Genomic DNA, 72,089 nt, shown 5'->3' with positions numbered 1-72,089 from the left:
GAGCCTTTAAGTGATCTCCAAAGGAAAAAATTCATTCAAGTATTGGAACTCCTCACCATCGTAGTCATCATATTATGGCTTCTCTAATAAGCATGCTACTATGATGATTCCCTACAAGAGACTGTAGCAACCATGGGACTCTCCCATAAGCTTGAAATACCATGCACATCAATGTTATCCCTAGTTTCCACATAGCTAGGCTGGTGGACATCAATGCCAACATATGTTTCCACCAACCTCAATGCTAATCCGGTTGACATCAATACAACCACACTTGCTGCCACTAACCATCCAGAAAATGATAATTGTCCAACATTGACCCAATCTACATCTATTTATGTTATAAATATGAAGCAGTTTCCTTTTCGGTACCATAGTCTATAGTCTATACTCCCTTTCAAATATCTAAATATCATTTTTGTCTCTAGTAGATATCATTGTTTATGTGCTGACTAATATCTTGCCACCAATATTACTGCCAACACTATATCTAGTGTAGAGGTTGTTAGATATAATAAACTATCTATCATAGATCTATAAATTTTATGACCAACACCAAGTGATTCATCATTTGCACACAACTTGCATCCAATTATCATGGGGGTTGAGATAGGCTTTTAGGCTTCCATTTTGAATTATTTCAACATATCCTTTATATAATTCTCTTAAGAAGTGAATATACATTATGAATTTTGTAAAATTTGCAGCCCCAGTCAAAATTTAAGCTCCCTAATCATTGACATCTTGAAATCAGACTTAATCTCATTAGCAAAGCATTGCACTAGGTGATCTTTATTGATTCCAAACATGATATCATCCACATACATTACTACAATTAGGAGTTCATCTCATTGGCCTTTATGCACAAGTTACTATCAGTTCCACCTCCCTTGAAACATTGCATTTGAATATACTTGTCCAATCTACAGTACCAGGCCCATGGTGCTTGTTTAAGTCCATACATTGCCTTCTTTAACTTGCATACATCATTAGGATTATATGATAATAAAATCCCTCAAGTTGTTCTATATAGACATCCTCCTCATCTTTTCCATTGAAAAATGCATACTTCGTGTTCATCTATTATACTTTGAAATCTTTATAACATGCAAAAGTAAGAAACATTTTGAATTCCTCAATCTCGCCACCGTGTTATAGACATATTTGGGAACTGAAACCCCAATCACATATGTCAGTAAACCAAGGGCTCTCAAAACCCTAAAAGTGTTGTTTCATACCCTAAAGTATCAAGGTCAACTAATTACATCATTTCCCAGAAGTTCTCCCTGAAAAACTGCTTAGAGCTGGTCAAAACTGGACCATATAGACTGCTCCATGTTGAGGGTGTGATGCATCTCACTTGCTACACACAAAGGGTGCGATGCATACTGAAAGCCCTTCTGTAGGGTGTGATGAGCGAGAGTAGACAAATGGCAGAGGCATTTTGCTAGGTGGAAAATCAGAGAATCTTCTAGAAACTGCTCATATGACACTTGCCTCTCTGAATTCACCCAGGGATGAGTAAGAGATCATGAAATCTCCAAGTGGAACCAAGAACTATCAGTGAAATGACACTAATAAAAATCCCAGAAGCTGACTCACTCCCCTGCAAACATCTATATATGGATCCCTTATACTAGAGATCCAAAGGCTGGAATTTTGTAATTTGTAAGGAAGTGTTGTTGGTTTCTCTTTGAGACATTGTATTGTTGGGTGATCTTGCTTTTCATGAGGTGGAGAAGGCTTTCATGTTGGGAGGATGATGTTGGATCAGACAGTTGGGTTGTAATCCTCTCTTCTACTACTTCTATCAATAAATCTATTTGAGCTTTCCTCCATATACTTGTATATTTCTGAATCTTGTATTTGTGTATGCATTTGTATGGTTAATGTACATCTAATTCTACATTATTTATCGTTATATATCTCTATACTTTGATGGTATTTTGTTGCTTTGACTCTACAGGTGTTATTTGAAGTGGAACAAGTGAGAAAGGAGTGGCGAAGCTCTATCAAAGGAGAGAGGAAACAAGCAAGGAGCCAAGCGAAAGACTGAGGTTGGTACTCTCTGCTTCTCTCTCATCTATCTCTCATAAAGGAAAACACAAGTTAATTTATTGATAGAAGTAGTAGGAGAGAGGATTACAACCCAGCTATCTGATCTAGCATCATCCTCCCAGCATGAAAACCCTCTTCACCTCATGAAAAGCAAGATCACCCAACAATACAATGTCTCAAAGAGAAACCAATAGCACTTCCTTACAAATTACAAAATTTGAGCCTCTGGATCTCTAGGATAATGGATCCATATATAAATGTTTGCAGGGGAGTCAGTCAGCTTCTAGGATTTTGATTAGTGTCATTTCACTGATATTTCTTGGTTCCACTTGAATATTTCATGATCTCTTACTCATCCCTAGGTGAATTCAGAGAGGCAAGTGTCATATGAGTAGTTTCTAGAAGATTCTCTGAGTTTCCACCTAGCAAACTGCCTCTGCCATTTTTCCACTCTCATTCATTGCACCCTATGAAAAGTCTTTTCAGTATGCATCGCACCCTTGGTGTGTAGCAAGTGAGATGCATCACACCCTCAGCATGGAGCAATATGTATGGTCCAGTTTTGACCAGTTCTGAGCAGTTTTTCAGGGAGAACTTTTGGGAAATTATGTAATCAGTTGACCTTGATCCTTTAGTGTATGAAACAACACTTTTAGGGGTTTGAAAGCCCTTATTTTATGGACATATGTTTCTAAGATAGATACCCATCTTAGTGGGACTAGCAACTCTAAATGGACACTAGTTTTCTTGGAAACACACCGAAGAAAAATTTTCTTCATAGTCCATACCTTCTCCTTATGAGTAACCCTTGCATATCATTCTTGTTTTTATTTCTAACAATCTATCCTTGTTCATTCATCTTATTTCTGAATACCCATTTTTAACCTTTGAAATTATTTCATGTTGTTCTTGGTGTTAGTTCCTGGGTCTTATTCTTTTCAATCTAGTCTAGTTCCTCATTCATAACATATATCTAGTGTTTGTCTCTACTTTCATCAACAAAAGTTCTTGGTTCAATATTTGACAACATGTAAATTTGAGCCTAATTTGTTGTCTCCGCAAGTTGTCTCCTCATATTAACTCCTTAACTTTTATCACCAATAATTTTTTAGGTCCCTATAATACTAGTGATGCCACCATTAATATTGTAGTTGTATCCCTTATTAATATTTTTGTGCCCCTATTGTCCCCATATTGTTATTATTGTGCCCCATAGAATCCCTCTATTGTTATTTTTGTGCCTTTATATTATTATTGTTAGGTCGGCTTGGTTATATTGTGACCCCTTAGACTCCTATATATATAAAGGAGGTTTTGTCATTTGAATCATCCAAGAATTATACTTTTGTGTAATGTAAAAGAGGTTGCCCCCTACAAAAGTCCTGGTCCTGATGGATGGACTATAGAACTTTTCACCCATTTCTTTGAATCCATTGGGGCAGAACTCACTGAGGTGGTGGAGGAGTCCAGATTAAAAGGGGAAATTTATGGGCCATTCAATGCAACTTTCATTGCTCTCATTCCGAAAAAAGAGGATCCTGGTTCTTTCGAAGATTTTAGGCCTATATCCCTATGTAACACCATTTACAAGATTATTGCAAAGATTATTGCGGTTAGATTGAAACCTATCCTTTCCTGCCATATTTCCAAGGAACAATTTGGTTTCCTGGATGGGAGGCAGATTCATGAGGCTATAGGGGTAGCTCAAGAAACAATACATAGCCTCAGGCAGGCAAAGAAAAAAGGAGCAGTACTAAAAATTGACCTAGCAAAAGCTTATGACAGGGTCAACTGGACTTATCTCAAGCTGCTCTTGATGCACCTTGGTTTTCAAGCTGGTTTCATTAGATGGATCATGGGATGCATTACAAATGTAACTTTTGCTGTTCTGATAAATGGTGCTGCTTCCCGTTTCTTCAAAAGCCAAAGAGGACTTCGTCAAGGGTGTCCACTTTCCCCTCTGCTTTTTCTTCTTGCGGCTGAAGGTCTTAGTCGACTTATCTCAAAGGCAAAAAGTACAGGTTTGATCAAAGGTTTGGAGGTTGCTGTCAACCTTTTCATTACCCATTTGCTTTTCGTTGATGATATCTTATTGTTTACAAATGGGAATATTACCGAAATCTTAGAGCTAAAGTCTATTCTAGATCTATTTCTGAAAGCAACAGGGCTCAAAGTTAATGATAGAAAGTCTCAGTTGATTTTTGAAGGCTTCAGTAGACAAGAGGAGATGGCAATTGAGACCCAGCTGCCCTTTGGCACCTGTAATATGGAGCATCCCTTTAAATATCTTGGCTTTTGGCTCAAGCCATCTTCCTACAGGAAGCAAGACTGGAATTGGTTGGTTGCGAAAATTGAGCAGAAAATCGCTCACTGGAGCTATAAATGGCTGTCGAGGGCTGGAAGATTAACTTTGGTGAACTCCGTGTTACAGGCTATACCAGTTTTCTGGGCAGCTTTAACATGGATACCCAAAGGAATACTCCACAAAATAAAACAACTCTGCAGCAGATTTCTCTGGTCTGGGTCCAAGGAGGAAACTGTACTCCCTTGGGTGGCTTGGGACAAAATTGCAAGGCCAAAAGAATGGGGTGGTTGGGGGCTAAAAAACCTTGTGGATTTTAGTCAGGCCTTAGCTGCAAAAGCAGGATGGCGTATCATTACTACAGAGAACCTTTGGACGAAGGTGGTTACTAGGAAATATATTGATCCCACTCCGATTGAAGATTGGATAAGGAAGCCCAATAAGAAAGGGAGGAATTGTTCGGTCATCTGGAAAGCCACCACGGAGGCTTTCAAGATAATTGAGCGAGGACTGGCATGGAGGGTTGGGAATGGAGAGTGCTTGAGGATTGGCAGAGACCCATGGGTGGGTTGCAATGAAGATTTTGCCCTACATCCGGAATTGGTTGCTCATTTGGAAGGCTTAGGCATAACTAGATTAAACCAGATAGCTAATTTGGAGCAGACTTCTATTTGGGGCCAAGCCTGGAAGGCTGGAGAGGATATTGGCCTAAACGCTTTTTGGGGTGATGATTGGCAGCGTTATATTCAGGAGCTGAAAAGATCAAATGTCAGAATATTGGATAGGCCAGATAGTCTGGTGTGGGCACATGCCGATTCTGGGCTTTACTCCCCAAAGGCAGGCTATTCTTTTCTGGTGAAAAAAAAGGGTGGACCCTTCCTGCTTGGTGGTCAAAATCCCTGTTAAAGCTAAAGTGCCCAAAAAAAGCTCGTATCTTCTTCTGGTGTGCATTAAATCACAAAATTCCATCCTGGGATGTTCTTCAGGGCCGGTTTAAACAGGGACCTGGCAGATGCCCTCTGTGTTGTGCGGATGAAGAAACCATCAACCACCTCTTTCTGTTTTGCCCTTTCACCAAACAGACTTGGCTAGAGGCGGAAAAGCTTCTGAATACAAAGCTAAAATGGGAAGGGGTCGATCTAATGGCATGTTGGGAATACTGGTGGAACAACTTTCAGGGGAGGAATCTGAGGAATTTACCCCCCATCATATGCTGGGGTATTTGGATTGCAAGAAATCGCAGCATATTCAGAGAGAAGCTATCACCCGAGACTGCGGTGGCCATTCAGAGCATTGCCATTTTTGACAGCATCCCACTGGATGAGGAGGAAAAAAATCAAAAACAGAGGTCAGCCCCATGTATACGGGAAGGGGTCCCTTGGGCTTTTTTCGATGGGGCTGCTCAAAACAACATCGTGGGTGCCGGGATCTGCATTCATCTCAATAACTCTCACTCTCTTAAGGCCTCGGTTGGCATTGGAACGGGCACAAATAATTTTGCCGAGCTCTCGGCTCTAAAGCTTCTGCTGTGCTGGCTTATACAAAAGAACATCCTCACCATTCAGATTTATGGAGACTCATTGAATGTTATAAACTGGGTTACTGGGAAGTACAGATGTCAAAATTATATGCTGCTGCCTCTTTTAGAAGAAATACAAATCTTAAAACAGAGGTTTAATGTTTTTTTCATTGAACACATATACAGGGAATTCAATGAAGTCGCAGATGGGCTTTCTAAGGCAGGTTTACAACAAGATATGGGCTCGTGGAGAATAGCTGAACAGATACAGGATCAGATCCGTGTGTCGGACCTCCCTCCATACCCATAATTCCATCCTTTTGTTTTCAGACGATAGTTTGTTTTTTCTATTACTGTTTCTTGAACTGTTAGTCATAGAAAAACTCGGGTTTATATACTGTTTTCAGATACATTTCTGCTCCTTTTTGTTGAGCTGGGTGGCTACGATGCTGGTTTTTGCATGTGTGGGTCGTTTTCCTCTTGAAAGGAGGCCCAGCAGAACCCAGATCAAACTTGTTAATATCTCTCTGCTTTTGGTTCGGCTGTCTAGGCCGAGTGTTTTAGTCTGTTCTAACTTGCTGCACGCTGTAGGTGCGCTGTTGTCTCTCTTTAGAGGGGTTGGCCTAGTTATTAGGCGGTCATTACAGAATGTTAACTCATCTGCATGTAACTTTTTTTATTTCTTATAAAAAAAAGTTCGTTTTTTTCTGTGGAAAAAAAAAAAGAGGTTGCCCCCTCGAAGAGGCTGAATTCTAAGGCATTCAACTATCTTTTCTATCTTTTTGTGAGTTGGTTTCATAACATTTGGTATCAGAGCTTTGGATTCTACGGTTTCACTACTCCAAATAGATCATCGTGTAATTTTCGCTATAACTTTTTTCTGCGATGTTTCAGAAGCAAAGAAAAAAGCCCATTTGATAGGAAATCACACTGAACCTCGGGTCAAAATTTCAGAGCTTTTCACTCTATATTTGTGGAGATATGATCTAAGGAAGTTGGTTTTTTTTTGCAAATTCATGAATTACATTCCAAACGGGTGACCTGGGGAAAATCGTCATAACTGTCTCTCTGAGTATCAGATTGAAATTTTGTAAGAAGGTATAGAAAGAGGACAGATTGTAGTTTCTTTTATATATTTTTCAAAGCCAAAGATCGAAACAGTTAGACGTGGCACTTCATACAAGTTTGCTCTTCTAGAAAGGTATATAATTAGGTCATCTTGGGAGATTGTGCATAACTCTACCTTGGAGAATCTAAATTTGATCAGACTGGTGGCATTGGAAGAGGACACATAGGGATACTGCAAGTCACAATTTCAGAACTAGATGAACCAAAATTATAGAGATACATCAAATTCAATATCAAGCTCCTACAAAGTGAAAAAAGGTGTGTAGTTTTTTTTTTTTTTTTTTTTTTTTTGCATAAGCTTGGTTTGAAAAATTAGTTTGAAGGAATTCAAAGGGCATAGTAAAGCATTATTATCAGTAATTGATGCCCCGAGGAAACAAAATGAAAACACCTAGTAAGCAACCTGAAAGCTCTAGCATGACTCATGAAGAAGAGGAAGAAATGCAACATGATATATCAAAATTACGAGACTAAGTGCAACAAGTGTCACTTGCACAAAAAGTAACAGAATCTAAGATGGATGGTTTAAAGAAAGATGTAGAAGCTGAGATGTATGGTTTAAAGAAAGGTGTAGAAGCTAAGATGGATTGTTTAAATAAAGGCGTAGAAGCTAAGATGGATGGCATGAAAGTTAAGATGAATGGCATGGACGCTAAGATGAATGGCATGGATGCTAAAATGGATGGCATGGATGATAAGATGGAAGAATTGAAGATAAATTTGAATAAGTTGCTACAAGAAATGGTCACTAATGGTGAAAGGGTAGTAAAGGAAACTCATGATGAGAACAAAAGAAATGTTAATCATGATTTCATAGACTCTAATGTTGGATCGAAGACCCACCATACTCCAAAAATCGATATGAGGAAATTTAATGGCAAGGATCCCGCAACACGGATATTACAAATGGAGAAATTTTTTGATCTCAATAATATTCAAAACACACAAAAGGTATGGTACTTGGAACCAAATCAGTTTGTATGGTATCAATGGCTTTGCTCTCATAAACAAACTATCGCTTAGGAAATTTTTACGGAAGAATTGACAACACATTATGAGGATACAAAAAGCAACACCTTTTTTAGCCAATTGATAAGTCTCAAACAAAAGGGTTCAATAATGGATCACATTGAGGAGTTCCAAAAATTGAACATAAGGGTAAAAAATATTCCAGAGGATCATAGGATTGATGCGTTCATAGGGACTTTAAAGGATAATATCCAACATGATGTTCGCCTTTGGGAACCTGATTCATTAGAGAAGGCATTCAGGTTAGCAAGAAAAATGGAAAGCAAAATTATGGCAACCAGGAAGCATACCACTCACAACTATAAATATGGAAGTGTTGTTGCCCCTAGCCTTCCACAACCTATAAGGTTGACACCACAACGATTGGAAGAAAAAAGAGCAAAAAGGCTTTGTTACATTTGTGATAGCAAATACACTAAAGGTCATAAGTGTGCTGAGAAGAAATTATTCTACATAGATGGTGAAGAGGAAGAAGAAAAGGAGCAAGAAAGATCAAAAGAAGAGGATATACTCCAGAACAAAGCCTAGATAAAGAAGAAATGAATCTGACCATATCTTGTAATGCATTGGCTGGAATTACCACTCCTCAAACCATCAAGATAGAAGGACAAATCAAGAAGAAAAAGGCAATAGTGTTGATTGATTCAGGAAGTACCCACAATTTTATTCATTGTAAGATAGCAAAAGAATTGAATTGCTTCCTATATCCAGCACCAGAGTGTCAAGTGATGGTTGCAAATGGAGGAACGATAAATTTCTCTAGAAAGTGCCATAATATCAAGCTATCCATGGGAGAATATGTATTGAAAAGCCCAGTGCTTTCCATTCCAATGGGAGGTGTTGATGTTATACTAGGAGTCCAATGGCTACAATCCTTGGGTACAATAGCTTTTAACTTTCAAGAAATTTTCATGAAATTTTATGCGGAAGGAAAGGAAGTTGAATTAAGGGGTATTGCAGGGAAACCGGGAAAGATAATAAGCTCTAACGATATGACAAAGCTTCTAAAAAAGGAACAATGAGGTGTAATTGCACAATTATGTTCACTAGATGTTTCCACATCGAAATCATATATTTCTCCAGATCTCCAAAAAGCCTTGGACAATCATTCCAAGGTATTTGAGACTCCCAAAGGTCTCCCACCTATTCGTGATCATGATCATGCTATTCATTTGATTCCAGGAAGTGTTCCTCCAAACATCAGGCCATACAGATATCCCTATGCCCAAAAGAGTGAAATTGAACGTATGGTTGCAGAAATGCTTGAGGCTAGTATAATTCAGCCTAGCCAAAGTTATTTCTCTGCTCCAGTAGTATTGGTGCACAACAAGGATGGATCATGGCGCATGTTTCCAGATTATAGGGAGCTCAACAAGCTCACTATTAAAGATAATTTTCCCATTCCTATCATTGATGAATTATTGGATGAATTGCATGGATCAATTTACTTCGCCAAGTTAGATCTTCATTCAGGATATCATCAAATTAGAATGAAGACTCAAGACATTTCGAAAACAGCATTTAGAACTCATGAGGGTCACTATGAGTTTTCGGTCATGCCTTTTGGCCTTACCAATGCACCTTCTACATTTCAAGGTTTGATGAATTCCATTTTCAAACCCTTCCTTAGAAAATTTTTGTTAGCATTTTTTGATGATATACTAATCTACAGCAAGTCTTGGAAGGATCATGTTGAACACGTTGACAGGGTGCTACAACTATTGGAGGAGAAACAATTATATGCAAAAAGATCCAAATGTTTCTTTGGAGTACAAGAGGTGGAATATCTGGGTCATATTGTATCTCATGAAGGAGTTAAGTTAGACCCTAGCAAAATTAAAGCCATTAAGGAATGGGAAAACCCCACATCCATAAAGCATTTGCGAGGATTTCTTGGGTTGACAGGGTATTATCGCAAGTTTGTTAAGAATTATGGGAAAATAGCAGAACCTCTAACAACATTGTTGAAGAAAGATGCATTTTCATGGACTTCAGAAGCAACAAAGACCTTCGAATATCTTAAAGAGGCAATGTGCCAAGCACCGGTCTTAGCTACACCAGACTTCACAAAAACCTTTATTGTGGAATGTGATGCTTCTAGAAATGGAATTGGTGCTATTTTAATGCAAGATGAAAGACCCATTACTTTCGAAAGTCGTCCAATCAAGGGAAAGTATTTACACAAAGCTATTTATGAGAAGGAAATGTTGGCAATACTACATGCACTTAAGAAATGGTGACCCTACCTAATGGGAAGACACTTCAAGGTAAAAACGGATCATGATAGCCTTAAATACCTTTTAGAACAAATATTATCCTCTGAAGAACAACAAAAATGGGTCACAAAGATGTTGGGTTATGACTTTGAAATCATATACAAAAAGGGGAATAAAAATGTTGTGGAAGATGCACTCTCAAGAAAGGATGAGGATGTGGAATCATTGTTGTGCGCCATTTCTATTATCCAACTAGATTAGATAGACAAAGAAAGGGAGGAAGGGAAGAATGATGAAGAAGTGTGGGAACTTATTCAAAATTTACAACAAGATTCCAGTACATCTGATACATTTAGCTGGAAAAATGATTCGTTATGGTACAAAGATCGCTTATACCTCTATAAGAATCCCCAACTCAAACAAAAGATTCTTTTGGAATTGCATGCTTCTCCCTTAGGAGGGCACTCAGGATTTTTAAAAACTTACCATAGAGTTAAGAAGGAATTTTTTTGGGATGGCCTTAAATTGGATATTCAAAAGTTTTTGGCGGAATGTTTGGTATGCCAACAAAATAAAGCTGAAACAATTAAGACACCAGGTCTATTACAACCTTTATCCATTCCAAGCCAACGTTGGGAGGAGGTTTCAATGGATTTTATCACAGGTTTTCCCAAGTCTGAGGGAAAGAGTGTCATCATGGTGGTAGTTGAAAAACTTACCAAGTATGCACACTTTTGTGCATTATCACCTCCATTTAAAGCCATTACAGTTTCTACGGCATTTATGGAAATAATTCAAAAGCTACATGGAAACCCAAAGATTATTGTAAGTGACAGAGATCCCATTTTTACAGGAAATTTTTGGACAGAATTATTTTCTTGTCTTGGTACTTAGTTAGCTCATAGCTCATCTTATCATCCTCAATCTGATGGGAAAACGAATATAGTAAACAAATGTTTGGAAGGATATATTTGTTGCTTTGTATCTGATAAATAGACACAGTTGGTCAAATGGTTGCCTCTAGCTGAAAGGTGGTATAACACTTCCTTCCATACTACAACAAAAATGACCCCATTTATGGCACTTTATGGATATCAGACACCATCCATCACATCATATTTAACAGAAAATTATAAGGTTCAAGTAGTGAAACATCACATCGAGCATCAACAACAAGTTCTCCAACTCTTAAAGGATAACCTCGTGTTGGCGCAGAATAGAATGAAACAACAGGCAGATCAACATTGCAGTGAAAGGAGTTTTGATGTAGGTGATTATGTATTCCTACAGCTACAACCATATAAACAAATGTCCCTCAAGAAAGCTAAGAAGGATAAAAAATTGTCACCAAAGTGTTATGGTCCATACAAGGTGTTACAAAAGATTGGTACTATGGTATACAAATTGGAGCTTCCTGCAACTTCTCGAGTGCACCCAGTTTTCCATGTTTCATGTTTAAAGAAGGTTATAGGTGACAAGCTCCCAGTTAAAACAATATTGCCAAAACTTGACGAGGAAGGAAAAATTATATTGGAATCAGAAGCAGTCATAGAAACAAGAACTAGACAACTACAAAATTGATCCATTTCAGAGTATCTCATCAAGTGGAAAAACTTATCCACTGAAGATTCCACATGGGAGGATGAGAATTTTATACAAAAGCATCCAAAACTACTTAAGCATTGAGGACAATACTTTTTTGAAGGAGAGGGGCATGTTAGGTCCCTATAATACTAGTGACACCCTCATTAATATTGTAGTTGTATCCCTTATTAATATTGTTGTGCCCCTATTGTCCCCATATTGTTATTACTATGCCCCATAGAATCCCTCTATTGTTATTTTTGTGGATTTATATTATTATTGTTGAGTTGGCTTGGTTACATTGTGAACCCTTAGACTCCTATATATAGAAAGGAGGTTTTGTCATTTGAATCATCCAAGAATTGTTCTTTTGTGTAATGTAAAGGAGGTTGCCCCCTCGAAGAGGTTGACTTCTAAGGCATTCAACTATCTTTTCTATCTTTTTGTAAGCTGGTTTCATAACATAATTTCACTATGAGGGTTATTCTTTTGTACATACCTTGAGCAACCGTTTGAATGAGTGTCTATCTTTTTTTATTCTTCATCATGTAATTTTTCTTCTTCACTAACATGGTGATGATCTAGTGGATTGATAAAACTTGTGTTATTGTTCTTATCAAGTAGTTCTTCATCAAACTTTACATCTATACAATCCACAATCTTATGCAATCATTTATTATAACACCTTGTTAACGGTGTTGGATACCACCAACATATAGGGAGTCTCCCTTATGAAGTCCCAATTAGACCTCACACCATTTGGTATAGGATCCCCATCTGGAAATGTGGCCTAGCTTCCATGTTCTTAAATACTTTCCTTGGCTACAGTAATTAGCAAAAGGAGAGTAATGCACATGTACTTTTGAATCAGAAATTAAGTATGCCTTGTGAAATATTCAATTGCAATACGTATCAAGTTTCTTTCAGTGGAAGGGAAGAGAAAATGAGTCTTTAGAATAAAAGTAGTATTACTATTCTAATAAAGACACACACATACATATGAAAGAATCATTGATTGACTAGAAAAATAGTTCACATGTACATAACGATCATTAAAACAATAAAAACACACATTCAACAAGATGAGTACCAAATCCAATGAAATATTAGTTCAATTTATTTAGTACATGGAAACAAAACACATACCACAAACATATAAATAATAGTCTTACTGCATTCATAATATATGCATGAAAGTGTGTTGGCTCAATAAGCTTTAAATATTAAGCGAAAGTTCCAAGATACATTGATACAATGAGACACCACTAGCTCGAATAGTATAGCATTAAGCCACAACTTTCTTTCTAAAAGGACAATCTCTCTCTCTGATTTATTATCGGAGAAGACAAGGTGAAAAGTCTTTTTCTTGAGTAATGAGCCTTCTTTTATAACAAGAGGAATGACCTTTCACATCCCTTTGACACTCGAACTTACCTCATGACTTTTAGACCTCTAATGTGACCTTTTAACTTCTATATGACTTTTGGAATTTTCAATGTGAATCTTTTGTCCATATGTGACTTTTGGACTTCCACATATTTGCATTTAAAAATTTTCCTAAAATTACATCATTATTTTCCACATCATCATGTGATGACAACATGGCAAGTCATTAAAATTGATGACTTTGACCCATGGTGACTTGTAATTATATTTATTTGTGAAGTAATGACATTACCACTATGTATTCAATACTTGTAACGTGTCTTGCATTGTGATTTCTTCTACCCTCCAAAGGGTTTTGAGAGATTATGGACACTTCACAAGTCACTTTGATCATCAGAGTCCATTGTTCTTTCAACTGGTGTAGCATGGAACCTTTTTGCCTTCTATATCCAAACAAATTCCTTTGGAAAACTTTGTCGATAGATAAACTCACACATCTTTGCAATGCTCTACTGATGACACCTGAAAGTATATATCACCCGTGGAAAGAAAACATTAGCCCAGAAATCTCTTATTCTACATGTTGGATGCAAACTTTTTTACTGTGGTTAAACAGTGCACATGGGAAGAATATATGGACCTTCTAGGTGTAGAGTGCACTTGCAAGAGATAGGGGAGGATTATATTCTCACTGATGCTTCGCCATGCACAGGTCGGGAGGAGGAGGATATTTAGTGGGCACATGGGGCACTTGCAAGAGGCAAGGTAGCAAGGACTACTCACTAAAAATGTTCCATGTGCTAGGGAGGAAATCCAAGGCCACAAGAAGGGTGCAAGGAACACTTGCAAGGCACAAAGGAAAGCATAACTTCCCACTAGAAGTGTGTAGTGCACTTGACTATGAGACAAAGGCTTGCCTGGCACAGGGCACAGAGATAAGCAATAGGAAGGAGGGTTTGCTGACTACAAATGTGTTGTGTGCTTGAGGGAGAGAGAGGTATTGGTTTGGTGCAAGGCACAAATTTAGATAACAAGGAAATTCTCCACTAGGTCTTAGCAGTGAACAATTAGGCCTTCCTAGCCTAGAGGGCAAGTTTGAAAAGATAGAAAAATATCCAAGTCTGGAAATGTAAATCATGAAAAAAAACACATTGAGTTAGTAGTATAATCAAGCATAGCACATTTCAACTCAATAGTAAAACTTAGACAGGACCCAATACTAAGAAATATACATCAAAATGCCAATTCACAAACATTCTCCAAGTGTAATAGACAAAGTATGTGCAGTTTCCACCAAAAGTTTCATTTTGTGGCTAGAAAGTGTACTATCACTCTAAAGTGCACTATTACTAGTCTTGTTGATCCGATGACACTTAGGAAGGAACATGGACACTTGAAACACGTGTAGAAACATAAAACGACACCTGACAACCAAAAGTGTCACTTCACATGCTAGAAGGTAGGTTCCAAAATTGAATATAGAAAAAATTTCGAGGGTGCTGTAGCAGCAACAACACACCTATATACTTCACTTTTTGTTGAATGTCCCAAAAATATTCCTTCGTATAACCTCAAATAAAAATTACCTAACTTTTCATCATTTTTTTTATATAGAACTTACTTCTTAATACTTTAAAATGTTTGAGATATGTTGGCATACCATTCCACAATTCATATGGTTTCTTATCACAATGTGGTATGAGATGTGCCTTATTCAGAATAACATTTGTTGTGTGTGATACTTCCGCCTAATTGGTTTGAGGAATGTTTTGTTGGAAATAATACTGAGAGGGAGGGTGAATCAGTATTATCAAGTCAATTATTTCCTTTTTCAAATCCAGATCATATACGCTACTTCAGTTAGTGAAAACCGCGTATATACGCAACTACGTATAAGGAAACCCACGTATACCATGCAAACTTATAATTTACTTTATCTTACAGATGTTGATCATTAATCTATGTATCATAATCAAATAAACAGTAACCAGAAACAGTGAAACAGAGTAGAAGACAATCACACACAAGAACACAAGATATAAGGTGGAAACCCAATGTGGGTGAAAACCACCTGCTGCAATTCATCCCTATCTTCTTTTTAATTAGAAACTTCTTTTTACAATGATTATGTACTGGTGCAGTCCCTTACCAGTACGCAGGCTGCAACCTGCAGAGAGCTACAACCCTCTCTCATTCTCCAGCTTCTCCTGGAAGGGAGCTACAACCCCCTTAGCTCTTGCACTAGCCAAGATACTAGTACATAGGTGCTGGCCTTCAGAAGGCTACAACCTTCTCTTTCGTCCAAGGACCATGTTTCATAAATTTTCAGACTCGATACATGAACATCAATCAATCATCAAGAATTTCTGCATCAAACAGTCTCCTTTTCACCAATTAGAACTGAATCAAGTAGATACTTCTCTGACAGTTGTACCCAAAACACATTAACAGTAACCACACACCAAATTCTGAACCCAGAACACTGCAGCAATAAACAGAGGCTGCCAGAACACAACTCAAGAGATATATGCTACTTTAATAACTAGAAACCTGCGTGCATACGCTTCTGTGTCTGGACCAACCTATGTATACGTTATTTTTACTCACAAAACCAACACGTATACACACCTTCGCTTCACTGAACCTGTGCACATATCTATAAAGGATAATTCACTCTTTCAAATATTCAAACATTAGTTAACCCAGATTTATAGATCAAGCATGTGCCATATATAACGGATCAAAATCATACAAAGATACTATTGTTCAAGCCTTAAGATTATGACCGATCAATAGAACTTATCCTTCTCTTTGCGCTCAGGTTCCTCCTTCATTCAGATCCATATCTACACCATAACCCGATCACCAATATTCCAGATCTAGCACTTTATCAGATATTCAATAATTCAGATAATTGTTTGCCAAATGATCTCCTTCCTCTTTTATAGTCTTAGGCCTTTCACAATACCACGGTCCAAAACCATAATAAAACAATACCATGGACCCAATACTTGGGATCAACACTTCTGATGAGGTACCATGGCCCAAAACCATAGGTTCAATTACCAAGGACTAAATACCATGAACCAAAAGTAATTTCTCCAACATGTACGCGCTTTTCCTTGCGTGAAAGTGTGTGTATACACATACGCGCTTTTGTAACGTATAACACATGTGTATACACGTCTTCATCTAGGTGAACCTGCGTATATATCTTTTCCTCCATTCTGAAGGTTTGAACAGAGATCTGTCACCAGAGTGAGTTGTCATCAAGGAAAACACATGTGCCATATTTCCAAACCTAAGCCATAATGCCAACATGTTTCTCTCTTGCATCATGGCTCTGGCCATTTTTTGTATAGAATTGTTTTGTCTCTAGACAACTCCATTTTTCTATGGAGTGTCTACAATATTATACTGCGTTTTTATATCAAATTCATCACAAAAGTATACAAACTCATGTAAAGTAAATTCACCTACTATGTCTAATATTATACACTTTATATTGCACCTTGCTTGATTTTAAGCTATCTCCTTGAAGACTTTAAACATTTCAAATGCTTCTGACTTGTTTCTTAAGAATTTTACCCATGTCAATTTGGAATAGTTATCAATTATCAGCATGTAATATCCTTCTCCTCCTGGTGCTTCTATTTTGGAATGACCACACAAATCCATATGTACTAATTGTAGAGGCTTACTACTTGACCACTTATCCTTGAACTTGAATGAATTTCGAGTTTTTCTTCCCATTTGACATGCTTTGAAAATATGATTTTGAGGTTTCTTTACCTTTGGTAGATCTCTAACTACTCTCCTTTACTAAGCCTAACGATGTGATAAAACTTGATATGCCCCAATCTCTTGTGCCATAGTCAAGAATCATCTTTTTTTTTGTAGCACTTTCATTACCTTCCTTCAAGATATATACATTATTTTATGTTCAAAATCCCTTAGCCAACACCTTCCCTATTGTTGTTGACCTAATCTCACAATCCTAAGATTTGAAGAGAACATCACAACCTTTGTCACACATCTCACTAACACTTAACAAATTATGTTTCAGTCCTTCAACAAGCAGTACATCTTAATCCCTTCCTCTGCCATTATTCATATTGATTGTACCCTTTCCTCTCATTCTTCCTATTGCATCATTTCCTAATGTGAAATTTCCTATTTTATTTTCATCTAAGGACACAAAATTTCCTTTATCCCCTAGAAACCACTATCCACATACCATTGACTATTCTGATTTTGAGCATAAAGAACTAGGTCACACTTATCACCTTTCTTTTCTTCTTTCTTCCTTATCCTCTACATATGTTCTTTTGTTCTACAATTTCTCAGGGATTATGAACTACTATTTTTGAGTTGATATTCATATGACGTATGCCCAAAATTGTGATGGTATAAACATTCAATAATATCAAATAGTGGAGCAAATAGATTCCTATCTAGATTCATGTTTGTTTTGATGTTTTCAAATCTATTGTTTACTTCACTTATTTTATATTTCTCATTTCATTTCTTCTTACATATGCTCTACAATTTATAGCTTTGTGTCCAGAATTTTTACAACAATAACAATATCCATAGAAAGGGTTTCCATAACTAGGAATGGATAATGCTTTCCAAATATATCCTCCTTGGAATTCGATAACTTTTTCTCTTGACGAAGTATGGTCTCTGGCGGCCTATTGTCTATTTTTCCACTCATTTTTTATGCTACATTTGATTGGAAGTGGTTCTTTTCTACTAATCCTTAGGTGCAATGTTTCCCTATTCATTAAATGTATTGTTGACATTCATTAAATGTATTTTTTACCTCCTTATTCTTAGATTGATTTTGACAGTCATTGTCTCCTTTGACTACTTTTACAGAACTAATGGTTCTTTTATATTTTCTTTTCATTTCACTAGATTCTCATTCATAATCTAACCTAGCCTTCATAAGTGGGTATATTTGAGCATTTAATATCACATCTAATTTTTTAGATCCTTTTAGATGTTGAAGATTCATATTCAAATCAATGTGTGCTTTCTCTAACTTTTTCTTCAGAATCACCTCTTTCTCTTCCAGTTTTCACACTCCTTTCTTTTCTCTTTTATGTGTTGTGGCATAATTTCCTCCATCCTTTTTTCTTCTTCTAGTTCAACTTTCAGCTTTACAAGCTCTTCTAAATTAAATTCTTCCTTCAAATATTTTAACGAAATATCTTTTTATTCATTATTCTTTTGTTTGAGTCTCTTTATTTCCTATAGGGAACTTATCAACCCCCCTCAAGGTCCACCTCACGTTATTCTTCTTATTCATATTCATTAATTTATTCTTCCAAATTTTCTAAAGCCATCAGAATAAACTCTCTAGCCCCATCTTCATTAGAGAATTCACTTGAACTTTCAGATGTACTATTACCTTCTTGTACATAGAAGCTCTTATTTTTAAAGTTTTCCTGCTTTTGTATTTTGTTAAAATTGCTCTTTCCTTTCTCCTCAAACTCTTTTCTTCTTTATTGTATGAAAATTTTGAGGCCTAATGCCCCACACTTCCAAAATTAAAACATTTAAATGGGAGTTTTCTTTTATACTTACTTGTACCCATTCTTCAATCTTCTAACAAATTTTGCTTCTTCTTCATTACAGTTTGAGCATGAGCAATCTGTGTATTCTATAGACTTGTCTACTTTGAAAGTTTCATCTTTGGTAGTTGAAACTCCTTTTCCTATTCTCATTTCATATGTTGTCAAAGAACCAAGTAGTTTATTCTTGTTTAGTGTTTCAAAGTTTGTTGTTTCTTTTACAACTGAAACATTAGGATTAAACTTTGAAGGTAATGACCTCAGTATTTTTGGGAATATTACACTCTCTTTGAGTATTCCTCCTAGAGCCATCATGACATTAACAAATTCATCTACTCTTATAAAGAGATTATATATATATATATATATATATATATATATATATATATATATATATATATATATATAGATAGATAGATATCTTCATATTCATTAATTTTTAATGTCTTAAACTGCATCTTAATACTTATAATTTGGTTGTTTTTACTTTGGTATCTCCTTCATGAATATTTTGTAGTTTATCTCATATTTATTTAGTTTTTTTACAATTCATTACCTTAGCAAATTATGATTCACTTAATCCACGAAGAAGATCATTCATAGTTTTTTCATTGGATGTGGATTCCAGTTTGCCATATTTTTCACTACTCATTTTCCTTGGTTCTTCATACCCCCTTATCATAGAAACCCATACTTCTACTCTAAGAGACATTAAATATGTCTTTATTATCACTTTCCAGAAGGCATAATTTGTGCTAGTAAAAAAAAGGGATTTAATTTTTGAGCATCCTTCCTGACTAGCCATTCTAATGATTTAAGACTTCCTTCTACTTTTTAAATTGATGATAAAGGAACTAGATTTTATACCAATTGACAAATATTTGCAGTTACAGAGAAGGGGGGTGAATCAATAATTGTATCTTTCAATTATTTAATTCAACTTAATTTCCTTTTCCAATTATCTGCTATTGCAGTTAATGGATTATATATATGTTTAGCTATTAATTGTTTCTTTGAGTTCACTAAAGAGAGCCATTTTCATATATATTTGTACAAAATTCAAAAGTGTTCATGCAAGTGAGACAATTAGTAAGCAACACATGAAGACACCAAATATAAGTGGAAACCCATAAAGGGAGAAAATCATGAACATTTGGTTGAAGCGATGTGAAGGAAACACCATGCACCCTATTACATCATATTTTCTATAGGCTCCAACCTATAGGAGTATGATACCTCAATTCTTCTACAAGCTTCAATTTGCAAGGAAGTTTAGACTCCCACAAATTTACTATAGGCTACAACCCATAGGAGGTTCCTACCTCAATAGGTTACAACTTGTTCTTTATCAAGCTTCTACTTGAAAGGATACTAAAATCCCCCAATCAAATTAGAAATCATATTTATTGGTTACTAGTATTTGTCTATGTTTTGAAATTAGTTTTTTCCTCTTTTAAACTACTTATCCTCTCTGCTTCTCTTCTTCAAGTCTGTTGCAGTTTTGCTTCTATTTCTCTTTATGTTTTCTCCATACCGGGTTGTTCAATAAATCTCATGAAAATTCTCAATTCACAAAACTTACATTCTCATTCAACAATGCATATTTATAAACATGACTCTCTGATTGTTTACATACTTTGTTGGAATTCTAAATGAGTTGTCCCTTGGTATTCCAAGACTATTTGAATCTCACCTCTTGATTTTCAGTTGAGTCTTCAAATTAGGATAATTTTTCTTTTTACTAATTGTACATCTAAAGATTCATGGTTAAGGATTCATAATTTCATAAGATAAGACTTGGATTCATTATAACATCCAAATATGTTATAACCCAGGCTGGCAGAAGTTGGGGTGCATTATTCTCAAGGGTAACATAGGTTAAACACTAGCTAGCAGCATTATAATGTAGGTCCTAAGAGAAACAAGAGTGTTACATTGTAAATAGGCAATATATATATACACATATATATATTTACAACTAATTATGTTCAATCAAAGCAATATGTTCTTCACTGAACTTTGTACTTTGGTTCTCTAGTTCTTCAAGCTTTGTCTTTTTATCCTTATGTGCCTTTGTGTTTGAAGAAAACATTAATGAAGAATAATCATCTTTACTCATCACATCTCTTAATCAACCTTTGTACTTAACATCACTTTTATCATCCTTCACACATCAAGAAACCAACCCTTGCAACATCAAGCAATCAAACTTGCAATATCACGCACCCTTAACATTAATTTAACTCATTAGCATGATTAATGACCATGACCATTTGACATCAGTGCTAACATTTCCAACATTGTTTGATCTACACAATTTACAACACACACAAAAGGTATGCATTGAATCTTTATATTTAGAACCCAATCAATTTTTCTGGAATCAATGGCTTTGTTCTCATAAATCACTTTTAACTTGGACAATTTTATGGAGGAATTGATAGAATTTTATTAGGATACAAATAGCAAGACCTTCATTAACCAATTGATAAATATCAAACAAAATATTTTACTTGGGGAGCACATTGAGGACTTCCAAAGATTGAATATCAAGGTAATTGATATTCTAGAGGAGCATCTGGTTGACATTTTCATATGGACTTTAACGGATATCATCCAACATGAGGTTTTCCTTTGGGAAACTAAGTAATTGGAGAATGCATTCAAGGTGGCAAGAAAATTTGAAAGTAAAATTACGGCAACGAGAAGGTATACCACTCACAACTACAAATATAGAAGTGTTTTCACTCCTATCCTCCCACAAACTACAAGGTTGACACTACAAAAACTCGAGGAAAAAAGAGCAAAATGGTTTTCTTACATTTGTGATAGAAAATACAATAAAGGTCATAAGTGTGATGAGAAGAAAATTTTTTAAATATATTATGAAAAGGAGAAAGAAAAGGAACAATAAACATCAAAACAAGAAGATATACACCAGGAAACAACCCCATGGGTTTAAAAAGAAGAAATAAATCTAACTATATCTTTGAATGTATTCACGTGAATTATCACTCCTCAAAATCCCAAGGTAGAAGGATATTTCAAGAAGAAAAAGGTAATAGTGATAATTGAATCGGGTAGTACCCATAATTTTATTCATTGTAAGATATACAATGATTTGAATTGCTTTCTATATCCAGCACCAGAATGTCAAGTGATGGTTGCAAATGGAGGAACTAAAAATTTCCTAGGGAAGGGCCATAATATCAATCTAATCATGGGGTAATATGTATTCAATATTCTAATGCTTTACATTACAATGGGTGATGTTGATGTCGTATTAGGACACCAATGGTTACAAGCTTTCAAGAACATAGGTTTTAGTTTCCAAGAAGTTTTCTTGAATTTTTTTTGGAAGTAAAGGAAATTGAATTAAGGGGTATCACACGGAAACTTGGGAAGATATTAAGCTCTAATGCCATGACAAAGCTTTTGAATAAGGAAAAAAGAGGGGTAATTTCATAATTAAGCTTGCTCTATTTGCGTGTTATCAAACTATTTTTCTCCCTAGGGTTAGTTCCTCTGAGACATCATATTAATTGATCTAGGCCTCAGGACTTCTTTTTACCAGTCACTAACACCCAGTCAAATGGATGTGGGCCTATCAAAGTGATTGGAGCCTTCAAGTCGTTGGAAACTTTACCTTATGAGAAGAATTGCGGTCTTTTTCTCCCATTTTTATGCCTATGACTGGGGAATCTTTATAGAGTCCCATGGTTCCTAGGAGATTAGTTTGACTCATCACCTATTTGAGCTGGCTAGGACTTATCATTAATAAGTCTTCATAACTTCTCATCATCCTGATCATCAACATTCATCCTCTTTGTATCTTGCTTCATCCTATTTATATTGGACCACTTGAGAGGGTGAGGCTAGAGTTAGAGAATCTTGATCCAAAGTTCACGTTGTGACTTCATATTTCTGAGAGAGAGATAGAGTTTGTGAGGCTTGTGTTGTTATAGTATTGGTTTTTCATGGAGATTTTCCTATTGTAGTGGGGAGACTCTACCGTATTTTGGAGAGGTGACCTAGGGTGAAGGTATACTTGTACTTTGGTTTTGGATTAATGAAAATATATGTTCCTTCCTTGTACTTACATGTTTGCAGAAGTTACATATATTGATTCTATGATGTTTTGAGTTGGCGATATTTCGAGGAAGATCATTTGTCATCCTTGAGAATTTGTGTTTGTGTGCAAGTGTTGACATCAAGTGTGGATAAACTAGATCATTCGAGTGGAGTGATGGGATTCTACAACAAACTCAAAAATTTTCATCGACCTATGAGGAGGCCAAGTGCATGCTTTTTCCTTATAGCATATAGAATTCTTTTTATGTTTCATGTGTGAGCATTGGGTTGGGATTGATCTATCTATCCATTAGCCTTTTTTCCTTTTGTTGTTTGGTGATCCTTTTTAGACAAAGGATAGTGTAGCATTAGATCTTTGCATGTAAAACTCATTGCAATATAAGTGGTGGTTTCAATGAGAGAATTCTTGTCCCTTGTTCGCTTTACCCTGGGTATTTCTTGATTTCTTTCCTATTTCAGTTTTTGTGAGCTTCCTTAAAAAATTTCGACTCTTTGTGGTTATTTTCAAGGCTTAATTTTCTGAATATTCCTCATTTTTTTATTCTTGTGCATGGGTTTTTTCTGGTCACATGCACAGCGGTTCAACCATGCGATCGAAACTTTATAGTTGCTACCTCGCTATGACAAGCCAACAACTAGTCAATTTCAACTAGGCTTGTCTGTGCGACCGGCCTTCTAGCCTTGAGAATCCAAATTTACCAATTGAATTTTTTTTTCTCTACTTTGTATCTATGTGGGATTTCTGTCTACTGATTGGTTCTAGTTCAGATATGTCTTTTAGTGTTTTATTTGCTTAGATAGAGTTTTCTTTGTTGAGATAGATTTTGACTTGTTTTTATCATTTATCCTCTTGTTTATTTTCAATCTATTGGAGATTTGTTCGATCCATGACTTTTGGTTACTGCTAGCTACTGATTTCTTATTTATCTAAAGACATTTTTTATTTGGATACTTGAGGTCTTCCATAGATTTTATCTTTCAAGGTTCTCTTGCAGGTATTTTGGTGATTTGGTTGAGGCTTATGTTCCTTTCACTAGATCTCATTTTCAAATTTGTTTGGTTGCTTTCGGTGACTGTTTAGATCTATTTTGTAGCCTACCTTTGGATCCATTTTTTCCTTTATGTGGTTTTATCACTCATTTGTAAGTGATCTATTTTTTATTTTGTTTGTTTTTGTCACAATTGGTGGTGTTGTGATTGGTTTTGCAATTAGCATCTAGAAAAGTTCATTTGAGTGTGTTTCCATTGTTTTTTATCACTCTGATTTCATCTTGTTTATGCCTTCCTACCTCTAGGGTCTAGTTTTTACCTTTGTAGAACATTGGCCTTTATTGAGCCATTGTGCTATAGCCCTAGCTTGTTGAAATCGGCTTCCTTTTTTCACTTTTGGCTTTCTTGTTGATTGCTTGAGGGTGTTTGCTTCTTTGGTTTTGTTTTCCTAGCTTTGATTCTTTTGAAGTGATTTGCGTTCTAGCTTGGGGACTTTTCTTTGGCCTATTTTCGGTTACTTTCATTTTTTGGTTTTCTTTTGGGTCAACATATTTATAAACTTGGGATTTTTTTCCTTTAATAATTTGGTTAGAGGTGCATTATCATAGGCATTGGTGTGTTGTGAAGAACTCTTACCCTCCTGTAGTTATAATTCATTGAAGTGAAAATAGAATTTGCATATAGCTACATCAGGGTTACTAACAAGAGTCATTCACGCCATCTAAGTTTCATGTCGCATCCCAATTGTGTAAACAATAGCCACTTAAAATTAGTGTGATAATAAAATCAAATAGACTTTTCCTTTTCTTTGTACTGGTAGTACACCAACACTAGCTTTGGTTAGGGTCTTAGAGTTAGATGTGTAAGTCAGTTGCTCCAAGACTACAAAACAAACTAAGCATATTGTGATAGGGAGACAAATCTACTTATATTAGTGTGTTTTGGGAATCCCTTCTAACACAAGGTTCAATCATGAGATCACACTTAGGTTGGGTGAGGTGACATACCCTATTTCGCTTATTTCGCTTAGTTTTAGGTGGCACAGGTTGCAAAATTTGCACGTATTACAAATAGTATTTTGCTGAAGCAATTGGGGACTAGGCAACTCTCAAGGGTTTTGGTCGTAGCTCTCTAGGATAATTTTCCTTCCCTTTCATGTGAATTTGTCTTATGACTTCCTCCCAAGACATATTAATGTCGGTGCTAACCTTGGTGGCCTATCTTTTTCAGGGCTCATACATAAGTGCAGGGACGAGTTCATATTCTTTGTATCTAAGATGGATATTATTCATACTCTCTCAATCCTCTTGGAGGGTGCACCGTGGCTAATAAGGGCACTTTCACCGAGTTCACAGCTAAAAGGGTTGGGAAAAAGGTCTCTAGTATAATTTTCCCACCAGAAACTTATTTCTATTTGGTTTTCTTGTGTGGCTACCTCTTAGGACTTTTCTAGTGTGCATTGTTTTGTTTGAGTCATTAGTTTTGGCCTTAAGGTGTTTTCACTAACAATATTTTGTTAAATTATAATTTTTCACCCATGCTGAATATAGACATGTCAGTCACGTCATATTCATGGCTTTCCTCCTAAACGAGGTGGACTTGTCTCTCCTGCATGGATAGTGTCTGTTGGTGCTCAATAATTAGATTAACACATATATTTGGAATCTATACTTGGTCCTTCTGGTAGTGATATCATTTCCATTAAACCTTCAGTAGATGATTATGTTTCTCTTTCTAATCCACCTTTGACCGATCCACTAGGATCTAAGTTGTTACGGTTGAATCCAGACAATTTCACACCTACTTATACATTTTTACCATTGTAAGTTATCTATCCTATGGTGGAGTCTAGTACATATTTACCCTCATCATCGACAATTTCAGTTGCCATGTCATCATTTCCATCACTTAGTGCGGATCTACCTACTCTTCCATCTACGCCTTTCACATCTTTTTTTGTCATTCCACCAATGTAATCTATAGCTCCTAAAAATTTCTCATATGTTTTCGTGCCTACTCCATCATCTATGCTAACCTTCGTAATTAATCCTAGTTAGCCAGTAAAGTCAAAAGTCTTTTCTCCTAGCTTTTCTCAACCTACAATTCTTATGCATCAATTAGGTGTGCTTACTTCTGGAAATGTGTGCCAGGGGTCATTAGTTTCTCCTAGCCAACCTCGGGGCAACATTGCTTCTACCATGTCACAGACATGGTATAGTTCATTATTTGGAGGGATGCCTCCTACCAATACTTTTTATAGAGGGGCTAGTTTACCTAGGGGTAACCTTGTTTCTAGTGTCATCACTAATATAAGTTATTCTCCTTATGTTGGTGCTATTGCACAAGTCGGTCCGTCCTTTCCTCCTCAGTACAACCCCATCAGTATCCATGCTCTTGGGGGTCCATTACTATCTATGGTAACTTACCTTGTGGAGAAACATCCTTTCACCAGTCATTCTGGCCTGTAGCAGTCATATGCCAGGGCAAACCCATACCTTAACCAACAAACCATGCATCATAATCCTTATATGGGGGGGCCGCAAGGTTGGTCAAGGGTTTCTCCTTCCTATGGTTCATTCAATCAACTTCATAATCCATTTATATCTTCTCTTTGTTTACCATATTTGACTAATTTAACTAATGACCCCATTCGCCATGACTCCTAGTGGCCACCTATGCCCGCCAAATTGCCTTCCAATATACCCAAATTTGAAGGAAAACCTGGAGATAATATGTCAAATCATATCACATGTATCACCTATTGTAGGTTTTAGCCCCATATATAAATTACCTTCATACGAATTATAAAAGACATAAAATAAACAATGCAAGAGCATAACATATAAAACACATATACACAGAGATTTTCTCCTGGACCCCAAAATTGGGACTACCAGCTTGATTTTTCATTATGTTCCTTTCAATGTTACAATACATATTTATACATGTTGAAGCATCCAATACCATGGACCAAAAACCATCATGTCCAAAACCATGGCCTAAAAACCATCACGTCCAAAACCATGGACCGAAAACCATCGCATCCAAAACCATGTGCGAAAATCATGCACAAAACCATAGGTAGCTCTGCCCAACCTAACATAGGGTCCAGAACCAAAATTTTCTAGGGCGCTACCCTGAACCCCATAGAGTGCGGTTACCTGCACCCCTCAAACCCCCTATGACTCCCCCCGCTACGCAATCGGTGCAACAAAGGAGGGGGCTCCGCCCCCCTTCTAACCCCCCAGTTAACTACGTGGGCTAGTTGTGGAAAGAATATAACACAACCCAACATTCTCCCACTTGTTGTTTTCTTTCCACAGGGGGCCACAAGAGAGCTTAGTCATTTATCCAGCCCTATAATTCCCATTGTTTCTCTACACCAATAGAACTTCTCAGAGCTCACACATTTTGTCAATGCATCTGCAGTGTTCTTCAAAGTGTCCACCTTCACCAGAAATACCTTTTTGTCTTCTATCATATCCCTCACAAAGTGATACTGAACATCAATGTGATTTGTCTTTGAATGATATGCAGGGTTCTTTTCCAAGAAAATTATACTTTGGCTATCAGATTCTATCCTTATAGCTCCCTGTACTAACCCCATACTTGAACACAATCTCTGCAACCAAACTGCTTCCTTTCTTGCATAAGTGGCTGCCATGTATTCTGCCTTTGTAGTTGATAGTGCCACTACAGATTGTTTCTTATTCATCCATCTGACTGTACCTCCAAATAGGTTAAACACATACCCACTTGTAGATCTTCTCTGATCCAGAACTCCAACCCAGCCTGCATCAACAAAGCCATGAATATCCAACACTCTATCCAATCTTGGTCTTCCTTGGTAGCACAAACCATAATCACTAGTGCCATGCAAATACCTAAAAACCTGGTTCACTATTGTCCAATGTTCCTTTCCTGGTTTTGACATAAACCTGCTCAATACTCCCACTACATGTGCAATGTCTGGTCTAGTATAGACTATCGCATACATCAAGCTACCAACTGCACTTGCATATGGAACATGGGACATGTCCTCTTCCTATTCTTGTGTCTTGGGACACTGTTCAGCAAATAAATTTACACCTACAGGAATAGGAACATTCACTGGTTTACTATCCTACATATTAAACCTCTTAAATATTGTCTTGACATACTTCCTCTGGTTTAACCAGAGCTTCTTCTTCATCCGAACTCTTTTAATTTCCATGCCCAAAATATATTTTTCAACACCAAGTTCTTACATGTCAAATTTGGAGGACAAATGGGTCTTCAAATCCTGAATAATTTCTTTGTCATTTCCAACCAGCAACATATCATCCACATACAAGACCAGATAAATAACACAGTCACCAATTAATTTAAAATACACACAGTGATCTGCTTTGCTTTTGGTGAATCTAAGTCCCTATATAAATGTATCAAATTTCTAATACCACATCCTTAGTGACTATTTTAACCCATATAGAGACTTCTTTAACTTGCATATCAGTTCTTTCTTACCCTTCATCGTAAAGCCTTCAGGTTGCTTCATGTAGATCTCCTCTTCCAAATCGTCGTGAAGAAATGTTGTCTTCACATCCATCTGTTCTACCTCAAAATCAAAAGCAGCAGCAATAGATAAAAGTAATCTAATAGAAGTTACCTTGGAAACAAGAGAAAAAATATCACCAAAATCAATTCCCGACACCTAGGAATAACCTTCTGCTACCAACTGAGCTTTGTATTTCTCCACCTTTCCTTTTGCATTTGTCTTCTTCTTGAACACCCATTTGTTTCCAATGGATTTCCTTGAAACCGCCAACTCCACCAGATCCCAAGACTCATTTTTGTGCAAAGATGCCATTTCATCAACCATGGCCTCTTTCTAGAGTTTTCCATCCTCTAAATCTACTACTTCCTTCATAGTTATGGGATCATCATCAGTAATAGATAAAGAAAATTTTGAATAGAAAGCAGATGGACTATACCTTTCTAGCTGCCTTCTTTCTCGAACTAATCTTCTTACACTCGGAGTTTGTGGCTCTTCATATTTTGATTCCTCCTATGTTGTAGAGTCCGATTCTTCCTCCTTTAGCTCAAACTCTATCTTTTCAGGTTCCTTTGGTTGGACTTCATGTTTAATAACATCTTTCACCTCTCTAAACACCACATCTTGGATGTACACAACCTTCCTTGTTACTAGGTTCCAAATCTTATAACCCTTTAAACCATCCTTACACCCAATAAAGATGCACTTTTCAGATTTACTATCCAACTTGGTTCATTTCTCCTTTGGAACATGTACATATGCATCACATCTAAATACCATCAGATGTGAAGGAGAGGGTTTCTTACCAGTCCATACCTCTTATGGAGTATTATCCTCCAATGTTGATGAAGGTGATCTGTTGACCAGGTAACATGATGTCTCCACTGCCTCTGCCTAGAATTCCTGCCCTAACCTAGCACCACTGAGCATGCTTCTTTCCCTTTCCATCAACATCTTTTTCATTCTTTCTACAACTCCATTTTGTTGAGGTTTATATGGATTAGTCTTCTTTCGTGCTATACCAGAATTCTTCAAATTCCTTACTACAAAACTCTCCACCGTTATCTGTCCTCGGCACCTTTATCTTCTTCTATGTCTGGTGTTCCACCAAAGCCTTAAATTCTTTAAACCTATCAAAGACTTCAGATTTCTTCTTAAGGAAGTATTTCCATGTATTCCTTGAGAAGTCATCTATAAATGATACATAGTACACAAACTTACCCAGTGATGGAACCTTCATAGGTCCAAACACATCACTATGCACAAGCTCTAATATATGTTTTGCCCTCTTACCACCAAAGGGGAAACTCACCCGATTCTACTTCCCATATACACAATTTTCACAGAAATCAAAATCCTAAGAGCTATACTCATACCTTCTACCATACCTTTACCATGAATTATTTGAAGGCCCTTCTCTCCAATATGTCCAAGCCTTTGATGCCACAACATGGTCTTCTCTCCAGAGACCACTAGATTTTCTGCTCCACTTTCAGGAACCATAGAATTGTTGCACCCATCAACAATTGTGCTACCTTGAAGCTTGTACAAAGTTACAATCTGAACTCCCCACATAAATACCAGTGCTCCCTGAACCATCTTGCAGGTATCCTTTTCGAACTTTGTTGTTACACCTGCATCATCCAACTTGCTTACAGAAATCAAATTTCTAGCCAATGTAGGAATCTGCAGAACACCCAAAAGTGTTCTAACTCTTCCACCTTGCAGCTTCAACTGTACTTTTATGTGACCAATGATTCTAGCCTTCCTATCATCCCCTAAGAAGACATCACCATCATCATATTTCTCATACTCATAGAACCACTCTCTATGGGGAGTGAAGTGAAAGGATGCACCTGAGTCAGTCAACCATGCCTCATGATCTACATGTGTACTTGAAGAAGCCAAGTACACATCCCCACCTTCATCTAAGGTGGTTTTTGCCTCTGCAGAAGGAGCATCATTAGATCCCTTTCCTTTATTAGGAGCTTTATATTTACAATCCCTTTTGTATTGCCCTTCCTTTCTGCATTTCCAGCACACCATCTTTACATGTTTTCCTGGATATTTAGATCTCCCTATAGATTTAGATCTCCCACTCGATGAATTATTTTTGTTTCTATTCTAGGACCATCCTCATACAGACAAGGCATAACCATTCTAGCTCTCCATATTTTTTCGTCTCATCTCCTCCGTCAGCAAGGATGAGACTATTTCATCGAACTGTAAGGCAGCTACATTGCTACCTATTGCAATAACCAAACTATCCCACGAATCTTGTATAGAACACAACAAATTGATGCACTTATATTCATCTGAAATTTTAATATCAACGGATGCTAACTAACTTACCACAGTATTAAATGCATTTAGATGCTCTGTCACTGAGTCTCCATCTTTCATCCTCAGGTTATACAGCTTTTTCCAGAGGAATAGTTTATTCACCAAAGACTTAGATTGGTACAAAGTCCCTAACTTGTCCCACAAAGCCTTCATCGTAGCTTCCCCTGATACATTCAACAATATTGAATCTGAGACACACAATCATATTGTGCTCTTTGCCTTCCAATCCAACTTCTTCCATTCTTCATCGACACTCCCATTGGTTTAGTACCCAGATCTACGGCAATCAGCTAATCTTTATATACCAACAGATCCTCCATCTTGAGTTTCCACAACTCAAAACCCAAACCATTAAATTTCTCGATCTCAATCTTCCCACTGCTCACCATCTTCTTTCACCACCAGAATCAATCTTGCAAATCTCCCAGTGAACAAGGTCTACCATAGGCTCGAGCGAAACCCCTCAGCAATAAAGGCGTCCCCTTGAAATCAAAACATCTCTGATACCAAATGTAGGTTTTAATCTTATACGGAAATTACCTACATACGAATTCTAAAACACATAAAATAAACAATGTGAAAGCATAACACATATACACAAAGATTTCCCCTAGATCCCAAAACCAGGACTACCAGCTTGATTTTTCATTATGTTCCTTTCAATGTTATAATACATATTTATACATGCCAAAGCATCCAATACCATGGACCAAAAACCATCACATCCAAAACCATGGACTGAAAACCATCGCGTCCAAAACCATGGACCAAAAACCATCGCTTCCAAAACCATGTGCGAAAATCATGCACAAAACCATAGGTAGGTCTGCCCAACCTAACATAGGGTCCAAACCCAAAATTTTTTGGGGCCCTGCCCTAGACCCCATAGAGTGGGGTTACCTGCACCCCTCAAACCCCCTGTGACTCCCCCCACTATGCAATCGGTGCAACGAAGGGGGGCACTCCGCCCCCCTTCTAACCCCCTAGTCAACTATGTGGGATAGTCGTGGAAAGAATATAACATAACCCAAAACCTATGGTGTTCATCCAATTCTTTAGTGGACGATTTTATTAAGCTACACTTGTTCCAATAGACTTTAACTGGGGATGCTACTAAATGGTACATAGAATTAGATACAACATCCTATGGTGACTTTTCCTCTTTAGCTCAAACATTTTTGACACACTTTCAGTTGCCCATGAGGTAGAATATTGACTTTTATCTCTTATCTAAATTTAAATAAGATGATGCCATATTGATTTCTAATCACATCCATGAGTGGCGTCATCGCAAGAGGTTGGTGAGAAACAAGTTCCCAATGAGATATTGCGTAAATGGTTCATTTGATATTTACGACCTCATGTTTCCAAAGATGTATCTATGTTTAGAGTGGTCATTAAGGAGCAAGCCATCTTAGTTTCCCAGTAACTCGATTTGATTTACTCATAGTCAGGTACACTTTATGAATTACTGCCTAATGTGCCTAGGCCTTCCATCCACCCATACCTACTCCTAGCCCATACACTGATGGTGTGATTGGGTTTGTTTCTGATTCTATGAGTGAACTTGTTGCTCAATTTGAGAAATCGATTATTACATCTCATGCCCCAGCAAGTTCTTATGGCTCTACAAAAGAACTTTTTTCTAAGAATTCCATCGATTTTCTTACGGTGAAGTCAAAAACACCTAAGAAAAACCAGAAAATTAGTGGAAAAAAGAATAAGGCAAATAAACAGAACAATCAAATTTCTCAGGAATCTCAACCAGATCCTCATAATCAAGGAGGGGGCACTAGTGAGCATCATCGAAAGATTAATTTCCCTTTTAAAATTTGTCAAGGTGAACATCTTAGTCAAGAATTCCCTCAAATGGATGAAGTTCATGGGCTCCTTGCACCACCGCAATCTACTCAACAACTTCTTGTTTTAACTCATCCATTTCCTGTATAACCTTAGCAACAAATGGTTGCACAAACTCCTCCACCTCCACAAGGGGGAAACAGAGGGCCATGTTTCAACCCTACCAATAGTTCATTTATCTTTATGCGAGATAAACCATATGGTGTTCCTAAGTTGAATTTTTCTCATAAGTACTCACCCACTCCACCTCCTTCCACTAGACCTCTCACATTAGATAATTTTGTGGAACCTATTTATCACCCCTGTAAGGGTGTCATTCATAATACACCACACAACCCTTCTGCCCGAGTTACTCAGCATTATAGTATTATTGAAGATCTTGCCCAAGCTCCTTGTGCCATGTCTACCCTAGAGGTTTTGCAAATTTGTCCTAAGCAACAAGGCGGTGTTATCTACAATCAGTGGAGTAGACCCTTCTAAATCAAACCTCATTGCATTTAATGTTGACAAGGCTACAATTCAACTTTCCCACCAGATTGCCTTTCAGAATACTATACTTATCTTTCATAGGAATATTCATCACTTTGGTGGATGAAGGATATTCTACTTGTTTCATGTCAACATCACGTTGGAAGGCTCTCGACTCTTTGCACTCGTGTTGGGTGCAAGAATTGCAGTTCAGAAAACTCCTTCAACACTTTATTTATCACCCCAAGGCTACGTAAGCATAGAGGCATATCACAGGAAATTCCAAGAAATTATACGAACCTTCACTAAATATGTTCCTATATTTCTTAATTACAGTTTGCAGAATCAAAAATATCACACGACAAATACTACCAAGAGAATTTTGGTGTTGGAATGAAAAAGAAAGTACTTTGCGGAAAATAAAAGGAACTTCAAATTGTCGTGAAAAACCCTGATCAATAAAAGATAAATTTCTAATACTAAGTTCAGTGCAGTCGTAGGAAAAATAAGTAATGAAAATGTTAAGGACATTTGTCTTCATTAAATATTTTCCTTCCTGCGCTAAACCATCATTCTTGCACCTCAATGGTGTTCCTGTACTAAAGCGTTGTTCCTGCACTGGAAGTATCTATTGTGCTTGCACAGAAGATTTCGACCTTCATAAAAGAGCTCTGGGTTCCTGTACCAAATTAGAGGTTCATGTACCAAGAAATTAGCATTCCTATACTGGGTTTCCAAACCACTTGCAGAAAATTAAAATGGTGTTAACAAAGAATAAATTGCAAGGTGAAACAAAGTCGGGGAAATAAATATTAATAAGAAAAACACTCTTTAACTAATCATACATTTAGAAATGAAAGGTACTTTGAAAGTCAAAGAAAAATCCTTGCTAGAAAAGGAAACTTCTTGCATGTGAAAAATAATTTTCTGATCAAAATACAAGTAGGATTCTTCCTGAGATGACTGTTATTATGTAAATCAGATTTGCACTTATTGTAAATAGAATTTTTATCTTAGAGGTCCCTTTAGTAATTTCAGTGTTAAACTGAGTTACTTCCAAATAGATCTATATAATGTAAACAACGTTTCATTAAAGTTCATAAAAATAAATTAATTATAAACTTAACCTTCATACTGAGAATGCTTAGAAACTCCACTCAGAAATAAAACACAATTTGCAGAAGAAGGAAAATGAAGTTGCAGGAAATAAAAGGACTTGAAAAAATAAATTAAGCAACCTTCACTTGAAAAAATGAAAATGCACTAGTCCAAGTAACTAAAGCGCACTCCTTTTGCAGAAATGAAATTAAACACACATCAAAGGAAAGTAGGGTTAATAGGAAAGGCAGGAAATAAACACACCCAAGCCTACACACTTCAGATCTGAATCACGCATCTTATGAAGAATTCAAGCCTATTAACTATGAAAGAACAAAATATAACCTGCTCAAACCTTGCATAAAAAAAGGTCTAACACACCTCAGGGAGAATGAAATGGGTTGTTTGGGCCCTAACCAACCAGCTCGTTTCCCTGCTACGATATCTGGAACTTCAGGTACTCAAGTAGTACATCACAAAGATAGTAGAACAAGAAGATGCATAACTAGCACAGTCCTTCGTATTAAACTTCAAAAGTAGAAAATATACATCATGGATCCCAGATCCAGCCTAGAAAATATGGCAATACCAAAGGTTACAGTATAAACTAGAATTTCACCAGCGTATCGCTACCTAGCTTCCACTAGAAACCCTATTAAATATACATTCTCGGCTCAATGCCACAATAGAAAGTACAACAAAAGTTTATCTTGGGCCTCTCGGCTGTTAATAAAATACTAAAAAAGGGTTCTCAATTGAAGCCCTGGTCTTCACATCCCGCATATTTCTCTATGATATAAGCCCAACAAAGATGACTGGTCTTCTGGAAAAGAATCCATGCAGTTTGTCAAGTTGTCTCGGTCATAAGCGGTGAACCAAGTTGAAGTTGATAGTTTCCTCGAAAGTTCAAGAATGACAGACAGTACAAGTAGCATTCCTGCACCAACCAATCTTCCACATTGATTAATACGTTCACCTTATCAAATTACCTTAGGAAAAAGAACATATAAGTTTCAAAGGCAAATAGGATATTAAATCTATTTAATTAATAATTAAGCTCGCATATAACCCTTAATATGAAAACCATAAAAGAAGTGCAGGAATGATTACAAGTTTAAGAGAAGTGAAGGAATAAATAGGCTCCAAGGTTAAAACAGAGGCTTAGGTAGTGTGTTCAAGGTAAGATAGAGGTTAAAAATAGGAAAATTATCCTAACCAACATCCTCCCATCCCCATCTTTTTTTTCTTTCCTCACACAACCTTACCTTCTGCAAAAAATTGACATGGAAAGCTCCCTTCAATCATGTATCTGAATACGGATCCTTGTCTTCATTGTCTTCAACTTCTTACTGCAAGCCTTCTTAATTTGTTTGACCACTTTCCTAAGGTGACCATATCATTTAGATGCTCAAAATTTCCTCGCCTTTTCCTGTCGCTTTCACTCTTGCACCTCCTCCATCAATCTAGCATTCCTACTCTACACCATTATGTTTTGGTCTTTCATAGCCTAGTTCACCACTTCAAGTCTATAAATTTTTTGTTTCAATTCTTCGCCCTGACTATGAATATAGAAAGCAGGGTCTTCCTTATTCAGTTCTTCCTGTACCCAAATCCCTTCAGCAACTGACTCATGACAGGTACCAGTGTCATCGAGGGGAATCTCACATTGTGTCTCAAGACTCTAAGGAATAGTACCCTCTATATGATCCATCGTTGGCTCCCTTTCCTGCACTTTCACTATGTATATGAGACATTTTCCTTTTCTTTATTTTCTTAATTAAGGTTTCCATAGGAGTGTCATATTCCTCTTCCACACAACCTACACTAATCACGAAATGGACTGCGGCATCTACGAGGAGAGAGAGAGTGTGTTATAGGCATATTTGGGCACTACAACCCCAATTAAGTATGTCAATAAACCAAGGGCTCTTTAACCCCTAAAAGTGTTGTTTCATACCCTAAAATATCATGGTCAACTGACTACATCATTTCCCAGAAGTTCCACCTAGAAAACCACTCAGAACTGACCAAAACTGGACCATACTGAATGCTCCTTGGTCAAGGTGTGATGCATACTGAAGAGGCCTTCCGTGGGGTGAGATGAGCGAGAATGGACAAATTTCTGAAGCATATTGCTAAGTGGATGCTCATGGAATCTTCTAGAAACTTCCTTTATGACACTCGCCTCTCTGAATTTACCCAGGGATGAGTAAGAGATCCAAGAAATATCCAAGTGGAACTAAGAACTACAAGTGGAATGACACTAATCAAAAAACCAAAGATGACTCACACCTCTGCAAACATCTATAAATGGATCCCTCATCTGAGAGATCTAAATGTTGGACTTTTGTAATTTGTAAAGAAGTGTTGCTAGTTTGTCTTTGAGAAGAAGCATTGTATTGTTGGGTGATCTTGCTTTTCATGAGGTGAAGAGGGCTTTGATGTTGGGAGGATGATGCTAGATCAGACAGCTGGGTTGTAATCCTCTCTTCTATTATTAATAAAGTTCTTTGATTTTTCCTCCATATAATCATGTATTTGTGAATCTTGTTATTTGTGAATGCAATTGTATGGTCAATGTATTTCTGATTCTGCATTGTTTATGATATTATAGATCGAGATGCTTTGATGGTGTTTTGTTACTTTGTCTCTACAGGTATTCTCTAAAGCGGGACAGGTAGGAAAGGAGTTGCAAGATCTCTCAAGGGAGAGAGGAATCAAGCAAGGAGTCAAGTGGAAGATCTAGGTTGGTCCTCTTTGCTTCTCTCTTATCTATCATACATAAAGGAAATCACAAATTGCTTTGATTGTTTGTTTCTAAGATAGCTACCTGTCTTAGTGGGACTAGTAGATTGAAAAGACACCAGTTTTCCTGGAAACAAAATGTCGACTCCACTCGGGAATGAATAGTTTGTTTTTTTTTAGTGTTGTTTGCTTTATAAACTACAGACGGAGCCTAAAGTTAGCTAGATAGCCTTCGAACTGCTCTTGCTATGCAATTGCAAAGTAGATGAATGTTGCTTCAATCAATCTTTGGGTTGGTTTATGAACTGAACATCTGGCTTACAAGCATTCTAAACACACTTGTGGTAGCTCAATAACCTCCTAAGATCATATCCCTATACTTTTTTTTTACTGTCCATCATAGCTTAAATCATTGAAGTTAACTGCAAATTTTGAGAAAAAAACCCCACTCAGTTTCGCTCCTTGACCCATCGGACTATCTGTACCTAGAAGCCAATATGCATCGTACCTCTTGTGTGTGGCAGGTGAGATGCATCCCTATTTTCCTAAAGCACAGGTGCGATGACTGAGTGATACTATTTCTCTCTTTGAAATTTGGTTTTTTCCTCCTTGTTTTCAGCTCTATTCATTTTTTTTACTGATTATGATCAGTATCTCATTGTTGAAGCCTCTTTCCTTTACATTGTTTAGCCTCCATTGATTAGGATTTGTAAATGTTTTTATGTATTTGTCCATCATTTATATTCCCTCTTTGTCAAAATTAGCTTAATCGAATTATCATTTTTTATGCAAAGAAGTGTCGTAACTATCATTTTGAGTCAAAAAGAAGAGTGTCGTAAATTCTTCCTCCTCTAGATAGTCGATTGTACTTTTGCCATTGTATTTGATTTGAATTGTTAATATTTGAAGTGTCAAAAGCAGTTTTCTATTCGAAATCAAAAAGTTTCATTTTAGTCTTCCTTTCATTTTGAAAAGAAATTGTTGAAATGTCGCTTTGAAGAAAATAGTTCAGATCTATACTTAGTTTTCTTTTTTGGAATTCTCACATTAAGGAAATGAAAAACAAATACATGCATTTGCATTTTCATTTAGACTATGTGAAAAAAATGATTTAGGAAAAGTGCATTTAGTGTGTTCTCTTTGCTCTTTGTTGAAAGAATTATAATCTTCTTTCCTTAGTAGCTAGGATTTTCATTGCTAAAAAATAAACGTTTTTTATCATTTTGTATTTCATATTTAGGAATTTTACATCTACATCATGCGATGAACCTTGAAAGGCAAACTTCTAAACAAGATCAACCCTAAAATAAATCTCAATGAACATAACAACGCTTTGGAACCTAATGCAACACATCTAGAAGCCTAGGTTAGAGATGTGTTCCGGCGTCGTAAAACCTGGTAACTATCATTTTCATCGAAGGTTGGGTGATTCCTCCTCTTTGATACGACAAGTGCTAGTACAGACTTGTGCTCCCCGTACAGTCGATATATATTGAAGACCATAATAGGCTGATATCCATTATCCATAGGAAGTTGTGTCTACCGCCCTATCAATTGCAATTCACTAAACACAACATTCAGGAAGATTGACTACCGTACATAAGTCCTTTGTAATTTCTCTTTAATTTACCACCAAGGTGTATCTTGCTGTTTTGTGATTGGTTTGGTAATCCCTCTGTCTAGATTTCCAGAATAGTCACTTTCGTTCCTTTTCGACTCCTTAAAAGAAAAGGTCCATCTGAGCACTTGTCACTTAAAGCTCATTAAAAATCAAAGGCGACTAGAGTCATCTTTAGCTTTTCTCTCGACTCTTAAAAATTGAAAAAGCAAAGTTGTGTCAAAGCATCATTAAAATTTATTTAATTCGGAATAACATTTTCCCCTTTTAATTTTGAGTTGATCAAGTAATCCGCAATCATGGAAGAAAGTCAATCAAAACCACGTCGTTCACGGAGACTAGCGAGTCAACTGTCTTTGAATCCAGAAACAAAACCATTCGGGACAAAACGGTCTCGTTTAACTAAGTCCAATTCTCCTGGTTTATTTGGAACTTGTGTTTCAACATCATCAGAGACTACAGATACTCCGATCATTTCTGGTACATATGCCTTTATAGAAGAAGTTCCGCAGTTACAAGAGGACATTAGATTTGATCCTAATGTAACAGTAGACACTTCTATACCTGAAATAGCTCCATCTAGGGCTGATCTAGAAACTGAATTCCACTTATGTGAACGTTTGGAAGTTGAGTTCCAGAATTCAAAAGGTGTCACCCCTCCAGTATCTGTCACTGTAGAAACTATACCTTCTTCAGCTCCAGAAATATTTTATGGACCTGACAGTCTACCACTTCCACCTGGACTGATTGCTATAGAAGAGATTATAGAGGATCTTCCATCCAGTACCCCATTGCATTTTGGAATTGGGATCCACTTATATCCTTCTACTACTGAAGTTAGTTCTTTTAATCATTCTTCATCGCAAGTTCCTATCGAATCGCTAGGAAATATTTTGGATAGACTAAATATGTCTAAGCAACCATCAACATCTAGGACTGTGTCATCTGATATAGCCACAGCAGAACTCCCTACTGCCACTCCAACGATGTTTGCTAGTATACGATATGTCCCAACTAGTTATAAACCACTAGATGGAGTCCACCCAAGGACTCTTTCGACAACATGGTATGTTCCTATTTGTTCATCCGGAATCCTATCTAGCATTTCTTATGTTTAAAATCAGCAAATTGATCCTGCATACCAGTTTCAATTTGGGCAACCCAATCTTCAAAGACGGATCTATCCTTTGAGCACTGGATTGCCACCATATGGGAGGCAGTACACATTTTCATTGTTCCCTACTGGAGAATAGCCATATGAGTGTTCACAACAAAATTCAGGTCAGACTGGAGTTACATCCAGTGGTTGGGTACCAATACTGCCTCAACCTGAATCAACAGTTGCCTTTTGTAGCAACTCTAGAGTTACCAGATCTGAACCGGTTAACGAATGATCCAATAGCTTATGCCCCTTGGTGGCTAGTGATTCCTCATAAACTTCCCTCTGATATTCCTAAATTCAATGGAAATCCAGGTGAGGATCCATCAAATCACGTAATGAATTTTCATTTGTGGTGCTCATATAACACCCTAAATGATGATTTGATTAGGCTTTGCCTTTTTCAGCGAATGCTAAATGGTCCTGCAGCAAAATGGTATATTGAATTGCCTAGATCTTCGTTTGATAACTTCATCACCCTTGCCACTACTTTTCTAACCCACTTTCAGCTACCCATAAGGTATGAAACGGGAACATAACTCCTTACCAACTTTAAACAAACAATAGCCACTCACATATCTGATCATATTCATGAGTGGCAACGTCTTCGTCGAATGGTAAAGACATATGTTCCTAATCATCTTCTAGCTGAGTAGTTTATTAAATCATTATTTCCTTTTATTACTGAAGATGTGGCGAAGGGAGGAGTTGTCACTGAAGAGAAAGTCATTGCTCATGCTCAATATTTGGACTTGATCTATACTCAGTCTGGCACGCTCTACGAAAAAATTCCTGATGCTCCTAGACCAGAATTTTCCATTCCTCCCCCTCCTAAATCAGAGACTCTCATGCCGGTGATGGTTTTATTGGTACCTCAAGTATGCAAACCGCAAAGGCCCCATCTGGTAAAGCCCTTAGAGTTTCTAGTAAAAAAGCAAATGATAAACTTCCTGCCTCAGAGGTTAATGTCGTGTCATCTCACAAGGGCAAAGAACCAAAGCAACAAGGGGGCAAGAAGAAAGGGAAAAACAAAAAGAAGAAACAGGAAGATTCGACTCCTGATAAATCTTCTAAAAACCCTGCTAGGAAAAAGAAACCTAGTCAACCATGCCTCATATATAATGAGTACCATTGGACGAAAGATTCTCCACATAGATTGAGGTCGTGAATTTTTTGAAGACTTCAAGTACCTCGGTGGTATTGACTGATCCATTTCCAAACCCAGAAAATAATCTGGTTGCTATCGATCACGCTTCCCCATCCCAAGTGCTTATGTTATCCATCTTGAAATAGCAAAATGATGCTTTGATATTGACAAGGAATAAAGATTATGGGAATCCATAGACATTGAACAACAAGGCTACAGATCAACCCAGTAGTTGGAAAACAACTTCATCAGAAGTTGTTCCACCCATCATTCCTAAATTAACTATAAAGCCACCAAAGGGAGTAGTACATAAATCGACATTTAATCCTCATGCCTGAGTAGCACAGAATTATAATATAGTGGAGGATATAGCCCAATCGCCATCTGCTATGTCGACACTTGAAGTACTATAGAATTTCCCCTCCCAAAAGTAGGCTTTGTTATCAGCAATAGGTGGGATTTATCCAGCGGATTCCAATTTTGTGGCCTTTAATCACAAAGGATACGAACCTCAATTACCGACACAACTCGCTTTACTTATACAGGTAAAATTCCTCAAAAAAACTATTCATCAAATAATCATTGATGAGGGGGCATATACTTGTATTATGTCAATGAGTTGCTAGAAAACTTTAGGCTAGCCACCCTTGTCGTGATCATCAACGAAATTAAAAGCATTCAATGGAAGAACATACACGCCATATGGGATATTAAGTAACTTGCAAGTTGAAATGGGGGGCAAGATGATAGAAATTGAACATGAAATCAAGATGTATCTAGATGTCAAACCAATACGACAACAGCTTTGACCGGTTGACCCGAAGAAAGCCACTGCCATTAAAGAAAAAGTTGAAAAAATTTTACATGTTAGTTTCATTTACCTTATTCCTCTCACTGATTGGGTATCAAATATTGTTCCTGTGATGAAAAATCAAGGAACGATTAGAGTGTGCGTCGATTATAGGGATGTAACTCAAGCTTGTCCAAAGGACAACTACCCTACACCCTTCATCGACCAAATAATTGATGAATGTGCCAGATGTGAAATATTTTCCTTCATGGATGGATTTTCCGGGTACAGCCAAATCAATATCCACCCACAGGACCAGTCGAAGACTGCATTTATATGTCTGTGGGCCACATTCACGTACCATAAACTACCTTTCAGTTTGAAGAACGTCGGGGAAAATTTTCAGAGGGCAACGAATTATGCCTTCCATGACATCAAGCACATCATTCAACCATCTCTCAAAGATCTACCAGCTCATTTGCAAAAGGGGACTGATCATCCGCAGCATTTGAGAGCCATATTTCTACGTTGTCGACACTACAAGATACGACTCAATCCACACAAGTGTGTGTTTTGTGTTGGTTCTGGTCGATTTACTTGGTTTCGTGGTTTCTAAAGACAGAATTTGACTCAACCCATGTAAGGTTCAGGCAATTATTGACATGCCTCCACCTTCAAATTTGCTTCAGATTCAGAAACTCCAAGGGAAAGAAAATTTTCTAAGGAGGTTCATTCCAAATTACACTGAACTTGCTAAAACTTATACACGTATTTTGAAAAAAGAAGTACCCTTCAACTGGGATCAGGTTGTGCAAGCTTCCTTTGATGCTTTAAAATATTCCCTAATAAAATCATCATTAATGTATGCTCCTGACTATCAAAAAGACTTTAACATGTATCTCGCCGCTATAGATACAACCATCGCCATGGTTTTAGTACAAGAAGACAATGGAATAGAACATCTTGTGTATTATTTAAGCCTCAACTTAAATGATACAGAAAGTAAGTACTCATGTATTGAAAATCTGGCTGTAGCAGCTGTTCAAGCAGTACAAAGATTTCGACACTATATACTCTTTCGGAAAACTACCATTATGTCAGATTGCAACCCTATGACCTACATTCTGTTGCGTCAATTGCTAGGGGGCAAATATTCCAAATGGAAAGCCATATTGCAATAGTTTGATCTGGAATTCGCTAAATCCAAATCAAAGAAATCTCTAGTCTTTGCGAAGTTACTTTGTGATATCCCATCGTCGTCCAACAATTCAACATCTAAAGCATCAATCATGGATGAAACTTTGTTTCTGATATCGTCAAGTGATCCATGGTATGGAGATATACTGATCAATCTCCAAATCCAAACCTTTAGGCCTAACACCTCTCGTTATGAACAGTGACGTACTCGATACCAAGCCAAAGACTACATGATCATTGGTGATACACTTTACCATCGTGGTGTCAATATAGTTCTACGAAGGTGCCTCACGCATGAGGAGGCCGAAAAAGTCCTAAATGATTGTCATTTAGGTGCATGTGGGGGGCATCAATCTAGTTATGCTACGGCACAAAAAATCTTACGATTTGGTTACTTCTGGCCCACTATGTTCAAAGATTACATAATTACAGTCAAAAGTTGCCATGCTTGTCAGATTTTTGACCGCAAACCCAGATTACCACCTGCATCGCTGCATCCAGTAGTTGTTGTTGGGACATTTGCTAAATGGGGCATAGATTTCATGACATGCAACCCCACCTTGGTTGGGAGGCATGGGTATATCATAGTCTTTGTTGACTATTTTACAAAATGGGCCAAGGCGATGCCTACATTAAACAACAGTGGCGAAACGGCTGCTCTTTTCTTTTTTAATCATGTAGTCTCTAGATTTGGTGTTCCACAGGCTATAGTCACGGATCATGGATTGCACTTTCACAATCACATGATGGTTGAATTGACTACCAAATTAGGACTATCCCACAATATTTCTGTTAGCGCTTGAAATTTCACCTCAGGCTGAGAAAGGTAAACTCCAAGGCAACATCAAACCACTTAGCCTCATAACTAGCCCTACGGGGCAGGAGAGGGCTCTCTCCAGTCTATCTCGGTAGGGATCTTCAACAGGCAAGATAACCAATGAGGAAACACTAATTTAGGCTAGCAAACTGATAAAAGGTTTGATTTGGGATTTTTAGGGTTTTGGTGGAAAGTTGGGGAAAGGCAATTTTGGGTGCGGGATTGGACACAGTTTTTATAGGGGGTTCTTTGGGGCAAGGTAGGAGACTATACTGATGCCTTTGAATTAAGTGAATGGATAGAAATGACCGGTGAGGAGCTAAAGAGAGCAAGAAACCTTCAAGGGTTCTCTTTAGACAGATGAAAACATAAATATTAAGCAAACTTAAAACCAGAGCATGGCAATCATGAATTCTACTTTAACACTTCATTTGACTAATTTGCAGAAGGAAAAGTAAGAATATGAATCACATAAAAAACTTACAAGTACAAACAGAAACACACCATCAATACATGTAACCACAGGAATCCCAAAAAGGACTGCAAAACCCTGGTGTTTCTTCCTTTGCCAAAATTGCAGAGATACAATGAGTAATTCAATAGAAGCTTTCTCCCTCAAGAGTCCAACCATGAAAATGACCAATAAAGTACATAATATAGGCAATCTAACATCTTTCCTTGCCTCTAGGGGTCGAGCTCACTATCCTAGGAGCTGTTTCAACCAATTCTAAACTGAGCACTAAAAACTAGGCAGTCAAAACAACTTGCCTCTATAAACTAGGAAACCAATTCATTCATTAAATTTTTCCCTATCTCATGAATGAATCTTCTAGAAGAGATAAATAAGTGTTAAAATATCATAAAGTTACATCATTTACAACAAGGAGGATCAAAATTCACTCAAAAAGTCAAATCCAATCAAAACTGCGTTTTGCTGAGCTGTAGGTGGATTTCTGTGAAAAACTGCCCAACAGGTCACGCCCTAATCCTGAACAGGTCGCTACTTTGGAGCTGTTTTTGAGGCACTTCCAGGTATCCAAATGAGGCAAAAGTGGGATTTTTGGAAATTTATAGATGTCTACTTTCTAACCCAAGTGGAATTTGTAAATTTGGTGGCCATTTTCCCCTCCAAAATTGCAATCTCCCAAGACTGCTTCCTGTGTGTCAAAAAGGTGGCAGAAAGTCATTTTTTGCTTGTTTTTTGACCTTCTGGAGGCTCAAAACTTGATGAAATCTCTTGGTAATTGCTGAGCAGGTGTATCTTTGCATGACAAGTCCAAAAATGCTGAGTTTTCCCGAAATGGAGTTTCCCATCAAATAGGTCGCGCGCGGCGCGCAACCTGTTGGGGAGGAAAACCTGTTTTTTGCCCAAAAATTCACAAGTGACCAAAAATGCTCAAAATTTTTTGAAATTTGTGCTGAAGTTAAGTCATTTAGTATCATGCTCCTTCAAGGAAGCCTCAGCCAAGATGTGGAGGGGATCGGGCCTTTTCTGTCGTTTTAGTTCTTTGGCCAGCAACCTCTCCAAATGAGCATTGACCTGGAGAAGCATAGCCTCTCGAGAGATAAAATCCTCCCATGGGATACCCTGTTGTTTTGACTGTTTAAATGCTGCTCCAAGGGGAAAAAAACACAAGGGAGATGTTAGGGTGGGGGACTTTTGAAGGGATTTAAGGAAAATAAATATGAAAGGGGAATTTAGGGAAGCAATTATGAAACATATACCATCACATAATCATATTTTGTAGGGGTTTCATAGGAGGTAGGGTTTAATGACTTTGATATTTTTGGTAAGGAGATTAGGTGAAAATGACAAGGGAGATGGTTGGGATGTGGGGAAAAAATGGGAGTGAAAGGGATGACCTTGAGAGCAGCAAAACAAAACCATAGCTTTACTTGCACTTTGACATTTTTAAACAAAATACACATGAACTTCTCCTTTCAAATTGATGGCATTAAAACACATTTTCATGCTCATGCAAGCTTTAGCAAGCAATAAACCTTGATGATTAGAGGCCTACCTGAAACCTTGAAGAGATTTGGGGTCAATTTGTAGTTTATAAGCAATTTTTTGTGGATGATTTCCCAGCAGGTCACGCGTGCCCAACACGTCGCGCCAGTGCTTTTTCCCAACTGGTAAGACCCCTCTGACAGGTCGTGCTTGCCCAATAGGTCGCGCTCTTTTGTAGGAGGCTTTTGGAAGCCTTCCTGGTGTTGTAATTAGTTGCAGGATAGCTCTTGGGAAAGGCCTTTGAGTCTACTTTCCAACCCAACTGGAATTTGTCAATTTGGAGTTCATTTTCCCTGTAAAAAATCAAATCTCCCAAGACTGGTCAAAAAGTTCCAAATGAGGCTGCCTCAAGGAAGAGTGATGTTGCAGTCAACTTTTGAATGCCTTCCTCAACCCCAAATTGAGCTCATGATAGCTCATTGGAAATATCTTTGTGTCTAGTTATCATTTTACCCATCAACTAAATCATTTGGCCAACCAAGCTAGGAGAAAACTTGATTTTCCCAATGTCGCTTTAGAGGTGTCTTTGATTCTCCTGAGGCAACGGTATTCTTGACATTTCTCTCAAACCATGACACCTGTGAAAAAAGTGAAGGAGGTTTTTCTTCTTTGGCATGTTGTGGACAAAAATTTCTCTCAGTTTCCCAAAATTCATCTTTTATTTCTCTAAAACATCTTTTGAGTGAAACTTATCCCGATGTGTGAAACAAGGAATTTTGTCGAAATGAAGCGAAATGAAGGGGATAAGGGGCTTCTAAATTCTTGGGGAAATTTTTGGGAGTGGGGAGGGATGTTAGGAAGTAAGTAAAAGTGGAATATCAGAGATTGAGTGAGGGGAAGGGGTCCAAAAGGGCAAAACACAGGCCAAACCTAGAAAATTTTCGGGTTGTAGCAAGAAACTAGGGTTTGTGGAAAAATGAGGAATTTGGGGAATCTCAGTGATGGGAAGCATTTGATAAGGTACATGAAAGATAGGGGAAGGTGTATGAACATCTGGATACAAGTTTTTCTAGTGATTTGACCATCCAAGAGAAATTGCCTTCAAAACCCTAAGAGATGGAAATGACCTTACCTAGGCGCAACTGAAGCATGAACAAGGTGTAAAATGACTCATTAGAACTTGACATGATGATGACAACCCTATGAATGATGATAAACTCAGCTGAATGGTGACATGGACCAACATTTGGACAACTTTAGAAGGAGTGAAAGCAAACCCTAGACCTAATGCCTAGTGACCAAATTTTGCTTGAAAACTCTTTGAAATGACAAAATTTGACCTTGACACTCTGAGACCACTTTGTAAGAGAATATTTGATCATTGGAGGAAGGCTGGAAAGACTGACACTAACAAGTTATACTGCATATTATCCATAGGCTAACGGACAAGTTGAGGCCATCAACAAAGTCCTAAAGCACATGCTGCAAAGGATAATTGGAGTCCACAAACGGACTTGGCACTTAATCTTGTACTCATCTCTATGGGCATATAGGACATCGGTGAGAAATGCAACCGGATTTACACCCTTTTAGTTGGTGTATGGCCTGGAAGTTGTCTTATCGATTCAGTGTGAAATTTCATCTCTCAAGCTCGCAATCAATCTACTTCCCGGAACTTCGGAGGAAGAGGCTCGTTTCTTGGAACTAATCCACTTGGATGAAACCCGTTGTGATATTGCGTTGCCTAATGAAACTCATAAGAAATGTGTCAAGACGCAATTTGACAAAAATGTCAAGCCTCGTGTCTTCTCAGAAGGTGACCTGGTCTTGTTGTACAGTCAGGACCTTGACAAATTGGGAACAGGTAAGTTCGAACCATTATGGATGGGCCCCTACATTGTTTAATAGGTATTGGCAAAAGGAGCCTACGAGCTAGTATATTATGATGGGATTCCACTGTCATGACCCCAAAACAGGTTGTATCTTAAGCGTTACTATGCTTGATTAAGTGTAGTAATCTCTTTATAAATATGTTTTTGTTACGTTTTTGTTTTCGTTAAGAGTTGTCATTTTGGTTAGGTAATCCACTTTGTATTTGTTGCAGATGTTGGACTATTTGGAAACATTCGTTGGGTATGCCGATGGAGATAGTCGTAGTATGTGGAACCTATCTTCTGCAGTCTGGGCCATTTTTGCTCCAAGCGGCGAGTTAGTGAGTTTGAGGGGGATATGTATTGGTCGATCAACGAACAACATCGTTGAGTACAACACGTTGATGGAGCTTCTCTCTGATGCCATTACACATGGCATACACCAACTTATTGTCAGGCTAGATTCGCACCTCGTCATTCTACAGCTTACGGGCATCTATTCCATTCGGAACCTAGATATTTATCGTATGTTCCTAAGAGTCAAGATTTTGGAAAGACAGTTTTATTCTAATCAATATCAACACATTTCCAAAAACTTAAACACATTAACTGATTCATTAGCAAATTATGTGTTAGATAGACATTTGCAACATTTATAAAGGAAAGCATTTCACATTAACATTTGCATCAGGATCGCATAACTTAACCAAAATAAAACTCCAAAAATAAAAAATATATAATTGTTTATAGTTTTTACAAAATGTTTTGTGTCCAAGACAAAATCAGTCATATGACCAAGAAACTCAAAAATGAATGTAGAAAAGCACCCTAGACTAATGGTGCTGGTGATAACATGACACCGCCTGTGCAATCATATGCAAAAACCTAGTCCAGTGACTCGGCATGCCAGTAGTGTGTCATTGTAACCTCAGAGGTAACTCGTCGGTCCTCACATCCTGAATACTAAGAGTGAGGCCCTCGATTTGATCCTACAGCACTGCCAGGGTCTCCGCCATGTCCAAATCGCGAAGGAAAGCCCTCCCTACAGCCTCTCTTGTTGGAACGTCAGTTGCTGCCCTTGGGCGTGCTGCTGGTCACACTGGACCAATATCTGCACACACATATGAATTCGATTAGTTTTGATAACATTTAAAAACACAAAAATATTATAAAACTGATAAACAAAGATATGGTCCAATCATTTTACCCATAACACTCCACTGATCGCCAGCCAGTAATTCCAAATCCAGGTCGCCTCGGAAATCCATCCCAACGTATGGATACTCCACAAAGACCATCTCCTGATGGCCGAACCACTCAAAGAAGGCATCGAAGAAAGAAATCTATGACTGACCAGCATGTTTGGCCATGAGATCAACCCATCCCTACCTCCGTGGTTCCCTCAGTGCTAGCAATCCTAGTGAAATGTACTATGGTTGCATCAGTGGAATCCTCTCCAAGGCGAAAGCAGTCAAAATGGAACCATAGCCAAAGTTCTTGGATCTTCCATTCTTTACCTTGGAGAGCTGTTCTTTTATGACCAGAAATACCACCTCACACCAGTTGAATACCTTTGGTTCCAAGCATTCCAGGGTGTAGTGCATATAAGATCTATTGGACAAATGAAGAGTTGCCCTACCAGCCAATCTAGCAAAGGTGAATAAAATGGTCCTCAAGGGCTGATCAATGACATCTCGTATATTTATCTTGCCATCCCTGCTGGGCTGAGATCCATCTCTATAAAACTGGCGAATATAATCCCTGACAGATTCACCCCCACGAGCAGATCCTAATAGTGAGAGAAGGGCACCACGCCTCGATAACCCCATCAAAAAGTAGATATCCTCAATTGTCAATGGAATGTATTTTCCTCTAATCTAGAATGCCTGGTTGATCGGATCCCATGCATCGAGGAAATACTACAACAAATTGATTTTTTGCCTCATGCTGGATATGCGGAAGAATTTCAGCAAGCCACAATTTCGTAGTGTAGTAACTGTACCCTGATCATGTAAGGAAATCATGTCCTATTCTTCGTGTTCGCATTCACACCATGTGATGACCATCTTGATCTGATAAATCTCTAAAACACAAACAAGAAATGAAGTAGGATCCTTTTTTGAGCAAAAACAGGCAAAATTTACATGAAAAATCACTGTGCAAAGTTTCCCTTCTGCGCCCATCGCACCTTTCCTGTGCACAGGGTAAGATGCATACTGATTGGCCAGTGCCCAGCTCAGTATGCATCACACTTTTCGATGTAAGATAGGTGTGATGGAGGGAGAATGAGTTCTTCAAACCCCAAGGGCCTAGAAGCAAGAAAAAACTTGCTCAAAATTAGAAAAGGATGGAATGCAAATGAAGAGCTCAAGGTTAGCTCTTACCTGGTCCTGATGGCGCGGAGAATAGTCCACCGGATCTCCCAAAATTAGCTGATGAAATTTGAGGGGGAAAACACCTCCAGAGATCCAAAATCCCAAATTCAAAATGAAATGGTAAAAATGAGAGATAAAACTACCTTTATGTTACTATTCACGTACTTCAAATAAAATGTTAGTTTTTAATTCATTTTTCGAGCATGTATATGTGTTTCTAATCAATTTGATGGAGTAGTTGAGTAGGTTGAATGACCGGCGAAAGAATCTAACATGTTAAATGGTGAATTGAACATCTTTGACCACTATCATGAGAAATGTTTCCGTAAGGTTCAAGATCGTTAAAAAATAAACCTTCCACTGAGAATATGTTAACGCAAGGTTCAAGTTCATTAAAAAATAAACCCGCCTTCAGTAAATGACCTTTGTGATTGCCATGCTATCAGCCTTTTGAGCCTTCTTTTTGTTCTACCATCACCTCCATTCTTTTGGCCGATCATACCCTTCCACTTGATTGTTTACCCTTTTGAGGAACAGCTGCGACGAATGGTTTTATTGGCCACCCTCTTCACACCGCCATGTTTTGAGAAGTTCCAAACTTACTTGGAACGAGTTGCTGCCCGAAAATACCACTCGTTCCTAAAAAAAAAATGAGTCTCTTTTAAGCTCTTTTTAGACTCGTTAAATATAAAAATATTGCTGAGCTATTGGCCTTTCCAACTCATTAAAGTAAGGGGAAGAGCCATCCCTCCCGTACATTTTAATCTTTTTGAACCTAAGGGATTATCCCACAAAAAGATCAAGCGCTTTTCTTTTTTAGCTCGCTAAAGCAATCGAAAAGTCATCCCTTTCATATTATTTTATACTTTTTCAAACTTAAGGGATTATGCTATGAAAAAGGACTACTGGAGTTTCCTTGTCGTCCATTTTCAAACTCTCTAAACATGAAAAGGACCGAGTTATCTTTGTTGTTAAACGCGTTAAAACAATAGCGACAAACTTGTCCACCCAAACAAGAATGAGTTTCACTTTCGCTAGGCTCGCTAAAATATAGTGACGGCTTTGCTCGAAGGGAAAATTATAGAACAAGCATATGTTATACTCCTCAAGCTTGACAAAAATAAAGAGGTACTAGTCAGCAATGACTGGGGAAAAAGGGAAGAAAACTTGAAGAACTTCATTGGTAGCAAGTCGCTCTTGAACATGACACTATTACTCCATCACCATGATTAAGTCAGGTTGGGTTATTCCATTCACCGGTCATATCACCATTGGCCCACCATACCATCCATCTTTTGTGGTTAATGCTACCAATCCATCTCAGCATTGCTAATATGTTCAAGAGAAGTCATTCAGAGAATTCACCACCTAGCTAACACCTCATCCACTGCAATACCTTCACCCTCCATTTTTCATGACCACCATTCCTGAACCTTGTATCATTAGATCGTTTTCACCTCTAGAAAATCATTTGCTTCATTTCGTGTCGTATATGTGGGATACATTAAGGCCCTCCTACAACGGGTCACTTCTTGTTGACATCAGCTCATTATCCGAGAAGTTGACTTAGAAACAACCCTTTCAGTACTTTGAAGCTTGCATGCCTCAATGGCAAGTTTCTCACTTCCAGCAACGGGTTTACATCAATGGCCTTCGACTGAAAGATTTTGTGTGGTGTTTGACATTGGATCATATATTCACACCACGTGAATTGTACTGTAGTACCTTGAGGGTCATTATCATTATCATTGATTCCTCTCGCGCCTGTTAACAGCTCACATAATTAGCTGGTAATCATGATATGTTTTTCCATGTTCGACTTCAGAACATCTTTTCACATGGATCTACTTGTACATCGGGTGAAGATTGAACGAGTTTGAAGACCCCAGATCTAGTTTCATCCATCCGGCCTGCGATATATTCAGTAATATAAAGACATCAAATGTACAAAGAAGCTACACAGATGATCATCCAAGCTAAGGGATGATGACTCTACATACAAAGAATCACCAGTCTGCAACAGCAGACCATTATCTGTCCTATGTACATGAAAATGAATTTATAAAGCTGAGCATGGGAATGCCCACCTCAGCTAGATCATGAAAATAATATGATGGTGATGTATTGTATTGTATTTTATACAAGTCTCCTTCCAATTCGAATACCTCAGATCTTCATGATAAAGCATTTCACAGACATCAAAAGATTTACGACCTCATGCTTTAGGGGCAACTGTTATAGACATATTTGGGCACTACAACCCCAATCACATATGTCAATAAACCAAGGGCTCTTTAACCCCTAAAAGTTCCACTTGAAAAACCACTCAGAACTGGCCAAAACTGGACCATATTAAATGCTCCTTAGTCAAGGTGCGATGCACATTGGCTCCTACACTAGCCAGGTGAGATGCATACTGAAGAGGCCTTCTGTGGGGTGCGATGAGTGAGAATGGGTAAATTTCTGAAGCAATTTGCTAAGTGGATGCTCATGGAATCTTCTAGAAACTTCCTCTATGACAATTGCCTCTCTGAATTTACCCAGGGATGAGTAAGAGATCCAAGAAATCTCCAAGTGGAACTAAGAACTACAAGTGGAATGACACTAATCAAAAACCCAGAGATGACTCACACCTCTACAAACATCTATGAATGGATCCCTCATCTAAGATATCTAAAGGTTGGAATTCTGTAATTTGTAAAGAAGTGTTGCTAGTTTGTCTTTGAGAAGAAGCATTGTATTGTTGGGTGATCTTGCGTTTCATGAGGTGAAGAGGGCTTTGATGTTGGGAGGATGATGCTGGATTAGACTGTTGGGTTGTAATACTCACTTCTATTATTAATAAAGTTCTTTGGGTTTTCCTCCATATAATCGTGTATTTGTGAATCTTGTTATTTGTGAATGCAATTGTATGGTCAATGTATTTCAGATTCTACATTTTTTATGATATTATAGATCGAGATGCTTTGATGGTGTTTTGTTACTTTGTCTCTATAGGTATTCTCTAAAGCGGGACAAGTAGGAGAGGAGTTGCAAGCTCTATCAAGGGAGAGAGGAATCAAGCAAGGAGTCAAGCAGAAAATCCAGGTTGGTCCTCTTTGCTTCTCTCTTATCTATCATACATAAAGGAAATCACAAATTGCTTTGATTGTTTGTTTCTAAGATAGCTACCCGTCTTAGTGGGACTAGAAGATCGAAAAGACACCAGTTTTCCCGAAAACAAAATGGCGACTCCGTTGGGGAACGAATAGTTTGTTTGTTTGTTAGTGTTGTTTGCTTTATAAACTACAGATGGAATCTAAAGTTAGCCAGATAGCCTTTGAACTACTCTTGCTATGCAATTGCAAAGTAGATGAATGTTGCTTCAGTCAATCTCCGGGTTGGTTTATGAACTAAACATCTGGCTTACAAGCATTCTAAAAACCATTGTGGTAGCTCAATAACCTCCTAAGATAATACCCCTATACTTTATTTTTACTGTCCATCATAGCTCAGCTTAAATCACTGAACTTAGCTGCAAATTTTGAGCAAAAACCCAACTCAGTTTCACTCCCTGGCCCATTGCACTGTCTATAACTAGAACCCAGTATACATAACACCTCCCGTGTGTAGCAAGTGAGATGCATCCTTGTTTTCCTAAAGCACAGGTGCGATGACTGAGTGATATTGTTTCTCTCTTTGAAATTTGGTTTTTTCCTCCTTGTTTTTAGCACTGTTCATTTTTTTTACTTCTTATGATCAATATCTCATTGTTGAAGCCTCTTTCCTTTACATTGTTCAGCCTCCATTGACTGGGATTTGTAAATGTTTTTATGTATTTGTCCATCATTTACAGTCCTTCTTTGTCAAAAGTAGCTTAATCAAACTGTCGCTTTTGATGCAAAGAAGTGTCGTAATTGTCTTTTTGAGTCAAAAAGAAGAGTGTCGTAAAGTCTTCCTCCTCTAGATAGTTGATTGTACTTTCACCATTGTATTTGATTTGAATTTTCAATATTTGAAGCGTCAAAAGCAGTTTTCTGTTCGAAATCAAAAAGTGTCATTTTAGTCTTCCTTTCATTTTGAAAAGAAATTGTCGAAATGTCGCTTTGAAGAAAATAGTTCAGATATATACTTAGTTTTCCTTTTTGGCATTCTCACATCAAGGAAACGAAGAAAAAAAATACATGCATTTGCATTTGCATTTAGACTGTGTGCAAAAAATGATTTCGAAAAAGTGCATTTAGTGTGTGCTCTTTGCTCTCTGTTGAAAGAATCGTAATCTTCTTTCCTTAGTAGCTAGGATTTTCATTGCTAAAAAATAAACGATTGTTTATCATTTTAGATTGCATATTTAGGAATTTTACATCTACATCATGCAGTGAACCTTGAAAGACAAACTTCTAAACAAGATCAACCCTAAAATAAATCTCAATGAACATAACAATGCTTTGGAACCTAATGCAACACATCTAGAAGTCTAGGCTAGAGACATGTTCCGGCATCATAAAACCTGGTAACTATCATTTTCATCGAAGGTTGGGTGATTCCTCCTCTTTGATACGAAAAGTGTTAGTACGGACTTGTGCTCCCCTTACCATCAAGTATATATTGGGAGACCACAACAGGCTAATATCCTTTATCCATAAGAAGCCTTGTCTGTCGCCCTATCGATCGCAATGCACTGAACACAGCATTCGGGAAGATTGATTGTCGTACATAAGTCCTTGGTAATTTCTCTTTAGTTTACCACCAAGGTGTATCTTGTAGTTTTTCGATTGGTTTGGTAATCCCTCTGTCTAGATTTCCAGAGTAGTCACTTTCGTTCCTTTTCGACTCCTTAAAAGAAAAGGTCCATCTAAGCACTTGTCACTTCAGTCTCATTAAAAATCGAAGGTGACTAGAGTCATCTTTAGCTTTTTTCTTGACTCTTAAAAATTGAAAAAGCAAAGTTGTGTCAAAGCTTCATTAAAATTTATTTAATTCGGAATAACATTTTCCCCTTTTAATTTTGAGTTGATCAAGTAATCCACAATCGTGGAAGAAATTCAATCAAAACTACGTCATTCGCAGAGACTAGCGAGTTAACCATCTTTGACTCCAGAAACGAAACCATTCCGGGCAAAACGGTCTCACTTAACTGAGTCCAATTCTCCTGGTTTATTTGAAACTTGTGTTTCAACATCATCAGAGACTATAGTTACTCCGATCATTTCTGGTACATCTGCCTTTACAAAAGAAGTTCCGCAGTTACAAGAGGACATTAGAACTGATCCTAGTGTAACGGTAGACACTTCTATACCTGAAACAGCTCCATCTACGACTGATCCAAAAACTGAAGTTCACTTTCCTGAACATCTGGAAGTTGAGTTCCAGAATTCAGAAGGTGTCACCCCTTTAGTATCTGTCACTGCAGGAACTATACCTTCTTCGACTCCAGAAATATTTTACGGACCCGACAGTCTACCTCTTCCACCTGGACTGATTGCTATAGAAGAGATTGTAGAGGATCTTCCATCTAGTACCCCATTGCATTTTGGAACTGGGATCCACTTATATCCTTCTACTACTGAAGTTAGTTCTCTTAATCATCCTTCATCGCATGTTCATGTCAAATCACTAGGAAATCTTTTGGATAGACTAAATATGTATGAGAAACCATCAACATCTAGGATTGTATCATCTGATACAGCCACAGCAGAACTCCCTGCTACCACTCCGACGATGTTTTCTGGTATACCATCTTTTCCAACTAGTTATCAACCACTAAATGGAGTCCACCCAGGGACCGTTTCGACGACATGGTCTGTTCCTATTTTTTCATCCAGAATCCTATCTGGCATTTCTTATGTTGAAACTCAACAAATTGATCTTGCATACCAGTTTCAATTTGGGCAACCCAGTCTTCAAAGACCAATCTATCCTTTGAGCACTGGATTGCCACCATATGGGGGGAAGTACGCTTTTTCTTTGTTCCCTCGTGGAGAACAGCCATATGAGAGTTCACAACAAAATGCGGGTCAAACTGGAGTTACATCCAGTGGTTGGGTACCAATACTGCCTCAACAGCCAAGGGTTGTATATACAATCCAACTATCCCAACCTATGTCAAATATTAGCACTACACTTGCTATTGTGACTGTGTCGCAAGTACAAGCACAACCTATTGTATGTCAATGTCAAGTCTCTCAGGTTGCAATACAACAGCCTCTTGTCCCTACGGCTCAATCACAACCTCAAATTAGTGCTTCCTTAACTGGAACAACTCAGGCTCAAACGAGTACTATCACTCCGCATCTTTGTCAATCATCTAGTATTGGGCAACAGCAAATGGTCCAACAACCATGGCTGGTGCAATATCAACAACCGCAGTTCCAGTAAGCTTACCGAGGACCTGAGCAACAAGGCTTTGTAGGTAATGGGAATCCGCATTTTCAAAACAGTTATCAACAACCATACTATAATGGTTATGCCCATAAACCTCATCAAAGTTATCAGCATCAGATACATTATGTTGGTATGCAAAGACCTACTGCTCAGGTGATCCCATCTTATCCAGGGTATGCTTCGCCAAACCTGAATTAGAAGTTGCCTTTTTTAGCAACACTAGAGTTACCAGATCTAAACCGGTTAACGAATGATCCAATAGCTTATGCCCCTTAGTGGCCGGCGATTCCTCATAAACTTCCCTATGATATTCCTAAATTCAATGGAAATCCAGGTAAGGATCCATCGAATCACGTAATGACTTTTCATTTGTGGTGCTCATCTAACACCCCAAATTATGATTCGATTAGGCTTTGCCTTTTTCAGCGAACACTAACTGGTCCGGCAGTAAAATGGTATATTGAATTGCCTAGAGCTTTGTTTGATAACTTTAGCACCTTGCCACTACTTTTTTAACCCTCTTTTAGTTACCCATAAGGTACGAAATGGGAACAGAACTCCTTACCAACTTTAAACAGACAACAGCCACTCACATATCTGATCATATTCATGGGTAGCAACATCATCATCGAATGGTAAAGACGTATGTTCCTGATCAGCTTCTAGCTGAGTGGTTTATTAAATCATTATTGCCTTCTATTACTGAAGATGTGGCGAAGGGAGGAGTTGTCACTGAAGAGAAAGTCATTGCTCGTGATCAATATTTGGACATGATCTATACTCAGTCTGGCACACTCTACGACAAAATTCCTGATGCTCATAGACCAGAATTTTCCATTCCTCTCCCTCTTAAATCGAACAGAGACTCTCATGCCGGTGATGGCGTGATTGGTACCTCAAGTACGCAAACTGCAAAGGCCCCATCTGGTAAATCCCTTGAAGTTTCTAGTAAAAAAACAAATTATAAACTTCCTGCCTCGGAGGTAAATGCCATGTCATCTGACAAGGAAAAGAACCAAAGTAACCAGGGGGCAAGAAGAAAGGGAAAAATAAAAAGAAGAAACAGGAAGATTCGACTCCTGAGAAATCTTATAAAAACCCTGTTGGGAAAAAGAAACCTAGTCAACCATGCCTCATATGTAATGAGTACCATTGGACGAAAGATTGTCCACATAGAGCTAAGGTCGTGAAGTTTTTGAAGACTTCAAGTACCTCGGCGGTATTGACTGATCCGTTTCCAAACACAAAAACTAATCTGGTTGCTATCGATCACGCTTCCCCATCCCAAGTGCTTATGTTATCCATCTCAAAACAGCAAAATGATGCTTTGATATCAACAAGGAATAAAGATTATGGGAATCCACAGATGTCTAACAACAAGGCTACAGATCAACCCAGTAGTTCGAAAACGACTTCATCAGAAGTTGTTCCAACCATCATTCCTGAATTAACTATAAAGTTATCAAAGGGAGTAGTACATAAATCGACATTTAATCCTCATGCCCAAGCAGTACAGAATTATAATATAGTGGAGGATCTAGCCCAATCGCCATCTGCTATGTCGAAACTTGAAGTACTGCAGAATTGCCCCTACCAAAAGCAGGTTTGTTATCAGCAATAGGTGGGATTGATCTAGTGGATTCCAATCTTGTGGCCTTTAATCACAAAGGATACGAACTTCAGTTACCGGCACAATCGCTTTCCTTATACAGGTAAAATTCCTCAACAAAACTATTCAACGAACAATCATTGATGAGGGGGAATATACCTGTATTATGTCAATGAGTTGCTGGAAAACTTTAGGTTCACCACCCTTGTCACGATCATCAATGACATTAAAATCATTTGATGGAAGAACATACACGCCATATGGGATATTAAGTAACTTGCAAGTTGAACTGGGGGGCAAGACAGTAGAAATTAAACACGAAATCAAGATGTATCCAGATGTCAAACCAGTACGACAACGACTTCGACTGGTCCACCTGAAGAAAGTCGTTGCCATTAAAGCAGAAGTTGAAAAAATTTTACATGTTGGTTTCATTTACCCTGTTCCTCTCACTGATTAGGTATCGAATATTGTTCCTGTGATGAAAAAGCAAGGAACGATTAGAGTGTGCGTCGATTATAGGGATGTAAATCAAGCTTGTCCAAAGGACAACTACCCTACACCCTTCATCGACAAGATAATTGATGAATGTGTTGGATGCAAAATATTTTCATTCATGGATGGATTTTCCAGGTACAGCCAAATAAACATCTACCCACGGGACCAATCAAAGATTGCATTTATATGTCTGTGGGGCACATTCGCATACCGTAAACTACCTTTCGGTTTGAAGAACGTCGGGGAAACTTTTCAGAGGGCAATAAATATTCCTTCCATGACATCAAGCACATCATTCAACCATATCTCAACGATCTACCAGCTCATTCGCGAAAGTGGACTGATCATCCGCAGCATTTGAGAGCCATATTTCTACGTTGCCAACACTACAAGATACGACTCAATCTGCATAAGTGTGTTTTTTTGTGTTGGTTCTAGTCGATTACTTGGTTTCGTGGTTTCTAAAGATAGAATTCGACTCGAACCATGTAAGGTTTAGGAAATTATTTACATGCCTCCACCTTCAAACTTTCTTCGGATTCAGAAACTCCAAGGGAAAGCAAATTATCTAAGGAGGTTCATTCCAAATTACACCGAACTTGCTAAAGATTATACACGTCTTTTGAAAAAAGAAGTACCCTTGAACTGGGATCAGGTTGTGCAAGCTTCCTTTGATGCTTTAAAAGATTCCCTAATAAAATCATCATTAATGTATGCTCCTGACTATCAAAAAGACTTTAACATGTATCTCACCTCTACAGATACAACCATCGCCATGGTTTTAGTACAAGAAGACAATGGAATAGAACATCCTGTGTATTATTTAAGCCTCAACTTAAATGATACAGAAAATAAGTACTCCTATATTGAAAAGTTGGCTTTAGCATCTATTCAAGAAGTACATAGATTTAAACACTATACACTCTTTCGCAAAACTACCATTTTGTCAGATTGCAACCCTATGACCTACATTCTGTCGTGCCAATTGCTAGGAGGCAAATATTCCAAATAGATAGCCATTTTGCAAGAGTTTGATCTGGAATTCACTAAATCCAAATCAAAGAAATCTCTAGTCTTCGTGGAGTTACTTTGTGATCTCCCATCGTCGTCCAATGATTCAACATCTAAAGCATCAATCGTGGATGAAACTGTTTCTGATATCGTCAAGCGATCTATGGTATGGAGATATATTGATCTATCTCCAAACCCAAACCTTTAGGCCTAACACCTCTCACTCTAAACATTGATGTACTCGATACCAAGCCAAAGACTACATGATCTTCGGTGATACACTTTATCATCGTGGTGTCGATACAGTTCTGCGAAGGTGCCTCACACATGAGGAGGCTGAAAAAGTCCTGAATGATTGTCATTCAGGTGCGTGTGGGGTGCATCAATCTGGTTATGCTACGGCACAAAAAATCTTACGAGCTGGTTACTTATGGTCCACTATTTTCAAATATTGCATAATTGCAGTCAGAAGTTGCCATGCTTGTCAGATTTTCGACCGCAAAACCAGATTACTACTTGAACCGCTGCATCCAATAGTTGTTGTTGGGACATTTTCTGAATGGGGCATAGATTTCATGACATGTAACCCCACCTCGGCTAGGGGGGCATGGGTATATCATAATCGTTGTCAACTATTTTACAAAGTGGGCCGAGGCTATGCCTACATTAAACAACAGCGACGAAACGGCTGCTCTTTTATTTTTCAATCGTGTAGTCTCTAGATTTGGTGTTCCACATGGATCGCACTTTCTCAATCACATGATGGTTGAATTGACTGCCAAATTAGGACTGTCCCACGATAATTCTACTCCATATTATCCGCAGGCTAACAGACAATTTGAGGCCATCAACAAAGTCCTAAAGCACATGTTGCAAAGGATGATTAGAGTCCACAAATGGAATTGTCTGATCTGAATTGGATCCATAAAGAACCGTCAAAGAACCATGACTGTATCAAGTCGGACAAACATCAAAGCATTCAAAACCACAATAAAAAAAACACCCTGAACTAGTGGCAATGGCAGCCAGCGTGGAATGATGAGGACCTCGGTCAAATTGTGCTGAGCAAGGCCCATGGAGACTGCACGGGAGGTCAAAGTAGCCCCTCGGAGCCCCAAATCGAGAAAAGGAGGTGATGTTTGAAGCACTAATCATGCATCCTTGGGCGAACAGGGCCAAAATGGAGAAGCCCTGAGCACGCAATGCATGGGGAGCCAGAGAACCATGGGCAAAAGGCAAAAAGCACTAAAGGACAAAGGCGGGACCTGCGCTCTAGAAATCGGCGATATTGATCGAGGCACCCTGAAACAGTAAGTGATTTTGGACAAGAGCAGAGCAATCCCACTCAACAATCAACACGTGGCAAGCGGAGGTGAGAGAAAATTGCCATTGATTGCGTGCTATCGGTCGAGCAAGTCAACCGTGCGTAATGTGCATATGGCGTTGGATCTGGGGGACCCGGATCGGACGGCTGAGATTGCGCCCGATGGAGGAAGCGGAACCGACGAAGGAATGAGCCGCAATTTAGAAGTATTTGGATTTTTTTTTGACTGCCATGGTGGAGAAAGACTTCATCCACGATGTAACTGAAGAAATCAACTAACGAAGCAGGCTGGCGCGAGTTAAAGGAGGACATGTGGCCACTCCCTGAGCGCTTATGATGACACCAAACAGGGAACTCTAAGCGCAGCTGCAGAAGGTGATTCGACGAAGGCAGAAGTTGAACCGAAAAGGCATGGAAACGAATGGCTTCAAAGCCATGAACAGAGACAGAATACACAGTCGGAGTAAGAAATACCGAGAGGGACAGAGAACCCTGAGAGACAGAGGAACCAGAATCCTGAGAGGAGGACATAACACATAGAGAAAGAATATAGTGAAGCAAAAGTAGAAAGAGGACAAAGGGCCGAGCTGACCAAAGGAAGCATCGAGCACTAGAGGCTTGAGAGATCCGAGCCATGCCAGAGAGGATCTATCCTAGCTGAGCACCACGTTGGGCTCTCCACTGTAGACTAGAAGGTCACAGAGCTAGTAGGAAGAAGAAGTCTGTGTACTCAAGTGGCTTGGGGAATCCAAGAACCACCCTGCCAAGAAAATTTGTTTCAGGTGACTCATATTGAGCTCCTGCATTGTAATTCTCTGCTTAAAGACACAATAAAACAAGGCCACCATTAAAAGCTGGACCGGAGATGTAGCCCTGGAGGATAGGGTGAACTCTTTATTAATTTCTTGTGTTCTTGTATTGCTTATTGTATTTCTCTACTGTCTTTCCATTTAATTGTCTATGTATTGGCAATTTGATCGATCCATTGCTTCAATAACACATAACACACACCAGCACATGAGTCTGTAATACCTTTAATCAATAAATGTTTAACTGAGGTCACTCATAGGGTGAATATCAGATCAAGTGGTATCAAAGCAAAAGGTTGTAAAGTTAGACAAGCTTGTGTTGGTTTAGCTATGAATGCTCACTAGATCAAAGCTCAAATTAGGAGAAGGAGAGTTGGTGGAAACTAATCCTGAAATTGAGAGAGTCTATCCTCAGAAGACAATGTCAGAGGAAGGTCCTGTGGGGCCAAACCCTCAATTCATAGAAAGTTTCCTAGCTATAAATTCTATGGTAGAAGAAATGTATAGGGACTTTAGAAAGCATAAGGTGGAAGATTCATCAAGTTCTAAACAAGATAAAGAAGAAGATGAGTCTCACTACCAAGACCACTCCAAAGGAAAGGGGAAATAGGAAAGCTTTCTCACACCTCCTAATAGCCCTGTGCATAATAAGAAAGCATCTTTGATTAAGCTAGATGTTAAATTTGATTTTCCTATATATGATAGAGAGCTAAATGTTGAAAAGTTGGACAATTGGATTAGACAAATTGATGTGTATTGCAGGGTACAGAACATAGACTCAGAGAAGAGTAAGATTCAGCTGGCAAGCCTATGCCTAGGAGGAACTACCTTGGTTTGGTGGGAAGGCAAAACCCAAGATGATATGAAAAGACATGGCAAGACCATCTCTGTCTGGAGTGAATTTGTTGTTGCAATCAAAAAGTAGTTCTATCCATTGGCCTACATGCAACAAGCCATGATGAGTTGGCAAACTCTTCGATAGTTGAAAGGGAAAAGTGTGCAAGGGTATACTCAAGAATTTAGAAAGAGAGCATTGATGTTGGGTATCTCATTAGACTTACCAGAGACTCTTTTGAAGTACATTGGTGGTCTACATAGCTTCATGAGGCATACCATCCTCATGTTTAATCCCACTAGTATATATGAGGTATCTGTACAAGCTACTCATCTAGAAGCTAGAGGAAAGAATGGAAATCCAGAAGTTGGGGGACCATCCCAACCCACTGTAAGCAAGAACAAGTAGAAAAGAAAGCATAAGTGGAAAGAAAGGAAGGCTAACACTGCACAAAAATCCAAAGCTTCATGCACTCATTTTAAAAAGGATGGGCATGATGATGAGCTCTATTGGATTCTGCATCCAGAGCTGAGACCTAAGAAGTCTGAGGGAAAGAAGAAGAAGATTGCTACAGTTATTCAGAAAGATTTGGGGTCAGACTCAGGAGATGAAACAACTATAGCAGCCACAGGTATAAAAGGTAAAAATTCTGAAGCATCTACTAGTAATTCTGCTCAATCTGTTATTGATGAAGAAAATGAGAGAAAAAAGACATGAGCTTTTCCATATTCGAGTTATTTCCAAAAATCAAAAGATTGATACTTTGATAGTGGCTCACAAGTAAATCTAATTTCTGAAGCAATTGTAAAGAAATTGGGATTAGCAACTACACCTCACAAGAAACCATACCCATTAGGATGGTTGAATGATAAAGCACAACTACAAGTGACTAGACAGTGCAAACTCAAGTTTTCTTTTGGGTCAGCATTTGTAGATGAGGTTGAGTTAGACATAATTCCTTTGGATATATGTGGAATTTTTTTAGGAATCCCTTACTTGTATGATAGAAAGGCTATTTTCTATAGAGCTGAGAACAATTATCTACTTGTTAAAGATGGAATTGAATACTTTGCAAGAGCTCATAAGCTCAAGAATAATTATACTCTCATAAACTCAGGGTAGATGAAAAGAATGATAAATTCATGCAAACAGTTCTTACTGATGGTTGTAAAGGAAAAGAAACCTGATAAAACCAATGTATTTGAGGGCTGTAATGTTGCACAACAAGCTGATATAGAAAAGGTTGTTTCAGAGTATGATGTCTTATTTCAAGAACCTAAAGGTCTGCCACCCAAAAAGGGAATAGTACATGATATTATTTTGCAGCAAGATGTTCCATTGCCTAACATTGGGAGATATAGGTTGTTTGCTTTAGAGAATGTTTAAATCAAGAAGCAGATGCAGGAGTTGCTCGAGAAAGGGTTCATCAGGCCTAGCACATCACCATGTGGATCACCAATCGTTTTGGTGAGAAAGAAAGATGGCTCGTGGAGAATGTGCATTGATCACCGAGCACCGAATAAGATAACAATAAAAAATCATTATCCCCTTCCTTGCATAGATGATTTTTTAGATCAATTGAAGGAAGTTGTTTATTTCACCAAGCTGGATTTTCACAGTGGATACCATCAGGTCGGAGTTGTAGAACAAGATGCATGGAAGACTACTTTCAAAACAAAGCAGGGATTGTATGAATTGTTGGTTATGCCTTTTGGCTTAACTAATGCTCCTGCTACTTTGTTATTGTGTACCTTTTCTTGATGATTTTGTTATTGTGTACCTGGATGACATTCTGATTTTTAGTAAAACATGGGAAGAACATTTAAAGCATGTTAAGCAGACGTTAGATGTTTTGAAAAGAGAAAAAAATTATGTTAAACTCTCAAATGTGGATTTGGCAAAATATCTCTAAACTACTTGGGTCATATAGTAGGGGGAGGTGAATTGGAAATAGATCCCTCTAAAGTGGCAGTCATTGTAAACTGGCCTAAACCCAGGTCTTCTATAGAAGTGAGAAGCTTCTTAGGAGCAACACAATATTGGAGGAAGTTCATTTCTAACTTTTCCTCAATTGCAGCTCCCTTACATGCTTTAACAGGATTGAATAAGGTGTTTTAGTGGGGAGGCAAACATCAGAAAGCCTTCAACACCTTGAAAGAAAAGATTAGTACAGCACCTATACTAGCACTACCAAATCTACAAAGACCGTTTGAAATCCAAACTGATGCTAGTGACTATGTCATGGGAGCAGTGTTGACACAGCACAGTAAAACCATATGTTATCATTCTGAGACTTTTAATCCTGTAGTAGTTAACTATCCTACATATGATAAAGAATTGTACACATTAGTTCAGAGTGTGAAAAAGTGGAAACATTACTTAATGGGAAAAGAGACAGTAATACATATTGATCATCAACCACTTCAATATCTACACTCCCAGACTAAGTTGCAGCAATCAAGACATTACAGATGGATGGGTTTTATACAACAGTTTCATTTAGTCATCAGATATAAAAAGGGCATACATAGCAAGGTTGAAGACATGTTATCTAGACCCATTATAAATGCATCTACCATACTTAAGCATAATTTTGTACTACATGAAAGCTACATAGAACAATATGCTCAGGATATGGACTTTAAAGATGTATATGCAACTTTCAATCCAGGCAAAAGAGTAGAAGAATTGGACTATCATGTGAAGGACCGACTCTTATACCATTGTGGGAAACTCTGCATTCCACAAACTGAGAGAGTAAAGATAATTAAGGAAGCACACACTTCTCTTATATCAGGTCACTTTGGGTATGTAAAATAGTTTCACATCTGCAAAGGTTCTATTATTGGCCGAAAATGAATGAGACAGTTTCTAGATATGTAAGAGGGTGTGCCATGTGTGCTAAAAGCAAGCCCAACAATAGAAAACTAGGCTTGTACACTCCATTTCCAGTTCCTTCTCACCCTTGGGAAAGTGTTTCCATGGATTTTGTTGGAGGACTTCCTAAATCTAGGAAAGGTCATGATTATCTACATGTTGTTGTGGATAGGTTCAGCAAAATGTGTATTTTGATACCTTGTAATAAACAAATTACAGTTGAACAAACTGCAAAGTTATTCTTTGAAAATGTATGGGTTCATTTTGGATTACCCACTTCCATTGTATCTAATAGAGACACCCGATTTGTGGGGAAGTTTTGGTCTAGTCTGTGGGAACTAATGGACACCAAACTGAAGAAAAGCACAGATCTTCATCCACAAACTGATAGCCAAACAGAAGTAGTTAACAGGGCAGTGATCCAGTTACTGAGAGGTTATTGCAACAAACATCCTAAGCTTTGGGATGAATACTTGTGTTATGTGCAGCTTGCTTACAATAGAGCAAAACATTCTTCTACACAGAGATCTCCTTTTGAGACCTGTTTTGGTTTTACACCAAGGTCTCCTTTGGATTTTGTATTTGGTACAGATACCATGGTTGATGAACACAATGATGTGGACAAGGCAACTAGGTTCATTAAACAGATCTAGAAGATCCAGCAGGCAGTACAAGAACAGCTGGAAAAGAGCCAAGCCAAGTACAAGGCTAGGCATGACAAGCATCGGATGGAGCATAGTTTTCAAGTTGGAGACCAAATCTGGCTATATATCAGCAAGGACAGGACGCAAGGTGAAAGTAAAAAGCTAAAGCCTATCAGGTATGGACCCTTTAGGATACCTAAGAAGATTGGTGAAAATGCTTTTCGCCTTGATCTACCAGCTTACATGCACATCTACTCAGTCGTAAATGCAGATTGCTTGAGATTGTTTGAACCTTCAATTATTGAGGACCCTGAAGAATAGAGTCAACTACCTTCTATTGATGACCTGCTACCTGAATATCTTAATGAGTTGCAGGAAGACAGTGTTGGACAGGAAGGTGAGGACAACGCGCAAGGGAGATGTTAAGTACCTCAGGATTGGTCTCAAAGGCTCGAAGCCAAGTAGTGCAAAGTGGATTGAGATTGGACAAGTGAGAAAGCAATACCCTCACTTAGTTGATGCTTGAAAACCAACTTTTGGTGGTCCAAAAGATTTTTCAGTGGGAACGCCATGATCCGAATTGGATCCATAAAGAACCGTCAAAAAACCATGACTGTATCAGGTCGGATAGACATCAAAGAATTTAGAACCGGGATCAAAAAAACACCCTAAACCAGTGGCAATGGCAGCCAGCATGGAACGACAAGGACCTTAGTCAAAGCGAACTAACCAAGGCCCATGGAGACTGCGTAGGAGGTCAAAGTAGCCCCTGGGAGCCCCGGATCAGGAAAAGGAGGTGATTTTTGATGCGCAATTAGCGCTAATCACGCATCGCTGGGCGAACGGCCAAAATGGAGTAGCCCAGTGCACTTGGATGCATGGGGAGCCAGAGAATCATGAGAGAAAGGCAAAAATATTTAAATAACAAAGGCGGGACCCATGCTCTGGACACCGATGGTATTGATCGGGGTGACCTCAAATGGTAAGTGGTTTTAGATGAGAGCGGATCGATCCCACTAAAATATCGATGCGTGGCAAGCAGAGGTGAGACAAAACCATCATTGATAGCGCGCTATCGGTTGAGAGTGTCAACCGCGTGAAACATGCATATGGCGTTGGATCTAGGGGACCTAGATCAGACAGCTGATATTGCGCCTGATGGAGGAAGCGGAACTGACGAAGGAATGAGCCACAATTTAGAAGGATTTGGATTCTATTTTGACTGCCATGGTGGAGAAAGACTTCATCCACGACATAAATGAAGAAATCAATCGACGAAGCAGGCTGGCATGAGTTAAAGGAGGACATGTGGCCACTCCCTGAGTGTTGATGATGACACCAAATAGAGAAATCCAAGTGCAGTTGCAGAAGGTGATTCGACGGAGGTGAAAGTTGAACTGAACAGGCATGGAAACGAATGGCTTCAAAGCCATGAATAGAGATTGAATACATGGTCGGAGTCAGAAAGACCGAGAGGGACAGAGAACCCTGAGAGACATAGGAACCAGAATCCTGAGAGGAGGACGGAATACATAGAGAAAGAAGACAGTGAAGCAAACGCAGAAAGCGGACAAAGGGCCGATCTAACCACGGCAGCATCGAGCACCAGAGGCTTGAGAGACTCAAGACATCCCAAAGAGGATTTTTCCAGGCTGAGCACCACATTGGGCTCTCCACTATAGACTAGAAGGTCACAGATCTGGTAGGAAGAAGAAGTCTGTGTACTCAAGTGGCTTGGGGAATCCAAGAACCACCCTGCCAAGTAAATCTATTTTAGGTGACTCATATTGAGCTCCTGCATTGTAATTCTCTGCTTAAAGACACAATAAAACAAGGCCACCACTGGAAGCTGGACCGGAGATGTAGCCATAGAGGATAGGGTGAACTCATTAATTTCTTGTGTTCTTGTATTGCTTACTATATTTCTTTGTTGTCTTTCCATTTAATTATCTATGTATTGGCAATTTGATCGATCTGTTGCTTTAATAACACATAACGCACACCAGCACATGAGTCTGTAATACCTTTAATCAATAAATCTTTAACTGAGTTCACTCATAGGGTGAATATCATATGATTGGCACTTAATCTTGTACTCATCTCTGTGGGCATATAGGACATCGGTGAGAAATGCGACTGGATAGCCACCTGGTCACTCTACCGCTAGTCAATGGTTTATTCATCAAATATTTTATAGAAAAATGGTCAGTATGTACAAAAAAATTCATATCCTATAGTATATTTTCTGAATTTATTAATAGCAAAATTACAGCCAAAAACTCCTTCTCAGTCACTGTGTAGTTTAACTAGGTAGGAGACAAGTTTTTACTGATGAGGTAAATAACGTAGGATTGTTGGTTCTCTTCTTCTCCTAAAATTTCTCCAATATCAGTATCTGAGGCATCATAGGAAATATGAAATGGAAGGGACCAATTAGGCCCTATCAACATGGGTGTCTGTACTTACGTTTCCGTTAATGTCTCAAAAGAATGTTGGCAAGTTCGGTAATAGCCTGCATGTCCCAAGAATCCTCTCACTTCCCTTTGTGTTTTAGGTGCATGAATATGCAAAATAACTTCTATTTTAGCTGGGTCTACCTGGATACCTTTGTCAAAAATAAAATGACCAAGAACTACCCCTGCTTTGCAAATCAATTTGCATTTTTTATCACTCAAAGAAAGGTGGGCTTCTTGACAACGAAAAAGTACTTTTTCTAAGTTTTTGAGGGCTTCTTGGAATGAGTTACCGAATACTAAAAAATCGTCCATGTAAATCTCTACGGACACGAGGTCAGCAAAAATAGCCAGCACTTCCCTTTGAAAGGTAGTTGGGGAATTACCCAAACCAAAGGGAAGCACTCGGTAGATGAACGTCCCCCACGGGCATGTGAAGGTTGTCTTGTCCTAATCCTCAGGATCGATTTGGATTTGGTTAAATCTACTAAAGCCATGTAAAAATGAAAACTACTTTTTACCGGTAAGGGTATCTAGCACCTTATCAACAAAAGGAAAGAGAAAATAGTCCTTGCGAGTGGCTTTATTCAATTCTCTATAATCAATGGGATTCATGCGCCTTTGGGGTTGTCAAACAAATTGGGATCCCTCTTGAATATAAATATGATTAGTACAAGTTTCAGGAGGTATTCCTTTCATGTCCTCATAACTCCATGCAAAGAAGGCAATATGGTCTCACAACAAACTAACAATCTGCTCTTATTGGGAGGAGTCCAGGTCTGAGTTGATGTGTAAATATTTTCCTGGACTAATCTCTACAAGAGAGGTCTCGGGCTCAAGAGTACATGAAGATGCTACTAGATTCTATGATGAGGGAGGTTGAGAATTGTAACTCTCTAGAAAATATAGAGTAAAGATTTGATGAAGCATGTCAAAATTTGGCATTGTTTCTAGATTGTTCAAGAAGTCCCATAACTCACCCTCCTGAGTAGACTCGGTATGATGATGGATTCAAGAAACAGATCGAGTCTCCTCATCACTACTATCATAATCTAGCCATAAGGTATCTCTAAGCTCTTGAATGGATCTAGTAGATGGATACAAAGTGACTTTCTTCCTATTGTATACATATCACAGAGAAGCATCAAATATAAGCATCAAATATGGCAAGCCATGGTCACTGGAAAATCAAGGTATGTCCACCAATAGGATTTTTTGGCTGAAGCAAAATAAAATCTGCAAGGTATTCCCAAGAATCAATTGAAACAACAACATCATCCAACACACCTTCTAGCTTGATTTTAGATCTATCTGCAAGTTCAATCACGGTAGGAGTAGGACGAATCAACCTAAGTTGATCCATGGTTTTCCTAGTCATAACAATAATGGCTACCCCCAGGTCTATTAACACATTGGGCACAAGGATATCACTTATCTAAACAAGTACAACCAGGTTTCCAGGATCAGTATATTTCTCCATCTTTTCACATCCTGTCATCAACTTGGTTGCTTTTCCAACAAACTGAATGGTCTGGGGTTCTACTCTTTTCCTTCCTGGATTCTTAAGACAGAGTTCCCTAATGATTTTTGTACAGATGGGGATCTCTTTAATAGCTTGTATCAAAGGAAAATTTATGCAAATATTCCTAAGCTCGGAAGCCATGTTAGACTCGGGAGTGGGGTCATTTTTCTCCATAACTAGCCTCTCTAGATAGGGAGATTGTTTTGAAGAAGATGGAAACTTTGAATGTGTGGGAATGGGTCAAACAGTGACATCTTATTTCGAATAATCAATAGTTTCTTCCTCATTTCTCTCCTCGATAATCACCGTGGATTGTTTTTATTTTTCTAGTTTTACTAGCCTTCCCGATCTCAATTGAATCTCATGGATCCCAACCAGCAAGGTATGATAAATAAGATAAGGGAGCGGTCCAATGGAATGAATCAATTGTACTGATTTACTATTAGGATTCGGTACTGGTTGAGCACGTAGTTGGGGTGGTCGAAAGGGTGGTAGTAAAGGTAAGGATGGCATTGGTTGACTTTGTTTGGATAAGGAGGGTAAATATGGTTGTGACATGGGACAACATGTATATGCAGTATGACATGATTGCATAGGTGCAGGATGGGAATAGTGAGAATGATTTGACCCCCTCCATCCTTGTTTCCAAGGGTAAGGAGGTTGTCCATATTGAAATTGATTCCCATTCTACTGTAGAGCCTCTACTTTACACTTGATTATCCACCATTACCTACAGTTTTCCCTCATTCATCTCTCACTTTTGCCTCATTTTCCTTGCAAACCAACCCAGATCATTACATTATATGACTTTAAGCATGATTAAGGAATTTTGCTAATGTGTGACTGTTTTGTTTAGATTTTGACATATTTACAGGCATTCCGCAGCCATCTGCTGATTCTGCAGCCATCTGCTGCTTCCGTAGCCATCTGATGATCCCGCAGCCTTTTTGTTAATCTCAAGGTTCCACGTGTCATTTTTCCAAATGAGCCACATGGGCACTTAGGAATCAAGGTGCTCGAGGTTCCTGTGCTATCTGTTCAGCCATCCATGTCATCTGTACCTCCGGTCAACGAGGGTCAAGTTACGGTCAACAAAGGCAGCTTAACGGTGATACGTAAGCTGTTAGGTCACGTCAGTTCAAACGGTGACTCGTCCGTCTTATGCAGGCCGTGGGGGACATAATCCAACTCTAGATTCAATGCCCATAATGACCAAAACCTCCAGCTCATCCACGCGGACTTATGACGTGTTATGAACCTTAATTACGCATGACAGTTAGTTGTTTTTCAGTTTTAGCTGTACGCATTAGGCCGTCTTTTAGATGCCTATAAAAACTAGCGTTTGCATACGCTTAATGTTACTTTTCAGTTGCTTCGTTTTATAAATTTGTTATCATTTTAGTGCATTCGAAAACTCTGTTTTTATAGTGCTGTTCTAGCACTCTTGACTGTATTTTTCTGCACATGGAGTAATAGAAGCAGTGTTGTTCTGAAGTTTACAATTCCCTGAGTCTTCTTTGGATGATATGAATGGAGGGCCCCTGTTCATGTTAGCCTTGTATAGTATTTTATGTATTTTATGTTCAGCATTTCCTTATTTTCCATTCAGCATTTCTTTCTTTGAAACATGTACAGCTTGATTTACTTTCTTGTTATTTCATTTCCAGCCTTTATTTTAAGCTGATCAACATTGTTCTTTTGCAGATTTTTAACCCGGGATTGATTTTGTGTTTGTGTATTTGCTTTATATCTAGTGGTAGTTTCAGTTGACAGATTCAAGTTGCTGCCTTTACTTATTTTTCATAGCTGATTTTTTAGTATTTTTTCTCAAAGTTGTCTGCTAACATATGAATGGTCTCTTTATCACAAATTGTTTATCTTTTAGAGATCAGAATACTAATAACTTACAGCTGGCTTTGAGTGCTTTTTAGACTAATCTTTAACTACTTTATAATCGTGTCTTACACAGTACTATGTGTTAGAGGCAGAGAGTTAGAGAGAGCTGAACATCATAACTAGTCTTTAAAGTAGATTTTTCTCATTTTTATCATTTCTTAGACTTATATTTAGCTACTTCCTAATCGTGTCTTACACAGTACTATGTGTTATAGGCAGAGAGTTAGGAAGAGATAAACTTTATCATTGGTCTTTTAAGTGATTTTCTTACCTTTTATTTGCAGCAGCATGATTGGTGTCTAATGCCATTAGAAAGTGGTTCTTTGCTTTCAAGTTATTTCAAGTTATTTATTTCTTTCAAGCTTTTACTTTTCAACAAGTAGTTAGAAACC

This window comes from Pinus tabuliformis, chromosome 7 (genome assembly GCF_031772625.1).
Source record: "Pinus tabuliformis cultivar Carrire ecotype Pingquan chromosome 7, CPIR1, whole genome shotgun sequence".
NCBI classification, from domain to species: Eukaryota; Viridiplantae; Streptophyta; class Pinopsida; order Pinales; family Pinaceae; genus Pinus; species Pinus tabuliformis.
This window is presented reverse-complemented; position numbering follows the sequence as displayed.